The 72,089-nt window shown below is 46.6% G+C and overlaps 1 protein-coding gene across 4 annotated transcripts; it reads left to right on the top strand.

Moving 5' to 3' along the window:
* Positions 1-3,367: 3,367 nt before the first annotated feature.
* On the top strand, positions 3,368-42,330 carry C5H8orf88 (chromosome 5 C8orf88 homolog). Of its 4 annotated transcripts, XM_068237597.1 has the most exons (8): positions 3,434-3,523; positions 3,677-3,802; positions 18,033-18,131; positions 21,278-21,354; positions 26,619-26,685; positions 30,104-30,210; positions 38,479-38,538; positions 42,166-42,330. In XM_068237597.1, the coding sequence occupies exons 2-8, from the start codon at positions 3,730-3,732 to the stop codon at positions 42,217-42,219; spliced, it is 537 nt and encodes a 178-aa protein (XP_068093698.1). In that variant the 5' UTR covers positions 3,434-3,523; positions 3,677-3,729; the 3' UTR covers positions 42,220-42,330. The 4 variants fall into 4 exon arrangements, with proteins under 4 accessions (XP_068093700.1, XP_068093699.1, XP_068093697.1 ...); XM_068237596.1 differs by lacking the exon at positions 3,677-3,802 and having other exon boundaries at positions 3,374-3,523; XM_068237599.1 differs by lacking the exons at positions 3,677-3,802; positions 18,033-18,131 and having other exon boundaries at positions 3,368-3,523.
* Positions 42,331-72,089: the final 29,759 nt, after the last annotated feature.

Raw genomic sequence — 72,089 nt, forward strand, 5'->3', positions numbered from 1 at the left:
TTTTACCAAAATTACCTGCATCGGTACTGGGCTTGGTCATGATTGAGGCCGTGGTAAACGTGGCTACCTAAATGTAATAAATGACTACACTTTTGCTTTAAAGGGGAACTGAAGAGAGAAGTATATGGAGGCTGCCATATTTGTTTCCTTTTAAACAATAGCAGTTGCCTGACAGGCCTGCTGGTTTATTTGGCTGCGGTAGTGTTTGAATCACACCAGGAACAAGCATGCAGCTGATCTTGTCAGATATGGCAAAAATGTCAGAAACACCTGATGTGCTGCATGCTTGTTCAAGGTCTATGCCTAAAAGTATTAGAGGCAGAGGATCAGCAGGACAGGCAAAGAACTGGTATTGCTTAAAGAGACTCTGAAGCGAGTTAAAAACTCGCTTTTTAGCTTATAATCAACATGGGCATGCTTGCCCCAGCGAAAACGCTGCTATCCCGCAGCTGAACGAGGGGTCTTTACCCCCCAAATCCCCCCTGCAAAAATCCACAACCAACTTGGTCGTAGATTTTGCTGCTCATGGAGGCAGGGCTAACGGCTGCAGCCCTGCCTCCATGCGCATCTATCAGCGGCGGATCTGCGCCTCTCCCCGCCCCTCTCAGTGAAGAAAGACTGAGAGGGGCGGGCGGAGATGCATGCTGATAGACACGCTGAGAGGCAGGGCTGCGGCCATTAGCCCTGCCTCAACAGGAAGCGATCCCCGGCGGGCACGGAGGGGATTTGGGGGTAAAGACCCCTCGTTCAGCCGTGGGATAGCGGCGTTTTAGCTGGGGCAAGCATGTCCATGATGATTATAAGCTAAAAAGCGAGTTTTTAACTCGCTTCAGACTCTCTTTAAAGAGGAACTTCAGCCTAAACAAACATACTGTCATTAAGTTACATTGGTTATGTTAATTAAAATAGATAATCTCTTACCCAGCCTGTTTTAAAAGAACAGGCAAATGTTTGATTTCATGAGGGCAGCCATCTTTTTGGTTGAAAGGAGGTGACAGGGAGCATGAGACACAGTTCCAACTGTCCTGTGTGCTGATCACCCCTCCCAGTTGCTAGGCAATGTGAATAACAACATAGGGAATCCTATGCTTTGCACAGCATCAGGGAAAAACAGCCCGGGCAGTTTTCTTTGATAGGTGGAGCTTAGCTAAAAATGCAGCTGAAAATGATGTTTTGATAAGAAAAATAAAGTTCTGATGCTGTGAAACTGTTAATGAAACAACAAGCCTTTTCAGTTCTGCTGAGTAGATTTTTAGTCCGGAGGTTCACCTTACAGTGTACCAGATTTGAATAGAAAAAAAAATTCATACATATCTGGGGCTTCCTCCAACCCTCTCCGGCCTGATCACTCCTTCTATGCCGTCCTCCACCTCCTCGATCTTCTGTAAGGGGTCCAGGTCTCACTTCCGCGGCCAGGAAAGTTCTGCGCCTGTGTAGAAAGCTCCCGACGACGGGAGCGTGTCAGGAACATGCGGCTGGGCAACACATGTACAGTAAGCCCCAACTGGCCAAGATACCGGGTTCCCTTACGGAAGATTGAGGAGGCGGAGGACGGCACCAAGGGAGCGATCAGGCAGGAGGGGACTAGAGGAAGCCCCGGGTATGTATGAATTTTTTAAAATTATTTCTGGTTTCCTTTAAATGGAAATAAATATGGCAGCCTCTATATAACTCTCGCTTCAGTTGTCCTTTAGGCTGCTTTCACATTAAGACGTTACAGGCGCACGTTAGCGCAGCCTGTAACGCAGCCCACCGCACAGCAATGAAAAATCAATGGGCTGTTCACAGTGCCCATGTTGCGTTACATTGTAACGCAGCACGTTTAAAGAAAGTGCTGCATGCTATACGTTATACGCGGCTAAGCCGCGTTAGACTGTTTGCACATGCGCAGTAATGTTGGAGGAGGAGGTCTCCCCTCCTCCGCGGCCAGCCACATGGCTAATTAATATTCACTGCACTGAGTGACGTTCAGTGTTTACTTCCTGGTGCGACCGCTCTGTGCGGCGACTGGCTGGCGGGACCACGTGATGCGGATCATGTGGTCTCCGCATCTCACAGCACAAAAAAGGCGCAATAAGAGCTGCATAACGCAGCTCCAGGTAGCGTCCCCCTCCAACATCACCAGGCGTTGCGTTAGGGGCACGTTATGCGACCTATAACGTCCCCTAAAACGCAACGTCCTGGTGGGAAAGAGGCCTTAAAGCAGACCTGAACTAAGAACTTCCTCTATGCTTTAAAAGATAAGCAACAGCATAATAACCTTTAGGAAGGGAACACACTTGCAGGGCTGTTTTCCCCTTTCGATTCCCAGGTTTTAGTTGGGTTTGTGCGTTCACATATAACGCATATGTTTTTCGCGTACCTTTCTGCATTTACAGCGGCATGTACTGTATACGAGCGTGCGGGAAAAAGCAGAAAACGTGAAAAAAACGCGAATGCAAACAAGCGGATGCAATGCACGTGTTTCCTGCATAAGGCTATTGACTTCAATAGCCTGTAGAATCGTGCGCGTTTTGCCCTTCTCTGACACTTTTTTGTTACAGCTGATACAAATCCTACAATAAATCTGCAAAGTTTCTACTACCTTCATTTAGGGCCTGTTCACACTTATAGTCACAAAACTTGCGGGAGTGATTTTCCTGCGATTATCTTGGAAAAATCACTGGACACTGCAGCTGTTTTGGAGCTATCGCAATTAGCAAAAGCACGCTAATCGTAATCGCGGATCGCTAATCGCTGGCAAACCGCTGCATGCAGCGCGTTTGCGGTTATCGCTAACCGCAAACGTGGAAGTAAGAACACTTCCGATGGCTACAATGTGTAGCGGTTTTTACAAAACCGCTAGCGGTTTGCCATGAGCTGGAATCGCACGATTCCTGCTCAGGTGAGAACGGGCCCTTATTCTGCTTTCACTTATTGTTAATATCCTGTACTTTCAAATTATTATATCTGCCGTGGCAGTCAGCTGACTCAGCCAGAGGAGAGATCACATTACAACTTGTGATTCGACACAAATTGGGGGGTTAGACAGGCTAAACTATCTAAGTACATACAGTGTGCTTTTCTCTAGGTTTTCCTTCTCTCCTTTTGCAAGAGTTCAGGTCCAAAGTCCCTAGACTACACATACCTAACTTTTATTGGCTGCTGTGAACAAATGGCTCCAGTTTTCTGTGCACCATCCTGCCAATCACTGACCCCAGCATCCCCAGAGCCTTTCAGACTTGATGCTTGTCTGTATGACAGATAGGCGTGTCAGGGCTCCGACACTTACATAGCAACACAAGTACTCAGCTCAGTCAGCAGATAAGTTGTGGGCCTCTTGTGAGTGGGCGGGCCGTGCTCGGGTGCGCGCTGCTATTGGCTGAAGAGGAGCCGCACCTGACATGAGGGGAGACGTACTGGGGCGGGCTGCAGTGCAGCGGAGCGGAGAGACAGAGAGGTGACGGCATGGCGTGCAGGACCGGTGGTCCGTGGAGCACCGGCGGACACATCCCGAGCCATGGCGGGCTGCCACTGCGGGAAGGTACGGACATCACCTGCTGCAGTAACATGGGACTGTTTGGCTTTATTTGTTATGCCCTGTGTGGTGATTGTGTGTTGATGGAGTTTGATCTAACGTGCTGTGTGTTGCTGCGCCGAGGAGGACAGCGGCGGGTACAGTTATGTTTGTCGCTAGGAGACGCTGCGCAGAGGAGGACGGTGACGGGTGCTTAGTGTTCTTGTACCGTTATGTGTGTCGCCGAGGATCGCTGCGCCGAGGAGGACGGTGACGTCACGTGTGATCGTTACGCGGAGAGTGCTGGTGAGTGAGCAGCAGTCGGGGGTTCTGTGTGCCCCCTGCATTCCCCAAAAAGACGTCCAGGGCATTCAAAAGATGATGGTGGTCGTCGACAGTAGTGTAGCTTAGGAATTCTTGGGAGGAAAATGAGGAGCGGCAGCTCCACAGATTGTGAATCGGTTTCATAGTGAAATTGATTCAAAATCCTATTTGTAGTGTAGGCAGCCCATAGATCCCTCTTTGATCAGATTCGATCTCAGAGGGATATATCTGCTGGTTGATCTGGTGGCAATTGATCAGTGTATGGCAGCCTTAAAGCTAATGGGAACTGGGTTAAAAAAAAGTCAGATACTCCCCTAAGGAGAGGGAAGCTCTGGGTCCTATAGAGCATTCTCTCTCCTCTCCCGGTGCCCGCTGCTGTCCTGGCTCTCCCGTAGCGGTATTTGACGGTTTCGGTCAAATACCGCTGTCTCCCGGCTGAAATGAGGCTTCGGAAATGCTTCAGGAGCCCGAGTGCTCCCAAAGACGGGCCGCAATAACTGTGCGCATGCCCTCTGACGCACTCGCGTGCCGAAGACTTCCGAAGACCCCTCGGCGGGGGATGAGTACGGAGGAGCCAGCGCAGCACTGGAGCCTCCGGGAGAGGAGAGGGAAGGCTCATTAGGACCGAGCCTTCCCTCTCCTTAGGTGAGTATTTGCCTTTTTTTTTTTTTAAACAGGGTTTACATTAGCTTCAAGTCCTCTCCTCCTAGCTCCAAAACTAGCTGGGGGTGGGGGGAATGGAGGATTGTTGAGGACCAGCAGAGGGCACCGGATGGCTTTTAATGAAAGCAAACCTTGTTAAAGAGAATCTGTATTGTTAAAATCGCACAAAAGTAAACATACCAGTGCGTTAGGGGACATCTCCTATTCCCCTCTGTCACAATTTCGCCGCTCCCCGCCGCATTAAAAGTGGTTAAAAACAGTTTTAAAAAGTTTGTTTATAAACAAACAAAATGGCCACCAAAACAGGAAGTAGGTTGATGTACAGTATGTCCACACATAGAAAATACATCCATACACAAGCCGGCTGTATACAGCCTTCCTTTTGAATCTCAAGAGATCATTTTGTGTGTTTCTTTCCCCCCTGAGGGGGGAGTGCATAGCAGAACCACAACACTAAAGAACTTGGCAGCCTTCCAGACACAGGCTGACAAGTCTGACAAGGGAAAGATACATTGATTTATTACAGAGACTGTGATAGTACAAAGTGCTGCAGTAAGCCAGAACACATTAGAATAGCTTTTGGAACTTGTAGGATGATAAAAAACAGGATGCAATTTTTTTTACGGAGTCTCTAAAGAAAACCTGTAATTAAAAAAAAAAAAAAAAAACTCTGGAGGATACTTACCTTGGGAGGGGGAAGCCTCTGGATCCTAACGAGGCTTCCCCCATGCTCCTCAGTCTAAGCCCTGCGATCCCCCGAACAGCGGTTATGTAAATATTTAGCTACCCCGATCCGGCTCAGTAGCGGCTCTTCATTCGGATCAAGGCGGAAATGGCCAAGTCCGATCATATCCCCTCTATTGCGCAGGCACGAGTTGCTTACACGGTAAAGCGGATACGATTGGGCACAGCTATTTCTGCCTTAGCCTGAACAAAGAGCAGCTACTGCGCCTGCGCAAGATCGTGGTAAATTTGTCAAGGTGGTTTTGGGGGAGCCAGCGCTGGGTTCCCCCAGCCTACAGAGGACTGGGAAGCCTTATTGGGACAGAAGTATACCCCAGTGGTTTTTTTTTTTCCTCTTTTGTTAGACTGTTTACTGACACAAATTAGAACTCGTGCTTAGTTACAGATGAGGGGAATTAGATGGGCTAAACTCATGGTGCATTTCTATGTTTTTGTGTTTTTTTTGTTAGTTTTTTTTTTCTTCCTTTTATCCTTCCTTCTTCTGTGCAAGAGTTCAGATCCACTTTAATGGTTATAACTAATCAAAGCACAAATAGAGGCGATCATTGCCACAGCTGGCTCTACCATAGAGCCAGCTGTGGCGCCTGCGCAGTAGAGCCCGGAGGACGTCCGATGACGTCAGCGCGCCGGCGTGGGACGTAGAAGTTCCGGGCCTTGGAGCGCAGAAGAGCCAGACCTGGCAGCCGGCCAGGTCGGGTCGGCCACCGGAGACCACCGGGAGCCTGCGGAGCGGCGGCGAGGGCACCTCCTGCCTGCCACGGGCTGGAGGAAGCTCCAGGTAAGTGGAAATTGATTTTTATTTTTTACCCACCCTCGAGCTAATAGTGGTTGAAGGAAGGTTCTTATGGTCCAGGGACCCTGGTATGGTTACTACTTCTGCATCACCTATTGCAATGCCACTGGTCATCAATCTATTCCATTGCTTGGCTCCATCATCTCAGTCACATAGCTCCCAACTGTCCCTTTTAGACACAGTGCCTCAGTATACACGCCTCAGTAAAGGGAAGCCCTTGCATCCTCCGGAGGCTCCACATGTCCTCCTCCTGTCTACCAATCCAGTGCTGGGATTCCAAGCCGAGTGGCTCTGTGCTACAGGGCAGGTGCAAAGCATCCTGCACTGCACAGTGCGACCACGCTCATTCACTGACAGGAGCGCGGCTGCATACTCTTTAGCAAGGGCTTGTGGAAGAAGTTCCGAAGGTCCCAGCGCTGGATTGGTGGAAGTGAGGTGGATGGGAAAAGTATCAGGATTATCCGGAGACTCTCCTCTACTGAGGTAAGTTACCCATTTGGGGCACTTTTTTCCCTTCAGGGTCACTTTAAATTGCTGCATGGTAAAGTCAATTTATACAGTAGAATCTTGTTATAGTAAACTCTGATAAAGTAAATTTCTGGCTATAGTAAACAGGGCTGTGGAGTCAGGGCAATTTTGGATGCCTGGAGTCGGGAAAAAATGCAGACTCCGACTCCTAATGAATTTGTAACTGTAATTAAAATAGAAAATGTGATAAAATGTTCTATTTCTCAGATAATGGTCATTAAAAATAATGTGTGTATATATGCAGTAATAGCTGTGCTTAGTCCACAAAAATGAAATAAACCAATCAAAATTAGTTACTTGTGCTGCTTCAATAAAGCGGTCCCCGTATAAGTCAGATATACACATCTGATTGTGACTGTATATATGATGTGTACACAGGAATATCTTATATATACTAAATAACATCTATGCTGTAAGAATAAAGCCTGATGTGTAGCTGTGTCACTAATAGAGATGGTCAATGAGATGGAAATAATTCTGCATTGATGCTGATTTATGCAAATGTATGCACTCCCTTTGCTGATGAAATCAAATAATTTGATATGTTGTTAAAATTTGGTTTGGTGACTACAAATTAAAGGGTACCTGAGACGGATGAAAAGTAAAGTTTTATACATACCTGGGGCTTCCTCCAGCCCCCTTCAGGCCAATCAGTCCCTCGTTGTCCTCCACCACCTGGATCTTCTGCTATGAGTCCTGGTAATTCAGCCAGTCAGCGCAGTCCAGCCACGTGCCGCTCCCACAGCCAGGAACATTCTGCACCTGCGCAATAGTGCTGCACAGGTGTAGTATGCTCCCGGCGGCAGAGTGTGTGCATGCGCTCTACACCAGACTGGCTCAAGTACCTGGACTCCTAGCAGAAGATCCAGGTGGTGGAGGACAACGAGGGACTGACTATCCTGAAGGCGGCTGGAGGAAGCCCCAGGTATGTATACAACTTTAATTTCATCTGTCTCAGGTTTACTTTGTTACACAGTAGTACTATACTCTACATCTGCACTCCCCACAGAGCTGCAGGGAATCCACTGAGAATGTTGTGCACATTGAACACATAGGTGATGTCTGTCACCCATAAACCTTGTTCAGATTGTGCATAAAGAATGTGTAAAAGAGGAAGAATCTCCTCATTCCCCTGCAGAGTACCTGCACATCACTCTTACATGTACCCGCAGTTACATTGCCTAGGGCCTGATAGATGTTCGTTGTTCTGGTCTGTACCTTTTACAAGTACGCTTACCAAGGACTAGTTTTAGTCTGACTAAAGGGAATAAATATGGCAGCCTCCATATCCTTCTCACTTCAGTTGTCTTGTAAAATTCCTAAGCATTGGCAGTTGAGACGAATTTCACGTTACATACTTTCAATCAACAAAATTGTAATATGCAAATTAGAGGAGTCGGAGGAATCCTAAACTGAGGAGTTGGTGGATTTTTGGACCGACTCCACAGCTCTGATAGTAAACTCAGTCCCCAAGTCCCTGCCATGCACCAGTAGGAATATTCAACAGATGATGAATCCTTATACTGTAGTGTGAACTGAAGTAAACTACACAGCCAGGTTTCTTGGAGTTTATTATAAAGGGATTCTACTGTAGTAAAGTGAAGGGACCTGGCCAAGTAGTTTACTATATGAGAATTGGTCATACATAGTGTATTCATACAGGCACATGGTTGGGACTTGGGGACTGAGTTTCCTATAGCCAGAAGTTTACTGTAACAAGATTCTTATTTATTTTTCAAATGTTAGCATGATGGAGTTGGTCAGTCACACAAACTGATGGAAGAAAGGATCAGTGTGGCTTGAATTATAAATTGTGCCTTTTGCTTATGAATTCTCTAGAGTACTTCTGGTAAAAAAAAGACAGCCTTTCATGACCGTTGTATGGGCAATGCGTTCACATGGGGTACTGCATTGCGTTGCTGCGCTATGCAACTTGCATAGCGTGAACCCAGCCTGAGGACCCATAAACACTGAAAATCGCATTTGGGCTGCCGTGATGGTTTTTTTTTTTTTTTTTTTTGTCTTGTCTTTTTTCCTACTTGCAAAAAGCATGCTTTGGAATGATTGTGGTGCTAGACATGCTTGCAGAACTCAATTCAAAACAGGGGATTACAAATAAATCGCACAGCACCACATTTGGTATTCAGTTTTCTTGTGCCACTGATTTAACCCAAAGTAAATGTAAGAAAAGGTTGCATGCATTATGCAGGGGATACACGGTGCGTTTTTCTTCTTATCAATCGAGCCACTGATGGCTCGATTGATAATTTCCGACAGGTCCGATCACCGCACGGATCGATACCCCGCTCGATTCCCACAGGCGGACAATAGCGGAAATCGAGCGGAAGATAAGGAAGCGCCTGCGGGGACGAGCAGGAATCGATCCAGGGGGACGTGGCGGGAGTCGATCCGGAGGCTAATCGAGCTGCCAGATCTAACCGTAGTGTTCTCCCCAGAAATTTTTTTTAGCCGGGTGGCATGAAAAAGCTGCCGGGTGGCATGAAAAAGTAGCCGGGTGGGGCGATATGAGAGAATGCAAGGCCGGTGCTTCTCTGCACAATTCTGCTTACAGCATAGGAGGAGGTGAGCCAATGACAGCCGGGTGCTTATCAAAACTAGCTGGGTGGAGTACCCGGCTAAAACAGCCTGGGGAGAACACTGTAACCGTGTATGCCCAGCATTACATTTGGGTGAAAATGGAATCCCTGCAGTGTGAAAACACAGTGATAATAATCATGCAAACTGCAAAACACATGTGCTTTGATTATTAAAGCGTAAGTGGTGTGAACAGGCCCATAGCGCGCATTACTGTGTGCAGGCAAACTTCAAATTCCATGAAAGCATATCCTGACTAGTCCAGATGTCCGTCACACGGCATGCGGTTTTACATGGGTTTTCCACTGACCACACATAATTGATGGGCTTGTTCACATTATACATGTTTTTCCACTCATTTAAGGGGAAAAAATGCTTTTTATTTTTTTGGACGCTGTGGGAGTTTTATTTTTTAATGTTCTAATCGTATACGTATGATAAAATTCAGCCACTATGCTGTATCATGCTCGCGTCCATGCAAGTGTGAATTTTGGTTTCTGAATCTGATTAGCTCAGTGCAAACTTCTGGTTCAGTGCCTACAACTTCCAAGGCATGGGACCCACTGGTGATGTTTTCTGGTGGATCGCAAAGGACCGTGATTTTGACTGCAATCCCCAGAGCAATTGCGATTTGTCTCTGCAGCCAATGACGCGATTGCTCCCAAAATGCTGCATAAAGAGTGATTCCAACGCTGCAAGTGGAACCACTCCCAGGGCTGGATTTACCGTAAGGCACTGTAGGCACAAGCCTACAGGCAGAGCCCGATTAAGGCTAAATGGGGCCCTAAGCAAAGTAACTGATTTGGGCCCCCCATCATGTCGTAATAGAATCAGAAGATGCAGCTGCACAGCAACATGCCGCACAGGCCGGGGCAGCCGAGCTACTGGTTGCTATGGGCAACAGCCCTCTTTCCTCTGTGGGTGCACAAAGCAGGGAATAGCAGAGGCAAAATGCAGAGTGAGAGATGAATGGCTGGGACATTTGCACTCAGGGGCTGGGGCACCCCTGTGAAGAGGGCACCAGATATCACAGCAGCAGCACTTTCCCCCTGCATCTCCAGCCAGCAATAGCAGAAAGCTCTGGAAACCGCCAAACCGGAAGCCGTTCCCCAGACAGAATTACATAACCACCCCCACCACCGAACAACAGATTTCCTCCCAAACTAGACAGCCACCATGCAGCCTCCATCCCAGTGAATACGATAGTCCAGCAGAGAAGGCAGCAGCAGCAGGGGGAGAATGACAGCACCAGATGACTCACATTCACCTATTGCGATCCAAGCAATAGAGGTCCCGTCATCCGGAGCCCATCTGTCTCCTCTAGAGTGCTGACGCTCTATTACTACTACTATTACTACTTCCTGTCTGATCTGAGAATCAGGAAGTTCAGAGCGAGCGGCTGCACTATAGAAGAGACAGATGGGTTTCGGATGATGGGACCTCTATCGCTTGTATCATGGATAGGTGAGTGAGCGTTTGCTATCTGCTGCTATCATTCTTGCTGCAGCTGTGGTTCTCTGTGGGAAGGGAGGGAGGAGTGGGCAGCGGCAGAGCGCACAGTAGCAGGAGGAAATAACATTTATATCACACTTTTCTCCTGGCGGACTCAAAGCGCCAGAGCTGCAGCCACTAGGACGCACCCTATAGGCAGTAGCAGTGTTAGAGACTTGCCTAAGGTCTCCTACTGAATAGGTGCTGGCTTACTGAACAGGCAGAGCCGAGATTCGAACCCTGGTCTCCTATGTCAGAGGCAGGGACTCCGAGCAGTGCCTGTGGGTATGCCTTTAAGCATACCCACAACTAATTAATCACATCCTCACACCTACCAGCATGATGTTTGTAATTATATCCCCCTGGGTTCCTTATATTTCATTGCATTGTGCTGAATCGAGCTGCCGACTTTGGAGAAAAGTCATCCTGTGTAATACAATGTAACTATGGAAAGATGCATATAATTTTGAAGCTCTTTCTCCTCTTTCCAATGATAGATAAACTGCCACCCTACGCCTTTTAGTTTTCGCTATTTTCGCAAAATTGCCGCATCAGTTTATAGATCATTGGAAAGAGGAGAAAGAGAGCTTTAAAATGATATGCATCTTTCCATAGTTACTGCACTGCTCGGAGTCCCTTTAACCATTATACAATCCAGCCACCGCTGATAGGATGGCGAGGGCTGGTTTATGTGCTGATGGGGCCCCTTTGACTCTGAATGGGGCCCCAAGTGACTGCTTTTGTTGCCTGGTCGGTAATCTGGCCCTGCCTACAGGCACCTGATGATGGAAAGGCGGCTCACACCCCTCTCCTAGTGCCTCCCTCCCTCCTTCCTTCCCCATGCATAGTCCTGATGAGTGTAAATGAGGTTACTCACCCTACTTTTGGTATTCCACTAACAAGCTCTCCCTTCAGTCAGGGCACCCCTAGCAACGTATTACTGAGGGTACCTCTGGCTACCTAATACTTGGAGGCACCACTAGCTACTTAGTGTTAATTATGTAGCCTGAAGTACCATCAGTATTAAGGGGCGCCTGTAGCTACCTATGATGGGTAAGGGAGAGCTGGGACAGCCAGCACAATTTCAGTGCAGTTTGGGGGTTTGTAGGTTCATGCATGGAGGGTGAAGTCTCTAAGGTGCCAAAAAATCTGTGCTTATAGGCTCATTTTAAAGTAATTCTGAGCCTGACCACCCCAGTAGGGTTCCACTGGTGTAGTGCTTTGCCGATCAGCAAACGCAGGGTGCACAGCCCTTAGGGAGGGATACCTAAAGAAATGTGAAGTTTAATTTGCCCCCTCCCTTGCACTAATCTCTATGTGAAAGAGGGGTGTTGGAGGTTGAGTTCCAGAACATATATTGACAACCTGGCTGGCGCCGAATTACGCTGTTTATATCGTAATTTGGGCTCCGTCTCTTTATGGCGCCTAAATTACTGAGTGCCGCTATAGCTGTAATTCCCATTCTGACCTATGGAGGTGCCTGGCGCGCCCAAATTTCCAGCGCCGTTTTTGCCTGACTTGGATTTTATACCATGACCAGCAAGTGGACAGTAGAAAAATAATGTAAAATGACAAAATATAGAACAAGTATGTGGAATTCATATAAATTAATTTAAATGCTGATGAACAAATATGTTTTGATTGGCTGTAATGTGATTTCCCTCGTGTATGTGGTGTGTATTGGTTGTAGATGGGGCTGGCATCATGCCATGCCTGTGTTTATTAGCAGAAGCAGCATGACATCAGCCTCACTGCACAGCCGGGGGGTGGAACGCTCAGACCAGAGATCAGAGGTATCAGCAGGGGGCGGCTCGTGGTAAGTTCTCGATGGCACTTGTGGATAAACACCGATAATATTTGTCAGATCACCTTCCACTTAACATACAGGATACACTGTAGGTAGGAAGATTCTGGGTGCTTTGGGCTCATCTGCAGAGACCTGTTGTCAGTGTTGCTTATTTTATTACGGTTTCAGTAGTCTTTCAGTAGTAGTTTTTTAAAGCAAACCTGTGTTGAAAAAATTAAGTTCAATACATACTTTAAGGATGATGTGGAGGCTTTTCCAATCCTCATCCACCCCACCACTACTTGCTGGGACTCTCTTCTTCCTCGGGGCTACACTCCTGTCCATGTACAAGCACAGCCAAATTGCGTAGGTGCAAGTACAGCCTGCGCTGTAAGACAAAGCTGCTAGTGCACAGTAGGCCTGAACGATCAAGTAATTGTTTTAATTAAATCGATTTCTGTCCGATTCACGATTTCCTTCAAATAAAGCTTTGTTCCCTCCTCTGTACCTGTTTGCTCCCCCTCTAAGCCCCTCTGACCCCCTGTCTCTTTGTGCACCCTTTGTGTCTTTGTGCCCCATTTTTCTGTGTCCCCCTCTGGGTCTTGCCCCCTTTGTGTTACTCTTTGTGCCCCTTTTGCCTTTTCTCTCTGGGTCTCTCCCTATGCCCTCTCTGTCCCCCAAGCTGTGGCAGTGCTGTACATACCTTCCAGCAATGCCAGTCTATCCACTTCACCTCCTGCAGGCTCTGATGCACGGCATAACATCAGAGGAAGGACAGTGTTGGACTCGTGCGGTAGGTATGTCCATATGTCCAACACTGCCGATGCCGCTGGACGCACGTGACGGGTTTTGGGGGACATAAGCGCGTAAAATGCCTCTGACGATTCCAAAATTGTTCAGGCGTAGTGCACAGCTTCTTCCTCCATACAGGAGCAGCACTTTACTACTACACAGGCCTCGGGCGTGCTTGTGCCTGTGCAGCGTGGCCACGCTCATACACGGATAGGACTGTGGGCATCAGAACGTGTTCAACTAGGCTTATTGAATATTATGTCCAGAGGGTCCCAGCACTGGACCGGTGAAGTTGAGGGGGAATGGGAAGCCTCTGGATTAACCTGAGGCTCCTCTCTGCTGAAGTAAATATTTTTTTTCAATCACAGGTACATGTTAAAGAGACCCTGATCAACAATACAACATATTTGCATTATTTTACACCAGGCGGGCATAGAATATGCATTATAAGCTTGTACTAATAGTAAACCTGCTACAGTCAGCGCTTATCTTTGCCTGAATAATTTGCTTTAAAGCTACTCCTTGTTGTACAGGATTAAATATTCTCTGTTGAACTCATAGGTATATCTGTAAACATCTGCACAAATAGAGTATGGGGGTACCTGCTGCTCCCATACATCACTCGATTTGCAGCACTGATATCTGGCAGATTTGATCATAATGATTGAATCTGCCAGGGATTGATGCCACAACACAGCTGCCTGATCAGATCTTCAGTCGTTTTTGTGGACAAAAGGGAACAAAGCTATTGACCCGGCATGCTGGAAAGATCTCGTTTGAATGGGATCAGATGGGTGCATGGCGGTAGCGACATTCAATCTTTCCAACGACTGACTGCCCCTCAGCTAGTCTCACTCCTTATGTAATTTCTTCCCTCCTGGGCCATGGCACTTACTCACCTGGCACGCTCCTCCTATGTTCTCTTCATCGCCACTGGTGCCTGTACCATGTGACCTGACTGCATGTATGAGGGCACGCATGTGCTGTGGGGTCAGTGTAGAGGCACCTCCAGGACCAGCAGTGATGAGAACACACAGGATACTGGAGGCGGTCTACAGTCCCTATCTTGTTTGTTAACCAGGGACTGCCTGTACCAGTAAATTCTGCAGCTAGTCTCTTATCCGATGCATATATCCTATACTGTATTTTTATTCTGGAACGTGGGATATTACTGCTGTTTGGGCTCTCTGGTGTTACCTGTGGTCTTGTGTTTGAGATCTTGCAGAGCTGGGTGGATCTCCTCTGCCGGGCATTAGCCTGTGCTTGTTAATTTGTACAGTATTTGTATACTCGAGTAATGAATTGCTACCTACCCTACATGTGAATGTTTTGAGAGCGTTCTACTGGATGACCGGCTGAGATATCTTGTGATTGAAAGGTTATGGCTGAATAAGCAAAGTTTGTTTTATCATTCTGAATAGCCCTGGTTATTGTTCTGCCACATTAGCTTCAAAAAGGCTGCAGGACTGAAGTGCTGGATCCAGGGACACATTCCAGCCTCATTACTTTCTCCCATTAACCCATTATTAGGTTTTCTGTGTTTTTTTTTTTTTTTTTTTTTTTTTTTTTATCCTAAAATTCTGGAGAATCACTTGTTGAGTTGAAATGTGCTCACATTATTTAACTTATTAAATCTCAGAAATGAACATGGCTGCGATCTTACCAAATATACAGTTGTAAAGAATAAGAACGCTACCATGTAAACCAGGTACTTTTCCACCACCGTGTAGTATGAGAGCCAAAAGATTTTGAATACGATAAGCAGATTGTGTATGTAAACTCTCATACTATCAGAAGTGGGGCAACTTCCAAAGTCTGATGTGTGTATCTACCCTAAAAATGCTAATTGCTTAGAATTGCATTCTACAGAGCAGTGGTCATGTGACCATTCCTGCTGATGCGTGCATTGTGAAAAAGATTTCAGTTATAAACGTGTATAGAGGGAACTGAGCCATAGGAAAACCTGGGCATTACTTTGAAAATTAGTTTTTTCATCTGTAACTGAGAGAAACTGATTAAGTGTAAAATGGGCCTTATGCTGGGCATACACGGAAGGATCCTTCCTTATCAATTGAGCCGCTGATGGCTCGATTGATTTCCAACAGGTCCGATGACCCGCCGGATCGATTCCCCCGCGGGCGGACAAGTCTTGACAGTTGCGGTTGAAGTTGGACATACGAGCAATCGGGGTAGGGCGAATGATCAATGCAGCTTGGTCTGCATAGCTAAGGATATGTTTGTGGAGCTAATGGGGGTCATTTACAATCTGGAGTGGATGCTGAGGTGAGGCTGTATAATTTAAAGTGGGATTGTCACCTTAAAAATCAAATTTCAACAGCAACAGGTCTGAGCGTATTAAGTGATAAAGATGCTAATCCTGCATTCAAAACTTTCAAAACGTTTTCTGCTGTTATGATTTGGAGTTATCAAATACCTAAAGAGCACTGGCCCTTTTAATAGTCAGTGCCAAACAGTTGCATGCTGGGGGTTCATTTTATCTATAATCCTCCTCTTCCACTTTATTTCTCTGCCTATCTTAAACACGATCCTCTGCTCACTTGTGTTTACAAGCAAGGCTGAGGGGACTCAGCAATTGAAGGAGAAAAGAAAAAAGTCAAGGGCAGAAATTACATAAGGATTTAGCCTAAACTGTGGGTAAAAGACATGTTTCCCACCAGGAACAGAATTCTCTTCATTTACTATATAAAATTCACTGAAATCAAAACGTGAACAGTACAATATATGTGCTATGTAAGTAGATCAAGTATTTATATACTTATATGTTTTGTTTTTTTTCTTCCCCCTGGCATAGTATGGCTAATCCTACTGCTTTAAAGTGGGTGTTACTAACTGCAGTCCCCATGTGGGGAAATGTCTGTGCTCTACAAGACTCTTTATCCTTGTCATGGCCATTCAGCAGGGGATGCTGCATAATGTGGGGAATGCTGCCTAACTGGAGTGGAGGATGCTGGCTAATAGGGGTCACTGATTATTTGGCAGGGGGTGCTGCCTGACGGGGAGTCGATGGCTATTTGAAGGAGTTAATGCTGCCTACCGTGGGGGGGTGGGGGGGCATTCAGTTATTGACTACTTGGAGGGGTGATTTTGCCTAATAAGCATCACTAGCTACCTGGGAGGGGTGGGCTACTGTCATGTTGGTAGTTTTTGCTGAAGGGTGCCTTGAATATAAATTTCAAAGCCATCAAGGTACCCTCACCCAAAAAAATGTGAGAACCTGGTCTAGTGCCAAGCATGGTCTATTTGCAGACTAAAGAGCCTGCAGCCAGGAATGGCTGCCGGCTCCTGAATGCCTCTGTCTAGAACAGGAAGGAAGTTGAATGGTAGCTCAGCCACACACCTCTTCAACATTTTGATTGGCAGAGGAGGTGAATGATAGCTCAGCCACGTTTTGATTGGCATTCCCCTTCCCCCGGCAAAGCTCACAATCTACAGTCCAATTTTGAGGTGAAGCCTGTTAACCTATCAGCATGTGAGAAGCATACAAACTCAATGCAGATAATGTCTTGGGTAGCATCTTAACCCTAGGGCCTAATACTGCAAATTGTTAACCAGAACTATTTTGCAGTAGGCAGAAATTTGATTCCATCCATGCCCAAGGAAAGGTTATGCAATACATAATAAAGTACACAGTCTGGGTGTGCTTCTTAGGGCTGGTGCACACCAAGATCGCTTTGAAAAGTGCTTGGCTAGTACTGAAACCCTATGAGGGTATTCACAGCAGTGTTATGATTTTTCTAATATTGCAAACGGTCTGCATGTAGCTTTTGGGAGTGATTTAAATTGAATGAATGAGCGGAAACGCTCATTCAAAAATTGCTCTGAAAATAGCTTTACAAAATCGTTATTGCAAATCGCTAAGTGCTAGCAATAGCAATTTTGGTGTGCACTTGTCCTTATTGAGTGTCGGCTGGAGCTCAGATAATTTATAGATGAATGTGTATATCACTCCGTTGTGTCATTCTGAAATCCACTACTCAATCAAATGTTAATTTGCCATTTGTTATGGGTTTAGGGCAGACATGGGCAAACTTGGCCCTCCAGCTGTTAAGGAATTACAAATCCCACAATGCATTTGCCTTTGAGTCATGACTGTGGCTGTCAGACTCCGGCAATGCATTGTGGGACTTGTAGTTCCTCAACAGCTGGAGGGCCAAGGTTGCTCATGCCTGGTTTATGGTCATACAACCCAACATGGTGACCTAGAGCTTTGTTTGTTTTCACTTTACCAGCTAAATTTCAGTCAGTAGTAGACCTATTAGGGAGTGACTCTAGACAACTAGGTTGCTGAGTTTAGTACTCTTGTTTGAAATGTATGTTGAATTTTTTTTTTTTCCCCTCTACTTGTCGTATTAAACTTTAATAAGTAAATAACAGCTACATTAAAGCTATACATTATTTATTTATCTGTAAAGCCCTAGCAGACTCCTCTCTTAATCCTTTCATTGCCTGCTTGGAGCATTTCTTGCCGGAACAGGTCACCCTGGCCCAGCCCACCCCCTCCCTGTGCTGGTAAGGGATTCATTTTGTGGCCAATTCTGCAGGTAAAGCTTATCTGCAGTGCTGGTCACTAACTGGTCACTTCCACTTTGCTGCCAACTCCATGCCTTCCAGAGAAACCTCTAGTCTAGGCCATAGAACTGTACCAAACTATATGAAAATTGAGTGAGGAATGGCATAGTCCATTATTCATTTGTGCTAGCAATGAAAAATCTTGGAGGGTAAGCTTATGACTTTAATAATGTTTGTTTGTATACATGTCTGTGGTGGTTGCTGATAATGGTACATCCCTGTCTTCCTAGGTTGGAGCCAATTTCTCAGCAATGACATGGAAGTAAAAAAATTCATAGGCAAATCTCTACATCCAGCAAGACCCATTCGTCGCTTTGTACCCGAAAAGGGCAAGTACTGAGAGCTTTTCCATGTTAAAGCTATTTATTACTGTTTAGCGACTATAGTACCGATGCCCTTTATTATTTATGCCCTGAAAACTGTTTTTCAGTCATGTTTCTGTTGTCCTAAAGGGGGACTCCAGCCCGGCCCCTTGTAAAGGCTGGATGGAGGGAAGTGTAATGGTATATGTCTGAATGTCTGACTTGGGCCGGAATGCGTATGGTGAGTGGGAGCGGAATGCTCCGGTGGTCCGGCTGGAGCCTGGGGCAGATGTGTTGCCACCATAGGCTCTAGCAGGGGTAGGGAACCTATGGCTCAAGAGCCAGATGTGGCTCTTTTGATGGCTACATCTGGCTCACATACAAATCAGTAGGGGTTGACTCACTAAGCTACACTGCTCAAGCAGCGCAGCATAGTGTGACAGCGCAAGTAAAAATTTCACAGTAGGCATGCTACTGCGGCAGCATGCACCACTAACTTACTCGCGCCCCCCCCAAACTAACGGCCACTCAAATTGTCCCATCCTGGATCCTGTCAGGTCCAGTGACTTCGTAGGACGAGATCCCCGCACTTTGATCCAATTTTTTTTAACACTAGTGATTTGAAATGCTAATGCAATGCTATGGGGGATTTTTATAGAATCACATTGCTCTAGTGGGATCCCAACCATAGCATTACATTAGCAGGAGCTTTTTAAAATCACAAGTGGTTAGAAAGAGCTCTTGCAGGTTGAACCGGCGCTAAATTTATTTTGTGTGTGTGTGGGGTTCTTAATTTGCCCAAGAATAGTGGTAGATTGTAGTAGTTTGCTGCTAGGGGGCACTGTACATTCCTTAGTGCACCATTGGTTCATAAACTTATGTGGCCAGAAGTGAGCGTGGCTGGAGGCATAGGTATAACCACTGGTGCAAACAGTAACATTTTAAAATACATGTGTGATAAGGTGTATGTTTGTCCCGGACACATATTACTTATTTCACATGACGCTGTTACTTATAGTAGCCATTCATAGTCCCATAGGTTCACATTTGCCACATGCAGATATGAAACCAAATGGCATTTTGAGTACCACCTGTCGCCACAGCCGATGGTATTCCATCTGTGATGGGGGGTGGGGGGGTTAATGGCTTACCAGCCTCACCTCTCGTGCTGGTTTGCCATTTCCTTATTTTAAGGGAATACTGTAGGGGGGGGGGAATGAGTTGAACTTACCCAGGGCTTCTAATGGTCCCCCGCAGGCATCCTGTGCCCGTGCAGCCACTCCCCAATGCTCCGGCCCCGCCTCCAGTTCACTTCTGGAATTTCAGACTTTAAAATCAGCCGTGTCCTCGCTCCCACTGACGCCACTAGGAGTGTATAGCACAAGCTGTCACAGGAGCCCTAGTGGTCAGCCCACAAATTGCCTTCCAATCGGTTTCAGCACACAGACCATGCAAGCTGCGGTCGCGATCTTTGCGCAGAAACCGACAGAAATGTGGGCAGCAGCCCGACCAGAAGGGAGCCTGTGAGGTTACGGTAAGTACAACTTGCACACTATTTCAGGGTATCTGCCACCACCACTGGTATGGGCCAGTGGACCCAACTGACTGACTTGACTGGTCCTGCGAATAAAAACGGTTAAACACACTATTCTGTCTAGCTAGTAACAACAGTAGCGTCTCTTCAGAAGTCTGGTTCAGTTTGTGCGGCTGAGAAGCAGGGTAGCGGAACAGTGAATGACTTTGATAAAGTCTTTATTCACGGGCAATATAAATAATATATACAGACAATTATTAAAATCAACAATTATTGAAACATTAATAGCCAGTATGAAAAATAAAAGAAAGGGAGAAAAAATACTTTCATGAAAAGATGTACTGTTGTGGGAAAAACTCGTAGAGTTCCTTTTTGTTTCAGTTCAAAGTTCAGACCAGGTGGATGCCAGCATATCCTCAAGCTGGCACAGATGTGATCAAAATGGTGTTTCAGGGTGGAGGACACTGAGTTTGGCTCCTCTGACATTCTTATGCCCGTGATCCAGTAGGAGGGAGTGAGGGTGGGAGCCACACACCCCCTTAGAATATGAGATGAGTCCTCCCCTTGTCCTGGGGACCAGAAATCATATCTAACCATATATGGGCTCTATCTCACAGAACCATACAGGTCAGGGCAGATGTACTAACATTTTCAGGTCTGTCTCAATTTACCCAGCAGCCTGATGCCAAACATTAGGGGTGGGAACCCTGTGGTATCATCAGGGCACTTTTGAACTGCCTAACTAGCAGTCTTTACCTCAGAATGTTCTGAAACTTCCTCAGAACCAGGGCCCATCATGCTCTGTTATTTTGGAGGGTCTGCCAGCCTGGCAATACAGAAAATATGACACATATAGCAGTTTATGGAATATTATATACATCTGGGATTTACAGCAGGTCATTCCCAGGCGAAGGCTCCTTTGAAGTTTGGGGGGCAGCAAGATACGTGTCAGCTCCCCTGCTGGGATTGTAGCCAGAGTGTCTAACTTTCCCCAACTAAATTGGTTCTGCCATCCTGCTTATCAGCTTCATCTGATGGATGGGCCATCAGCACAGCTTGATGCCGGGGACAGCTGCAGCAGGCTCCTGCCTTTGTGGGGGGAAGGAGGGAAAGGACTCTTTATTAACAAAAAGAAAAACCAGGGATGTCTGTTTCTGGTTACTGCAATGGCTGCACAAATTTAGCCAGAGAGCGATCAGAAATTGGACTGTGCGGATCCTTCCAATTCACCCGCGTTTCTCACGGCTGTTCCGTGACACAAGCCCAGTATGGTCTGTGCCTTCACAGTACGCTCCTGGTGACATCAACGGGAGCGAGGAAATGGCAACGCAGGCGCAGTGGTTTTCAGACTTTAAAGTCTGCAATTCCAGAAGTGAACCAGAGGCAGGACCGGAGCATCGGTGAGTGGCTGCACGGGGACAGGACGTCTGCGGGGGACCATTAGAAGCCCCGGGTAAGTTCAACTCCTTTTCCCCCAACCCCCTACAGTATTCCTTTAAATATGAACTCCATAAGCAGAATGATGAATAGCAGAAAACTTAACGGTTACACCTTTTTTTGTACCATGATAGGTTGCAGTTATAGTAAGTGATATTACAGAATTTGTGTAACTAAAGTTTCAGGTCTGTTTTCTCTGCAGCTCCCCTTCTTATGGTTAATTTTCGGGCTGAATGTAAGGATTGCTATAAGGAAGACTTCATGGAGCACTACAATTTGGTATGTCACTGTATTCCAGTAGACAACACTCTGTCGGCCATTAAGTAACATAGACTACAATACTACATTGTAAAATAAAATCTCACATCTAGGCAAGATAACGCTCCTTTAGCCAGCACAAAGTAGCCACTTGGAACAGGTTTTTTTTGTTTTTTTTAGCGATGTATCTGTTCTGACATAGGATATTAGCACAGGGTTTGTAAGTAACCAATACAGTTTTTAAGCTGCTGTTTTAGTTAAACCTCCTTCCTAACCTTAAAAAGTGTATCTGAGACAAAAGAAGTGTCTGTTTTATACTTACCTGGGGCTTCCTCCATCCCCCTTGAGGCTGCTCGATCTCTCGCCATCTCCCTGGACCTCTCCTGTCCCCCACTGGACAGCACGATACTCTGGCAGAGTTATGCTTTTGTCGCGCGTGCACGGCCCGCCACCTGTGTGCCCCAGTCGCGCTCCTGTGGTTGGGAGTGTTCTGCGCAATAACTACTGCGCAAGACGCTCCTGGGAGTGGGTATTGCCGGGCCACACATGCGCACCAAAGTGCTACTCGGCCAGACTACGGAGCCATCCAGCAGAGGAAAGGAGCGGTCCGGGGAGACTGAGCGACCTCAAGGGGACTGGAGGAATCCTTTAGTCTCAGGTATTTTCAGTTTTCTCCCCAGAATTTTTTTTCAGCCGGGTGGCATGAAAAAGTAGCTGGGTGGGGTAAAATGGGTGTGGCCATGACGTGTGCTTGGAAATGGGTGTGGCCATGACATGGGCGTAGCCAATTGTAATTTAACAGTGCAGTGGGTAAGTAGGTCAAGCTAGTGAGTTGGGTGGGTAAGTAGGTGGGGCTAGTGGAATGTTTATCAGGCTAGTGGGATGAGTGGGTAAGTAGGTGTGGCTGGTGGCTAGTGAGGTGGGTGGGTAAGTAGTTGAGGCTAGTGGGGTGTAGGTTGGGCTGGTGGCTAGTGGGGAGGGTGGCTAAGAAGGTCAGGCTGGTGGATATTGAGGAGGGAGGGTGGGTAAGTAGGTCAGGCTAGTGGGGTGGGTAGGTAGGTCATGCTGGTGGCTAGTGGGATGGGTAGGTAGGTCAGGCTGGTGGTTAGTGCAGTGGGTGAATAAGTAGGTCAGGCTACTGGGGTGGGTGGATAAGTAGGTCAGGCTACTGGGGTGGGTGGATAAGTAGGTCAGGCTACTGGGGTGGGTGGATAAGTAGGTCAGGCTACTGGGGTGGGTGGATAAGTAGGTTAGGCTACTGGGGTGGGTGGATAAGTAGGTCAGGCTACTGGGGTGGGTGAATAAGTAGGTCGGGCTACTGGGGTGGGTGGATAAGTAGGTCGGGCTACTGGGGTGGGTGGATAAGTAGGTCGGGCTACTGGGGTGGGTGGATAAGTAGGTCGGGCTGCTGGGGTGGGTGGATAAGTAGGTTGGGCTGCTGGGGTGGGTGGATAAGTAGGTTAGGCTGCTGGGGTGGGTGGATAAGTAGGTTAGGCTGCTGGGGTGGGTGGATAAGTAGGTCAGGCTACTGGGGTGGGTGGATAAGTAGGTTAGGCTACTGGGGTGGGTGGATAAGTAGGTTAGGCTACTGGGGTGGGTGGATAAGTAGGTTAGGCTACTGGGGTGGGTGGATAAGTAGGTCAGGCTACTGGGGTGGGTGGATAAGTAGGTCAGGCTACTGGGGTGGGTGGATAAGTAGGTCAGGCTACTGGGGTGGGTGGATAAGTAGGTCAGGCTACTGGGGTGGGTGGATAAGTAGGTCAGGCTACTGGGGTGGGTGGATAAGTAGGTCAGGCTACTGGGGTGGGTGGATAAGTAGGTTAGGCTACTGGGGTGGGTGGATAAGTAGGTTAGGCTACTGGGGTGGGTGGATAAGTAGGTTAGGCTACTGGGGTGGGTGGATAAGTAGGTTAGGCTACTGGGGTGGGTGGATAAGTAGGTTAGGCTACTGGGGTGGGTGGATAAGTAGGTTAGGCTACTGGGGTGGGTGGATAAGTAGGTTAGGCTACTGGGGTGGGTGGATAAGTAGGTTAGGCTACTGGGGTGGGTGGATAAGTAGGTTAGGCTACTGGGGTGGGTGGATAAGTAGGTTAGGCTACTGGGGTGGGTGGATAAGTAGGTTAGGCTACTGGGGTGGGTGGATAAGTAGGTTAGGCTACTGGGGTGGGTGGATAAGTAGGTTAGGCTACTGGGGTGGGTGGATAAGTAGGTTAGGCTACTGGGGTGGGTGGATAAGTAGGTTAGGCTACTGGGGTGGGTGGATAAGTAGGTTAGGCTACTGGGGTGGGTGGATAAGTAGGTTAGGCTACTGGGGTGGGTGGATAAGTAGGTTAGGCTACTGGGGTGGGTGGATAAGTAGGTTAGGCTACTGGGGTGGGTGGATAAGTAGGTTAGGCTACTGGGGTGGGTGGATAAGTAGGTTAGGCTACTGGGGTGGGTGGATAAGTAGGTTAGGCTACTGGGGTGGGTGGATAAGTAGGTTAGGCTACTGGGGTGGGTGGATAAGTAGGTTAGGCTACTGGGGTGGGTGGATAAGTAGGTTAGGCTACTGGGGTGGGTGGATAAGTAGGTTAGGCTACTGGGGTGGGTGGATAAGTAGGTTAGGCTACTGGGGTGGGTGGATAAGTAGGTTAGGCTACTGGGGTGGGTGGATAAGTAGGTTAGGCTACTGGGGTGGGTGGATAAGTAGGTTAGGCTACTGGGGTGGGTGGATAAGTAGGTTAGGCTACTGGGGTGGGTGGATAAGTAGGTTAGGCTACTGGGGTGGGTGGATAAGTAGGTTAGGCTACTGGGGTGGGTGGATAAGTAGGTTAGGCTACTGGGGTGGGTGGATAAGTAGGTTAGGCTACTGGGGTGGGTGGATAAGTAGGTTAGGCTACTGGGGTGGGTGGATAAGTAGGTTAGGCTACTGGGGTGGGTGGATAAGTAGGTTAGGCTACTGGGGTGGGTGGATAAGTAGGTTAGGCTACTGGGGTGGGTGGATAAGTAGGTTAGGCTACTGGGGTGGGTGGATAAGTAGGTTAGGCTACTGGGGTGGGTGGATAAGTAGGTTAGGCTACTGGGGTGGGTGGATAAGTAGGTTAGGCTACTGGGGTGGGTGGATAAGTAGGTTAGGCTACTGGGGTGGGTGGATAAGTAGGTCAGGCTACTGGGGTGGGTGGATAAGTAGGTTAGGCTACTGGGGTGGGTGGATAAGTAGGTTAGGCTACTGGGGTGGGTGGATAAGTAGGTTAGGCTACTGGGGTGGGTGGATAAGTAGGTTAGGCTACTGGGGTGGGTGGATAAGTAGGTCAGGCTACTGGGGTGGGTGGATAAGTAGGGTCAGGCTGTGGCTAGGTAGGTCCCCCCTCCCTCTCAGATAGCATAGCAGCAGATTGCTTCTCACATTGAACCTCAGCTTCTTTTCAAAGGTCTCCCCCAGCTTCAGTACTTGCTGTTTATTGCCAGACAGGGAACAGCCCTGCTAATCGCCCGGATTCCTCCATCCACCTCTGCCAGCCGGCGCCGTGCGTGCCAACCACTGCGGGGCGGGTCCATGGCGAAGCAGCATCCTATTGGTAGGTGGGCGGGAAAGATGCTCGTTGATAAGCGCGGGACGCTGACTCGTCTCGTGACCTTTGCGTGAGGAAGCGTGACATCAGCCTTAAAGTGTCCCCGGCTGGAGGCTGCGTGGCCGCCATTTTCTAGAGGATCGCAGCTCAGAGACCTGCTTGCAGCGCCGCTGTGAACATTTGAAACCTGGCACAGGTGTGTGAGGGTCTCTAGTGTTTCAGATGGCGCTGCTCTCCTAGCGTGCACTGCGGCTCTGCCTAGCCAGACGCAAAACATGGATGCAGTTGTATCAGCTGCTTAGAGACAAGGAGCTGACCTGCAAGGGAGGCGGGCGGGGTTTCAAAACAGCTGGGTGGGGGTGGCCCGCCCACCTAATTGGCCCTGGGGAGAACACTGACTTTAAGGTTAGGAAGGGGGTTTCACTACAGGGCATTGCTTAGTGCTACCTGACAACACTGCCTAGTGTGCTCTCAGTCTGAACGAACTGCGGTGATCTAGTTTAAAAAATTAAAAAAAAAATACCCTTCTGCAATGTATTGGTTCCCTTTGCCTGGTTATAATTTTCCCCTGTACATCTCTAAGGCCCTGTTCACATTAGCGCTAATAACGGTCCATACCCGGAATTGGAACGGATGCGAATGGATCCAGTGTTAACTTATGGATCCATTCACATCCGTCAATTCAAACAGATCTGTTCCACGCGATCCGCTTAACGGACCAAATGGTTTCCTCCTGCAGCAATTTTTCCGGACCGCTTAGCCCAGCAGAACGGAAACAAATCCTGAAGCACCACATTGGGGGCAATGAGAAAATGGAACGTTTCTTCACACTAGTGAAGAAACGGACCGTTCTATCCAGCAAAATCCAATTTGCTGATGGGGGTCTGGGGGGGATGTGAGCTAATGGAGCGGAAGGCAAACACATTGAAATCAGTCCAGATCGACCGGTGATCAGATCCATTTTCACAGATCTGTTTGCCACTTAATGCAAATGTGAACCAGGCCTTATCCCTGTGCAAATATTTTTACAAATAGGAGGAACATGCTGGTAATTTAACCAGTATAGAGCTGCTTTAAAGCGGAATGAAACCCAGCATTTCTACTTTGCTCTAATAGATTATATACAGCATATTATATACCAGCATTTTTTTTTCTTACTAGAACTGCATTCAAAGGGTTAACACAGGCTTCAGAAGCTTCCCTGCCAGCAGAGCTGGCCGCTTCCGAACTTTACATAATGTTATCTTGTGTTTAACTGCAGGGACCCCTGAACAAAGTCAGACAAGCATAAATGCTTTCTGATTAAGTTAGAGGATGAATAAAGCCGTTATAAATACAATGCAAAGTCAGCTCTCAGAGTAAAATAAGTGTACTTTAGGAACGTATAATTTCTAAATGAATAATACTTATGCACAAAAGCAAATATGCTAACCGTATGGCATATACAAAGTAGGAAAACATGTTTTTATTGACTATTATGTCAGGGTTTTATACTGCTTTAACCTTCCCAGCGTTCAATTTCCCCAGGATTTCTGTGCAAACAATGATTTATTTTTTAAAAAAAATTTTCCCTGTAACTTGCCAAAATGTGTCAAGCAAGGGTCTAGTATACAGTGCAGGAGAGTATTGATGTGTATGCATGTTTATACTGTTCACAGCATGTTTTTTTGAACGGACATTTCTGTCCATACCGCTAGGGAGGTTAATATATTGACAATTTTCTTCTTGTACTAGTGGTGCTCATTCAATGAGATGATGAATCCCAAACCGGAAGCAATCCCAGAGAAAAAGCTGAAAGCAGGTAAATGCCAGATGTCTGCTGCTCTGTGCTGACCTGATTTGCTTTACATTCCTCTTTGCTTTGTACAACCCGAAGAGCTGACCTGTCATTCTTCAGCTTTGGAAAACGTGAAGAAAATTGGTAGTTTTCATTGGAAGCAGCGATTCTCTGTCTTCTGCGAATGAGCTGGTATACCACCCAAGTGTTGAAGGAGGTATTTCCTGAAGGAGATGTGATTTAAAGCGGTGTCCAGTCAAGTGCACAGATGTTTCACTCACTTGGGGCTTCTACCAGCCCCATGCAGCCATCCTGTGCCCTAGCAGTCACTCATTGCTCTTCCGGATCCCCGCTGCCAGCTAGTTTCGTTTCTGCCGACTGGGAGTCGGCTGGCCGCGATGCGTACCTTTTTACACATTCCTGCTGGTGTAGGAAGCTATCACAGACATTAACACGTATATTTTTACACGTTATGGTGCAATGGGTAAAATTTTACACATTGCACCCATAACGCGTAAAATGTATTTGTTAATGTCCGTGATAGCTTTCTGCACCAGCGGGAATGCGTAAAAAGGTATGCATGGCGGCTGGCCGACTCCCAGTCGGCAAAAACTAAACTAGCTGGCAGTGGGGGACCGGAAGAGCCATGAGTGACTGCGAGGGCACAGGATGGCTGCAGGGGACTGGTAGAAGCCCCAGGTAAGTGAAACTCTCTTTCGGTTTAGGTTTCCTTTTAAAGAGGTTTGCTTCTCCCGCCGGCAGTCAGACATGCCCACAAGCAAAACCTGAGTGCCCACACAATCTCTCTGAATCCATAAGTGCACCGTTACAATTTATTTCATACATTCAACAGTATAGTGTATCCTCATTAATCAGAACCATTGCTCATCCCATGAGACCTCTTGTCTTCTAGCTTGGTCACCTCCTCTCACTTCCGCATCCTGGACTTTTCACAAGCAATGCATCTCCTTTGAAATGCTCTCCTCCTGCCTGTCAGCCATGCTCCAAGTCTGGAAACCTTCAAACGTACTCTCAAAACACACCTGTTTAGACAAACCTATAATTTGCTAGAAGTAGCTTTGGAGGTTCATTGCCTCATCTGCTACTGTCTCCTTCCCTAGTGTCTCCAACCCACTACCCTCTCTAGATCATACATGTCAAACTCTGGCCCGCGGGCCAAATCTGGCCCTCAGAGCCATTAGATTTGGCCTTCAAGTGGCTTCCCCACTTTGCATTATGTTTGGCCTACTCTAGACCACCAGGGAAGCTATACTGGAGGTGAAGCCCTAGATCACTAGGGGGAAGCCATATGGGTGGGGTAGGGTGAAAGCATTAAACCCTAGTGAACTGTATAGGAGAGGGTGGGGGCCTCTAGACACCAGATAACTGTATAGGAGTTGGAGGGGGGCCATTTGACACAAAATAATTTAATAATGGAGGAAGGTGGCCAGTAGACATTGAGGTTGGCCCGTGTCTAGGTCCCAGTGTACAATTTTGGCCCACTTTGTATTTTAGTTTGACACCCCTGCTCTAGTTTGTAAGCTTGCAAGGTCAGGGACCTCCTTCTAGTGTTACTTACTCTGCTGTAATTTAGCATTTGAACATGTACCAGTGTTGGAGATTTCTCAAACCACACATCAGCTATGTATGCCTGTGTGTTTGTATAGCTGGATGTTGTGCAGTGTTTTAATCCTCACATGAATCTATGCTCTCCCATTTTTTTTTATTTTTATTTTTTTTTTTTTTTTTTTTTTTTTTTTGGTACTATGTACAGCGCTATAGAAGACATTGGAGCTATATAAATAACAAAATAAGGTACTTAAGTATTATACAACAAAATAAGGTACTTAAGTATTATACAATCTATCAAATTTGACTGCCTAGTATTTCAATTATGTTTACTCCCCTTTGGAAATCTACATGCGGTTTGAAAGCCAAGAGTCTTGATTTTTGCACTATTTTCCCTGCGTCAGTATGCTGCATCATTCCTGAGTTACGGGGTGTTGAATGAGGGTTGTCCACTCCCTTTTGAAGTGATATTCCCCACTTTTAATGGAATCATTAAAGGGAATATAAACTGAGAAGGATATGGACTTTTCCTTTTTAAATACCAGTTGTCTGACTCTCCTGCTGATCCTGTGTCTCTTAATACATTTTTAGCCACAGCCCCTGAACAAGCATGCAGATCAGGTGCTCTGACTGAAGTCAGGCTGGAGATTAGCTGCATACTTGTTTCAGGTATGTGATTCAGGCACTACTGCAGCCAAAGAGATCAGCAGGACTGACAAGCAACTGGAATTGTTTAAAAGGAAACCTCCATATCCCTTAAGGTTCCTTTTTAAACCCTTGCCTGCACTTGGATAGTGGATATTGCACACCAGGACCCTCACCCGCTCACTGAGCTGTGCGCTGGAAACTTATGTTGTCAGGTTAGTGCTTCTGGCAGCCGGATGCAGTGGGCACCCTTGGTTCAGCACCCCGTGACTCAGCAAAGCACATTGCACCAACATGGGGTATAGTGCAAATGAAAGCCAAGATTCACGCCTTTCCAACAAGACCCGTTCCCCATTTTTGGATTGATCGCATAGCACCTTAACATTTCCACCCTCAGTGTAGGTAGGTAGCCAAGTATAGGTGCCTGTGTATAGGGTAGCCAGTATAGTTGCCCCCAGTATAGGTAGTTTAGTTGCACCCAGTATCGGTAGTATACCTGCACCCAGTATAGGTATTTAGTATAGTTGCCCCAGTGTCGGTAGTATAGTTACTCACAGTATAGAAAGTTGGTATAGTTGCCTCCAGTATAGGGTGTATAGTTGCCCTAGTATAGTTACCCCAGTATAGGTTTGCGAGATCGCCTGGCCTCCCTCCTTGGCCACCACTTACCTTCTTGAATGAAGCGGCGGAAGCTTCCTGCAGCAGGACAGGCTCACTGGGTCCTCCTTGCCTGTCCTGCTTGTAGAGCTCAGATCTGTGGGACCCGCTGCAGCTACGTGGATCTGAGGTCTACAAGCAGGACAAGCGTGGGGGACCCAGTGAGCCTGTCCTGCTGCAGGAGGCGGCTGTTGCTTGCCTCAAGACCGTAAGCGGCAGCCGTGAAGGGAGGGTGGCCAGGGGAAACAGCGGCGACAAAGAGCGAGGGGGGTGGGCTGCATGACTCCACCTGAGGAAGCGGCATCATGAGCAGGATGGCCCTGCTTTCCAATGATGTGTAGTTTTCCAAACCGCAGTAAATATCTTTCAAATGGGGCAGTTAAAATCAGCAGATGGTATATTATGCAAGTACCAAAAATCACACTGTTACCGCAGTATTGTCCCCATGTACACCTGTGGTGTGGACGAGTCATTAGGTTCCATTTTAAAAAAGCATAAATGTAGGGAGTTAAGCCTGTTAAAAAAATAAAATGATCCAGATGACCAGTCACTACTGTGCTTCTTATTCCAGGCCGGATTACTTACTCCAGAGACTTTCTCCTCCAACTATCGGGGTTGTCTGCATCCAAACAGAAGCCCAAATATTTGCCAGACCACCCCGTTGTTCTTGAACATCCAGTAAGTGTTCATTCATTTTCACTGACCAGGATTTACATTTTTCTGTGGTGTGCATCAAACTTGTGACCATGGGGCAGGAAACCTCTGCCTGTGTTGCTGGACAATGCAGATGGGAGTGGCCAGAGCCTCAGCGGTGATTTTGAAAAAACAATCGCCAGGGGTCATCTCCAAGGGGGAAGGGGAAGCAATCACCGGCTTGGAAGGATGGCGTCAGAGTAGGTAATTTATTTAAATCTGGCACACTTCAATCCATCTTCAAAGGATACCGGATGTGAAATTAGTAACAAATGGGGGGAGCAGGCATATACTCTTACCTGTCCTGATGCCTGTCACTGCCTCAGTTCTCCTCCTCTGCCCCCCCGCATTATGCCTAAAAGCCCCCTGGGACCCTCTTTCAGGTCACCGGAGTCGGTCTTTACTGCGCAGGTGCTGACCGGGCTGTGCGCATCCTACAGCGAGCATCCGTGCCCAGGAGCGCTCTGCGCATGCTTGTCAGTACGTCATGCGCTATTGGGCGCGGATACATGCTGTAGGACGCGCACGGCCAGCACCTGCGCAGTAAAGCCAGACAACCCGGGAGAGGGTCTCTGGGGCTTTTAGGCATAATGTGGGGGGCAGAGAGGAGAATGGGGCAGCGACAGGCATCAGGACATGTAAGGGTATATGCCTGCTCCCCCATTTCTGTTACTAATTTCACATATCCTTTAACCATTTCAGCCTTCAGTGTAATTTCACCTTATGGACCAGAGCAATTTTCACATTTCAGCACTCCTCCCTTTCATTCCCCAATAGCTTTATCACTACTCATAACAACTAAATGATATCTTTTTTTTTTTTTTTTTCGTCACCAATTAGGCTTTTTGGGGGAGATATTTTTTCCTAGTAAGTATCTTACTTTGTATGAATTTTTTAAAGGGAAAAATAAGGAAAAAAATGAAAAAATACATTATTTCTCAATTTTCTTTCATTAGTTTTAAAATAAACAGTACTACTATTGATAAAACCCACAAATTTAATTTGTCTGTTTGTCCTGGTTATCACAACATTTAAGTTATGTCCCTAGTACAATGTGTGGCGACAATATTTTGTTATGAAATAAAGGTGTATTTTTTCCATTTTGTGTTTTTGGTTTTCTCATTGTACTCTTATCAGTAATTACAAGATCTTATTTGCAAATAGAACAGCAATACACCCTAATGACATACATATTTGAGAAGCTGAGTCTCTAAGGTAACTATTTAGGTATTCTCTTTTCAATTCTGTTACTTTAGTTTTTTTTTGCAAATGTTTTATATTGGTGCAGAGTATATGAAAATAACAATTTTATTGCTTTTGATTCAGTTTGCCACAAAACAAAAATCACTCGACATATGCTCTAGCCCTCAAATACCCTAAATTCTATTCTCTCACTTGTCACGGTTAAAATGATACCCTATATACATAATCAGATGGCTTTTTGGGCACACAGCACGCTGTTAACCACAAGTAGCACCACTGGATTTTTCAAGGCCATTTTTTGTACAGAAAGTAATAGTCATTGTTTCTTAGCAAAGGCCCTAGAGTCTCAGTACATTCGATACAGGTCACAAATGTCACCATTCTGAAAAATAGAGACCTAGGCCTACTCAGATATGCATACTTTGTAACATTTGGACCTATGAGGTTTTGCTGAAATTGCAACATAACTTTGAAAATGCTATTTTTTCCAGTTTTTTTCACTTCACCACTAGAAAAAATTCATATGACAGAGGCCTCAGCCCTCAAACACTCCAAATTCTATTCTCTCACTTTTCACGGTTAAAATGATACCCTATATACACAATCAGATGGCTTATTGGGCAACCAGCACATTGTTAAATCATAAGTCAACAGCAAGGTCTATAAACACAAACAAATTGGTACTCACCATTGTAGAAACTGTGGAAACATGGAAGCCTGAAGAGGGTTGTAAGCCAGGCCAGGGGTCAGAGGGTTTTCGGCAGCCATGCCAGGGTTTCAGAGGTTGTTCATCAGCAATGCGAGAGGTCAGAGGGTGTTCGGCAGCAATACAAAAGGTCAGAGGGTGTTTAGCAGAGGGTGGTCTTTAACCATTCCAGAGGGTCATTGTCAGACATGCCAGGGTTCAGAAGCCGGAAGGTCATCAAAGGGCAAAAACAAAAAGAAAATGTGCAGTGGGAAAAAAAAGGGGGGGGGGGAGGTCTCTAATAATGGACTGTGTGGTATGCCCCAAAACAAGGTTTGATGCAAAGTCCTGGTTTGGAGGGACACTGTGGGCAGTGGTACCGTGTGTCTCTTCTGATTCGGTGTTTCCTGCACACCTTGCACCGTTTCTGTGGGTACTTTTTGCATGTCGTTTCAGGGAGTGGCTCGGGAAAATGTTTTTCTTGGATTCGAATGATATCCTCAGAAGCATGTGGGTCTCTGGCAGGTTGGCCGGATTCTAAGACCAGGGACTCTATAACGTCCTCTGTGAATTCCAGATATGCGCCCCTATTGCCTGCTTTGTTATAGATGATAAAAGCATTGTGTAGGGCCATCTGCATTAGGTAAAAAGCAAGTTTTTTTGTACCACACCTTCCTTTTGCGATTTACACTGTAATAGGAAAGCTTTTGGTCGGCCAGGTCGACTGCCCCCATATATTTAGTGTACTCTGCGATAGCAACAGGCTTCACCACCACCTCTCTTCGAGATCTTACAGTTTTTGTTGCCTCTGTGTGAATGGTGGATAACACTCGGACGTCCCTTTTATCCCTGAATTTGAGTGCAAGGAGCTCATCACTGCGGTAGCTACACAACTCCCCCCTTTTCAGTGTCTTGTTCACAACTTCTTGTGGCAGGCCTTTTCGATTTGCTCGCACTGTACCACAGGCTGGGGTCTCTGCAGCAAACAAAAATTTAAAAAGGGGGATGCTTTAATAAAAATTGTCTACATATAAATGGTACCCCTGGTGCAACAATGGGTTGAGCAAATCGATGACTATCTGCTCTGTTGTAGTCATGTAGGGGGGGGGCATCTGGCAGGCTGGAGGAGGCTATCTTTGCCTTCATAAACACGAAATGAAAAAGTATAGGCAGTCCCACTCTCGCATAATTTGTACAATTTCATGCCATATCTGGCTCTTTTGCTGGGAATATATTGTTTTATCCCTAGCCTCCCATGGAAGGGGACTAGGGACTCGTCAACTGCTAGATGTTGGTCTGGAATATACACCTCTTGGAATCTGGTGTTCAGGTTATTTATTAGGGGCCTAATTTTAAATAAACGGTCGTGGGCTGGGTCCTCACGTGACACATGCTCGGCGTTGTTGGCAAAATGCATGCACCTTAGCAGCATTTCATAGCGCATTCTGGTCATTGCAGATGAATATAAAGGTGCAATGTGGATGGGCCTTTTTGACCAGTAATGGCGTAGCTGTGGTTTTTTTTGTGATTCCCATGCTGAATGTGAGGCCCAAAAAAACTTTCATTTCTGCGACGTTTGTGGTTTTCCACTTTCTAGCAATAAGTGAAGTGTGGCTGGCTGTTGTGACTTGTTGGGCATACTGATTGGTTTGTTCACAGATGTACTGTAAATTTGAAAAAAGTCAAGTGGCTTAAAATTGTCTGTGTCAATTTGTGTGCCACTTCTGCCTGTAAAAGCAGGTAGGTTAGGGGCCTCCATATTAGAAGGTGACCACTGTGGGTGACCAACTGCATATGGCACTTCGTGTCTTTGTGGCACCCTTGCTGATGTCGGCTGCCTTCGCCTGCTAACCCTCTGACCTCTCTGACTGCTGGTTCCAGCAGGTTCAGGTGGTGTTGGGTCTTCCAGTTCTGAACTGCTGTCGCTGCTTATGATAGCGTTCCTAGCCTGTGCTCCTTCTCTGCTGAGCTGGCGGTGGTACAGCATCATGTTCTGAACTTGAGTTCTCATCGCTGTCGGTCAAGGGCTCAGAATCAGAAATTGGAAGCCATTCCGTATCAGAGTCAGTATCCAACTCCTCTTCCTCACTACTCATCTGAAGAATGACGCACGCCTCTTCTACACTATACAATCTTTTTGCCATCTTTGCAGTATAGCTCAATATAGCACAGGCAGGTGAATAAATTAAAACATGGGGGGGGGGGGTTTGTGGCGGGGGGGTGGTGGAAATAAGGCTGGGGGGAGTATATGAGTATATAATATACGCAAGTGGCTGCCTTAAAAAACAAAAAAAACCTGATCAATAGGGAAAAAAGCTCTGATCAATGAAAAAAGCTGGAGGAGAGGGGTGGGCTTGGTAATGGGAGGCAGAGGGTTAATGGGGGTGAAAGTAAGGCTGGGGGGAGTATATGCGTATATAATATACGCTAGTGTCCGCCTTAAAAAAAAGGCCCTGATCGGGAAAAAAGCCCTGATCAATGGGAAAAAACCCCTGATCAATAAAAAAAGCTGGAGGAGAGGGGTGGGCTTGGTAATGGGAGACAGAGGGTTAATGGGGTAGAGGTCTATTTAATAAAAAAAAGATCCACAGAGTTCCACACTACTCACAGGCCTGCCAGTGCTTCTGTCACCTCAGATGAGCAGAACTGCTTATCTGAGGTGAAGTAGTAACAGTAAAGTAACTCTCTTACTTTATTTACAAATATTCTATGAATGACTATTGCCATTGGCCTATAGCAATAGTCATTCAGGCAATCAGGCTCTGTGATTGGTTGAAGGAACACCCGTTCCTTCTCATCAATCACTGGGCAGTCAGGGGGGCATTGTGCACGTGGGGTGGAGGGGGGGGGGGGTGTTGTGCACATGGGGGGGAGGGGTGCGCACATGGAGGACTTTATTTACTTTTTTATGATTGCTGAATGACAGTCATTCAAGCAATCTGGACACTCTGATTAGGGTCTAGGAACATAAGTTCCCAGTCCCCAGACAGCGGCAGACGGCGGCGGCGCGATTCGTTCACAGCACATGGAGGCCTGAGGCCTCATTCGCATCATGCGTGCTTCCGTGCGCATTTGGAAGCACGTATGATGTGGTATCTGAAGTAAGATAAACATATAAACAGTCCAATTCTACTTAGAACTAGGCTATATTCTTTTTTTGTGTTCCTTTTTTCTCAGGGTTAAGCATCTTTCACATTGTCAAATGCAGATGCACTGCTGTGCATTTTGCTGCTGATCCCATTTACTACAGTGAATGGATCAGCACTCTGATGTTCCTGGATGGCGCAAACCATAAACGTTGGCAAAATGCGCACATTAATGCCTATAGTGTGAACGAGGACTAAGGGTTGAAGTATACCTAAAGCGAGATAAAACCAGGGGGGAAAAAGGACTTACCTCAGTGGAAGGAAGCTTTTGGATCTTCCTCCGCTCCAGCGCTGGGGCGCTTTTTGAAATATTCAACATGCCCGTGGTCACACTGTGCAGGCATGGGCCATACTTTGCGGCTGAGAAGTGCAGCCACTTTCATACACCGATGGGAGTGGGCCATCTTTTCTCTCTCTGCATGAGTGGCTCTGTGCTACTGTGCAGGTACTAACCCAATGGGTAACTGCGCAGTGTGGCCATGCTCATACACTGAGGGGAAGAGGGTCCCAGGTGACAGTGGAGGATCGGTGAAGTTTCTGGAGCACCCCAATGCTTCCTTCTACCGTGGTATCTAACTTTTCAGGCTTCACGTTTACTTTGAGTGCAGAGAAATTGCCATTTGGAGCTCATTCCCAAACTTTTAAAGAGACACTGTAAACTCAAAAAGTTCCCCTGGGAGGTACTCGCCTCGGGTGGGGGAAGCCTCAGGATCCTAATGACTCTTCCCTCGGGGGCCTTGTTGCAGCCCTCCGTCCAGCAGCGATGTAAATATTTACCACCAGGTGCTATGGCGGCTTTTGGCTCCGAAATAGGCGGAAATACCCGATCGCTGTTGGGTCTGCTCTACTGCACAGACGCAAGTCTCCGGCGCCTGCGCAGTAGAGCGGCCCTGACTGAGATCTGGTATTTCCGTCTACTTCGGAGCCGAAAGCCGCCCCCGCTGGAGCCTGCAAAGGTAAATATTGAAATAAGTCTGGTCTGTCTGGCGGCTGTTTGGAGGGCTGCAGCAAGACCCCCGTGAGACAGAGGACGGTGTGGGAAGCCTCATTAGGATCCTGAGGCTTCCCCCACCCGAGGTGAGTACCCCCCAGGGGAACTTCTTGAGTTTACAGTGTCTCTTTAAGGTTGTAAAACTGTGTGGCAGGGAACAGAAAGCTCAGTAGCTCAAGATTTCTGTATGGGAGCTGAAAAACATTGGATAGATTTTAATATTTTAATTTACAAAAATAAGACTAAGATTCAATAAAAGCCCTATTTAGCGGTAGGATACAGTTTTCTCACAAGTTTATTTTCACTTCAGAAAATTTTACCTAAAAATCTGTAAGTGCTTGTTCACATTTCGGGCATTTTGCGTGTGTGGTTTTTTTTTTTTTTGTGTGGCAGCATTTTTAAAAAACGCCCTAAAATCGCTAGTGTAATGAATCCTTATGGGATAGTTCACATCAGCGCATTTCGTCTGCTTTCCGCTCATCAAAGCGCTGCCTGTACTATTTTTAGGGCATTTTTGCTACAATGGAAGGTATAGGAAAAGCGCAAAACACTCTCAAAATCTTTGTGTGGCGATTGCGTTCACGTTTTTAAGAATAAATACCGGGGGGAGGTTGGGAAATCGCTCACAAAATTGCAAAACGCTGGCGTTTTTGATTTAGATGTGAACAAAGCCTTAAAGAAAGAAATTAACGTTTACTAAATCCTCCGTTGCATATCCCTCTTCAGTTTTCCCAGGTGTAAATGTGCAGCATAACTTCTGTGTTCAGACAGCAGATGGCACCAGCGTATAGCAGTTGAACGGAGAACAAAATTTACAGCTGTTTTTTCAGCTCAAACTTTAGGGTCCGTTTCCAGTAGCGTGGAAACCGGGCCAAATCCGAAGTTTCCCGGCAGGCAAATTGCACGGGGAAGCTCTGCCTTAGGAAATAACGACGACGCCCAAAATTGCTTACTCTAGCAATTCGGCCAACATTGCCATCAGTTGTCGTGCGGGAGGCAGTGAATCCCATAGCCATGCATGGCACGCCTTCTACTGCGTACACCAGGAAGTGCCACGGCTAGTGGAAACCTGGTCTTATAGAGAAAAGCACTGATGAGTATCAGCCAATCTGAATGTCTGTATGCATGTTGAATTATTGTGGCTCTGTACAGTTAATAAGCTGACATAATTGCATTCCAGCGGTTCTGGAGGTGTGGCTAGCTTTTAGGGACAACAAAGGATAATTTGCATATTCAGTAGTGAGTGATGCATTGTGGGACACCTCATATGCTCACTCCAACCTGAATTTTATCGCAAATACCTTCTGTTTTTAAGAAGGCAATTTTTAGTTTTGCATAGCATTTTAGTAAGGAGGCTTTGGTCTTTCAGCCCCTTACAAACCCCCAGGAGTGCTGGTTCACCATGAGCTGGCTGGGTAGTCTGTAACTTTACAGAGCAATCAAACCCCACCTAGCGCTTGAAGGGAGATGGTCCCTCTATTTCAGAGTGCATTACTAGTTTTCCTGGCATTACATTGGTATACTTTTTGCCCTTCTGATACCTTCCATACCTGTCCCATCTGCCACACATGACCTTTGTGCATTGGAAAGATTTTAAAAGGAAATTAAAACTTTCATGAAAAAACATGATATAACCTATATGTGCTTGTACATGTATATGAGTGAAATCGCCGCCAGGAGACTTGGGCACAGGATACAGAATTCCTGGCTGCGTTATTTACTATTCCCCCTCCAGGTCCACGTGGATGGGGGGAATGATGTAATTTGGCTTCCAGCTATTGCTGGCGGCCGAATTAGTGTTATAAAAGTAACTTCAGCTCTGTCTTCTGACGGCGCCGAAGTTGCTCACTGTGCGTGAGCACAACTGTGCGTGAGCAATTCCTATTACGGTCTAAAGGGGCGCAGGCTGCCCCCAAATCTGCGCTGGATTTGACAGGCTTGTTGGACAGAATCTCTGCATGTCACTGTATAGCAGCAGGTATGATTTTGTCAAGCATAGGAGATCAAACAAAGGGCCTGATGCAGTAAAGTTGCCGGGTGCAGGGAGCGCACAACAATTGGGCGGTAACCTATTAGTGCCACGTGTGTTACCACAGCAACTAGTTTGCTGCATCAGGATCATAATCTTACAACCCTGACCTCCGTCGCCCTGTGAACACCACACCCTGATTCCATTTTTATACTCTGCGGTGCTCTTCCGCTAAACTCACTTACTGATTTCTCTGCAGGTGCTGCGGTCCAGCTACCTCCCACAGCCGTATCGCATGTCTCTCTCCACAACAAACCAGGTAAGAGAGTGCTGCCAGGTTTCTGGAATTCCTTACACTGTAGACTACAAAATTAGGAAGGATGTATAAATGTATTAACTGGATATAGTATTGGAACACTTGAAAGAAATGGAAATGCCGGCACTGCTAGGCCGCTGACTTATCAAATGCAACAAGCATATATTGGCAAAACATGCCTGAGGGCTGGAACCCACAGGAGCGCTTTTGGCAGCACTGCGATACGCTAGCAGTTTGCCAAAACGCTGGGCTAATGTTAATGGATGGGGCAACTTCCACAGGAGCGTTTGCGTTTCCCAGAAACGCAAACGCAGGACCTGCAGCATTTTGGGAGCGTTAGCGCTTCAATGTAAAGTATTGAAACGCTAGCAGAAACGCTCAGCAAAACCTAAACTGAGCGGTTTTGCTAGCGTTTTGCGGTTCAGCACACTGTAACAAAATGAAAAATAATTCACAGGACCAATCAGGATAAAAACGCAGAACGCAAAACGCTACGCACCCGCTGGGCAAAAAAATACAATGTTGCAAAACACAACCAAAAACGCGCATGAATCCGCTTGCAAACCGCTCAGACAAAACGCTAGCGGTTGCGTTTTGCATTTGCTGATTTCAGTGGGTTCCAGGCCTGAGTGTTATTTGTATCGGTGGAAAGCGGTGAAACTTGGGGGACATAGTTGGCTAGCCGAGTGCTAGCTTAAAGAAAACCTGAACTGAAAATTAAAAGTCAAAATAAGCATACACAAGTCATACTTACCTCCTGTGTAGTCTACTCCTCAGTGACTTTCTCCTGTCCCGCGTCCTGTTTGTTCACTGTGATCAAGGGAATTCTCAGTCCTCGATTTTGAAAATGGCCATTACCCCATAACAGCTTTCTGGTCAGCACACAGTTAAACTGTAACATCGCCCACTTGAGCCATAGGGAAACATAGACATTACTTGGCACATCAGTTCTCCTCTCAGCTATAACTGACAGCAACTGATATGTAACTGACAGCAACTGATATATTTCAGTTCTGACAAAATATTGTCAGAACTGGAAGGGATCACTGTCAGAAGAAAATGGTGAGCTTCTGAGATGAACGGATGGCAAGGTAACTATGTAATGTTCATTTGAAGTTACCTCATGTGTTTATTTTAAATATTTTTACTCAGTACAGGTTCTCTTTAAGCATATACAGCACATTTTATTTAAAAAAAAAAATCCTCCCCGGGCCATGTTATCCTCTGCGGCAGCTAGCCCGAGCTTAGCTTGGGCTTACCGCCAGGGAGGTTATAGTACTCTGTCAAGAAAATGTTAAAATTTTAAAAAGCATGTAAACATATGCAAATAAGAAGTACGTTTCTCAGAGTAAAATGAGCCATAAATTACTTTTCTCCTATGTTGCTGTCACTTACAGTAAGTAGTAGAAATCTGACATTACCGACAGATTTTGGACTAGCCCATCTTCTCATGTGGGGTTCTCAGGGTTTTCTTTATTTTTTTTTAAATGCACTTAGTGAATGGCAGTTGCTCTGTCCAAGTGCCAAAAAAGTGTGCAGGGAGGCTGGCCAACATCTTTATATACATTTTTTTTTCAGGGAGTGTCTTTATAAAAAATAAAGGCCATGCTAAGAATCCCCCATGAAGAGGGGATTAAGCCAGAGGACTAAGCCAGAACCTGTTGGTAAAGTCAGATTTCTACTACCTACTGTAAGTGACAGCAACATAGGAGAAAAGTAATTTATGGCTCTTTTTACTCTGGAAGAAATGTACTTCTTATTTGTATTTGTTTTCAGTTTTAAGATTTTCGCGACAGTTCCTCTTTAAGGAAGGAGTACACATGAAGGGCTACCCCCCATTCCGTTTGTGACTAAGGTCATAGTAGTGTCAAATCCACTATCCTTTCATACTTTGAACTAATTTTGCATAGGCTCCCCTCTGCTGCCAGAACAACTCTGTTCCCTTCTAGGAAAGTTCCCTGTGGTATCTGACATAAGATCCTTTGGCTAGGTTAGCATTAAACATGAATGCTTACTTATTATTCCTGTTACATAGTGAGCTACAAGGGAACAGCAGAAAAAATAGACATGGGGGTTCAGTGGGAGGCGTATGGTGGATGCTACTTGCAGCATGTTTTTCGTCTCCCATCTATGTACAATTCGGCCCTACTGTGCAATAAGTACAGCTGGCGCAGTACCACAAAGCCGCTCATGTACGGAGGAATAAGCCACACAGAGGCTCTGTGCTACTACGCAGGGTATACTTGTGCATGCACAGTGCAACTGCGCTCATACATGGATGGGAGTGCAGCTGTGAAAGACCATTATGGATGGTCTTCTCCCCATTCTGGAACGTCTACTCTAATCCTGTTCTATAAGGTTTCCTCTCCTGTTCCCTATTCTGGAAGGACACCACTATCCTGCTCTTGTTCTCCCAAGATTAACCACTTGAGGACCACAGTGGTAAACCCCCCTAAAGACCAGGCTATTATTTTCATAATTGGCCACTGCAGCTTTAAGGCCAACTGCAGGGCCGCACAACACAGCACACTAGTGATTTCCCCCCCAACAGAGCTCTCTGTTGGTGGGGTCTGATCGCCGATGGTGTTTTTTTTTTTTCGTTTTTTTTATGTATTATTCAATCCCCCCCCCCCCCCCCCCCCAGCCAATCCTGGCGATCGGCTGTCATAGGCTTCTGCCTATATGAGCCGATCGCTCCCAAATGCCCCAGGGCTACAGCCGTGTCACACGGCTGTCCCCAGTACAGCGCTGCTGCTGATCGCAGCGCTGTACATGTAACTAGACGGTGGTTACGCCGTCGTACAGTCTCCCGAGCGGCAATTACCGCTCGGAGACTAAAGGAGGGACGGAGCTCCGCCCCCCCCCCCCCCCCAAGCAGAAGATGCGCACGCAGCCTGTGCGCGATCTCCTGCAAACTGCAGCCCCAGGACTTGATGCCAATTGGCGTTAGGCGGTCCTGGGGCTGCCGCCGTGGCCACGCCCATCGTCGTCAGGCAGTCCCCAGATAGTTCTTGATTGAGGCCCAGTGCACACCAAAAACCTCCAGCAGATCCGCAAAACGCTAGATTTTTGAAGCAATTTTCAGAGCGATTCTAGGCATGTTTAGAGAGGTATTCTAAACATGCCTAGCATTTTTGGGAAGCGTTTTTGTGTAGCAGATTTCATAAATTGTTACAGTAAAGCTGTTACTGAACAGCTTCTGTAACAAAAACGCTTGGAAAACCACTCTGATCTAGCGTTTTTCAGAGCGGTTTCAGCATTTCCTATACTTTACATTGAGGCAAAAGCCGCATCTGCAAACTGCAAAAAATGCTGCAGGAGCCACGTTTGTGGTTTGCTAAAAACCTCAAACCGCTGGTGTGCACCATCCCATAGAGATACATTAGCCAAGCGGTTTCACAGGCGGCAGCGGTTTTGAAAACGCTACCAAAAACGCTTGGTGTGCACCAGGCCTCAGCCTGTATTCTCTTGAAATGATTGCAGTCCTCATCACACTCCATGGAAATTGACATACAGTTTAGCTGTGCAAATGTTCCTGTCAGATCATGCTTTGCACATATGTTCATGGCTTAAAACTTTGGTTGATATAAGAAACCTTTTATTTATTTTTTTCTGAAATTTCTCTTGCAGCTGCCTGAGCTATGCGAGACTGGCAACCTCTCAGCAGCCAATGCTCCTGCATGAAATGCCAGTATGGATACCTGGATAAACTGGATCATACATATAAAAAAGGAAAAAAATATTATTTGGTCAGCTTAATTCTGGTTTCTAATAAACCAAAGTACTCTTCTTTAATGTGACTGAAGATTTTTCTTTGTCATGTGTTCAGTGCTATCATTATAGTACTGAACACTTTTTATTTTTTACGTGTACTGTATATAGTTGTGTATATAGTTGTTTGTATAGTTGTTTTACAATTGTGTACATTTTTATTTGTGGACAGACTGACATAAAGGATGGCGATACCAGTAATTCTTCACATGACTACTTCTGTTTTGAAAGTTGCACGCGTCTGCATGGACCTCTTCTAGTCCTGAAGTTTTGCCCCTGTTCTATTTCTTGACTTTTGTAACCCACAGAATAGGCCATACGCTCAATTTGGGTCTAGGATTTCTCAGTCAGACCAAAATGTACTTTATGAATGTAAGGTTAATTGCATACAAATTCATGTAAATTAACTTCATTGATATGCATGGAAAAATCAGAATGCAAAAACTCACCTGCAAAATGCCAAAAAAAAAACAAAATTGGATGTCAAACGTTCTGAAAATCGCAACCAATGTGGAGGGTTTACATTCTCAACTTTGGGTCACATAAGTAATGGTGCTACTTTTGCGGCCACATGCTGACCTGCAGAACTTTTTAGAGAAACCTTGCTATTAACTAAGTAAGCATTTCAATTTGCTGCATAATAGTAAAAACTTGAGCGTTACTAATGAATGAAACCTCACTCTGAAATATTAAGAATATGCACCAACTTTCATATTACAGCAGGAAGGTTACAGGGGGGTTCTCATTTTTACTCAGATGTGATATACAACAATCTACCACTGTAGGCCATGGGTATTTCTCGGAATACTGGAGTATGGGGAGATAGCCGGGAGTTCAGGTGTGGTGATGTCTCTCAATGAAGAATATATAGTGCTGTACTGGATTTATAACAATTGACGGTTTTTGGTGCATTACAGAGAGTCTGAGATTTGCTTTCTAGGAAAATGTGGTGATGGGCTCTCACTTAATAGTGCTGTAGGATTTGCAAAGCTTTGGTGCAATGCGGAGAAGGGGTGATGGTGTTTTTACATATAGTGCTGTAATATTCACTGAGTTGTGGTGCATTATGGAGGGTCTTTGGGATGTGGTGATGGTGTCTCACTGAAAAATATAGTGCTATACTGTGTGTGTATAATTGATTCACTGGAGTGTTAGTGTTCTATGGGATTCACTGGGTTTTGTGTTCTTTGGAAATTTGCTGAGATTGGTACACTGAAGAGTCACAGAGACCGTTACACCGTTGAGGTTTGCCAAGATTGGTACACTATTGAGGTTCTTTGAGATTGGTACACTGAAGAGATTCACTGAAATTCATACACTGAGAGTCATGAAAAACAACCTGTGATCACGGGTAAATTCGAATTCGTGAATAGTGATGAGCAACCCTGGTTGGTACACTGTAGATGTTCACTGAGGTGGGTGCACTGTTGAGGTTCACAGAGTGGTATCTTGAAGAGATTTACTGAGATGGGTGCACTGTAGGCATTTACTGAGATGGGTGCACTGTAGATGTTCACTAAGATTGGTTCACTGTAGACGTTCACGGAGACGGGTGCACTGTAGACGTTCACGGAGATTGGTTCACTGTAGACGTTCACGGAGACTGGTGCACATAGTGGTATCCTGAAGAGATTCACTGAGATTGGTACACTGTAGATGTTTACTGAGATTGGTCGACAGAGGCTGGTGCATTGTAGTCTCTGCAAAACTAGGGTCTAGTGCACAGGTGTCGAACTCCAGGCCTGGAGGGCCAGATCCATGCCAGTGTTTTGGATGGATGGAGAAATGTGTTCTACCTGATGAACCCCATTCAGACCCATCAATTAATTTGAGCTGTCCAAAGTGTGTAAGGACCTCGTGCCTCGAAGGACCGGTTTGACATCCCTGATCTAGTGTGTTTGTGTGTACAGCAGCTGCCTGACATCAATAAAGGATTCAGCGTGACAGAACACGCTGCTAGCCTGAAGGTAGAGAAATGTCTGTACAGCATTGGGCCTCAAACTGCCCAAACTGTCACTTGAGGGATCATTTTCCATTCCCCACCGGGTGACGGTAATCAGATGCGTGTATGTAGCTTTACTCGTATTCCAGAGCTTTATGGAGAAGCTTGTGAATGGTGTGATCAGTGCCTTTCAAATTTATCAGCTGATTTGCTGGTCACCAGCATGTGCTGAAGCAGGAAGTGACTACAGCAAATGAGCCTTAATACTCAATTACCTAAACTAATCTCATGCTTCTGTGAGATTGGCCATAGGCGACCTACGCCAGTGATGACTGCCTGCTTGGCCACACCTTAATCATAGGAGGATATGAGGACCACCAGGGGCAGTAGGGCAATAAAATAGGACTTGGGAAGGGCTTTTAAACAAACTTGTAATTACTCACCACCGTAGAGCACAATCCTAGTATAAATGACAGCCCTGTATATTTTAAAGTGAAAATGTGACATTCTGACACAACAAAGATCTATGTTCTTCCTCAGATGAACGGTTCTGTCATTGTGATTGGCTGAGCTGGATTATACCACCCTCACCACCTGTCATACATGTCCACTTTGTGTGTCTTTCTTGCATGTTTTTGTATTTTACATTTTTTGGGGGGGATTTGTATTTGTGTTGTAAATAGAATTCGTTTGAAAAATGAATCTTCATAAGCTCACTGCTTTAATTGTTTATAAAAGAGGCTCCCAATCCAAACCTCTTGCAATAAATCTGCAGTGTGCATACTCTTACTTGTGTGTCTGTTTTGTTGGTTAGATTGTCTGGCTAAAGTTCTGTTCCATACTGGTGTTCAGGCTTGCTCAAATCCGAATTCGGGAGACATCTGGATAGTTCTATCCGGATATCTCCCAGTAAAGCTGTGCGGGGTGGGCGGGGGTCAATCGTACCTGTCTGACGTCTTCTTCGTTCTGTCCCTGGCGCCTCCCACGATGCGTTTCATGCGCCGGTCACGTGACTACAAACCCTTCCTCCTTCAACCCAGAAGGAGGAAGTGTTTGTAGTTACGTGACCGCTGCTTGGAGCGCATCGTGGGAGGTGCCAGGGACGGACCGAAGAAGACGTCAGACAGGTAAGATTGACCCCCGTCCCAGCCCGCACAGCTTTTCTGGGAGATATCTGGATAGAACTATCCGGATGTCTCCCGAATTCGGATTTGAGCAAGCCTGCTGGTTTTGGCCTGTTAAGTCTCCTGAATTCTCTCACTGACAGATTTATTCTTGAATCCAAAGTTCAGTTAAAGAGACACTGAAGCGGAAAAAAAAAATGATATAACGATTTCTATGTGTAGTACAGCTAAGAAATAAAACATTAGGAGCAGAGACAGAAGTCTAATATTGTTTCCAGTATAGGAAGAGTTAAACTCCAGTTATCTATGCAAAAGAGCCATTGAGCTCCACGACTTTCAAAGTCGCAGAGAGCTCTGTCTTCTGAAGCTTATCTCAACTGTCAGTCACTGTATTTTCTTTTTCTCTCCTGTGGAGAGTTCAAAACTTCCCTTGCCTGCTCTGTAAAATCATTTAGAATGCTGAGTAGTTTGTAAACTGCAAATTATTAGAGAATGATGCAATGTTATAAAAAGTGTGTGTAGGTATACACATATATGTATGTGTGTGTGTACGCGCGTGTGTACGCGCGCGCGTACACACGCGCGTACACGCGCGCGTACGCACGCACACACGTGAATATTATCCGTACTACACAACCAATTCATTACATCATAATTTTTTATTATTTTTTTTTGCTTCAGTGTCTCCTTATTGGCTTCATATACATTTGTTTAATTCTTTGTTCACATCTAAAATCGAAATCGCTCATGCCTTTTTTTTTTTCCCCCCCCCGCAATGTTTTTTTAGCACCTCCCGTGCTTACCTGAGCGCTGCGCTTTTCTCTAGGTGCTTTTGCAGAGCATAAAATGGAAGAGTAACAGTACCTGGCACCAAACGCAGCAGTGCAGACACACCAGGACTGGGATGGAGGGCGTGCTCATCCGACAACTTTGTAATCCAGTAGAATTTAAGAGAAAAACAGGGCACCACTCCTTTAAAAATTCCTTTTATTCCGGTGGGGGAGACAGCAGGTACATGCAGTGGGGGTATCAAGTGCCTGATAGCTGTTTCACTGGTTTAAACCAGCTTTTTCAGAGGCAGTAGTGTACATACTGCCTCTGAAGAAGCTGGTTTAAACCAGCGAAACAGCTGAGGCAGTATGTACACTACTGCCTCTGAAGAAGCTGGTTTAAATCAGTGAAACAGCTGTCAGGCACTTGATACCCCCACTGCATGTACCTGCTGTCTCCCCCACCGGAATAAAGGGATTTTTAAAGGAGTGGTGCCCTGTCTTTATCTTCAATTCTACTGCTTTTGCAGAGAGATTTGTTTTTTTTTTCACTTCCTGACGTTAGTCAGGAAGTGAAGTATTTCAACCGGAAAAAATGAATACAATATATTCATGAAAGTGCTGGGGAAATCGCTATGCAAAGAATTTTTTAAAGCGCTTTGCGATTTCCCTATACTTTCCATTGAGGCGAATTGCCCCAAAAATGGTACAGGCAGTGCTTTGGTGAGCAGATCGGAATCTAACTGCTCAGCTGTGAACACTCTCATAGGGAATCATTGCACACGCGATTTTTGAAAATTGCCGACGCTTTAAAATTCCCCAAAACGTCCTTAGTGTGAACAAGCCCTCAAGGGACATCTTTTTCAATAAAGCTGATCTCAGTGCTTAAAGGGAACCAGAGATGAACGTTTCACACAAAATAAACATCAGTCGATAGCTTGTAAAGAATAAATGCTCTACCTGATAATTTCGCCACTCTGGTGTGCCTTTTTTAGTGTTTTTTTTATCCATTATTGCTCCAGGAAAAATTAAATATGGCCGCCGGCTCATATCCCTTCTGCTTCCGGGTTATGAGTTGTTTTGGATGTGCTGTCTAGGCTATATGAGACTAGGCTGCTATTTAGGCTATATGAGAGAGGCTGCTGCAGCCTTTCATCTGTGTGCTTTCATTTTGGTATGATGTGCAGCTGCCTGTAGGAAGTGTCTCTCATAGGAATGAAACTGCAGTCATCATCAGTATCTATGCAGACAGAGTGCACACAGATCATATTGCAGGCTTTTGCAGCCACACTTGTCTGTTTCAGAGATTCTCTCTCAGCAGCAGCAGCCCCTCCCATGTCATCACAGCTCTCAGTATGCAAAGCAGGAATACTGAGCCAGGAGGTGGCAGGCTTGGGCTTGAAAAGACTCCACAGAAGAATGACTCAGCTATAATGACTCCAGGTCAATCCTAGATTGAGCCAGTCGGGGATTCTTATCACAGCTGAGAATAGACTAATTAAGCAGATAAGAATGAAACTAAAAGCAGGGTAGGTGTTTACTGTCATTTTCCCACTGATAAATGTAATAAAATACATGAGGGTGCTTCGTCTCTGGTTCTCTTTAAAATACACCTGAAATGAGTGGTGTCTGCCATATTTATTTCCTTTTTAAACCAGGGGTGTCGAATTCAAATGCTAAGTAAGCTGAAACTGAACACTGGGACCAAGTCACAGGTCAACCTGAATGTCTAGTGACTTCCTCCCTCTCTTATAAAGATCTTTGTTGTGTAGTAACACCCCCCTCACCCCCCCTCCATACAGTTCCCTGGCATCTAGTGATCCTTCTTTGCACCCCTAACCAGTTCCCTGGTGTTTAGCTGTCGCCTGCCCTACTTATACAGTTACCTGGTGGTTATTGGTCCTCCCTACCCTATGCATTTCCCTGGTGTCTAGTTGCACCCAATCTCCCCTATGCGGTTCTCTCTTGTCTAGTGGTTTCTCCCTCCTTCCCTTATATGGCTTCCCTGGCGCACTAGGGCTTCACCTCAAATATATGTTCCCGAGTGGGCCAAACATAATGCAAGGTGGGAAAACAAAATGCTGGCCACATTTGATGGCTCTGCGGGCAAGATTTGGCCCATGGGCCAGAGGTTTACATGTATGTTTTAAACTATACCAGTTGCTTTGCAGTCCTGCTGATGTCTGACTGCAGTAGTGTTTGACTGGATTAGACACGTGCTTGTTTCAAGTGCATGAGTCAGACATCAGCCATGCCTGATCAGTGCCTGATTCCCATGCTTGTTCAGGTTTTCTGCGAACTGGAGGGTTAAGTAGACAGGATGGGGTTGACAGTAATTGGCAGGGAGGGGTCCCCCGTTCCTGCACCCCTCCAGCTATTTGCGCAAATCTTGTTAAAATGTAATGATGGCAGCAAGCGGGGACACTTTCTCTCCTTTAGTTCCATCGCTCACCGCTTGACTTCCTGCAATGCTGCCCTCTATAGAATTCTGAGGTTGGCATTGCAGGAAGTGACGCAGCGAGTGGAGGAAGTAAGGAGAGAAGGTTTGCTTCTCCGCTCGCTGCATACATTATATTTTACCAACTTTTGCGCAAATAGCTGGAGGGGGGGTGGGGATGTGGGACCAAGGGGAGGCAACCCCTGCCGACCATTGTGTTCCTCCCCCCCCCCCCCCCCCCATCCTGGATGCTACCCCCCCCTCCAGCATGCAGCCCCCTCCCCACCCACAGGCTGGGACACAGAAAGCGGATCAGTTTTTGTGTCCAAAGATGCCTGTGTAGAGGGGGATTCGTTTTTCTATTTATTTTCACTACTCCTCAGTGTATCCTGGAGCGATCAGGGTCCGTGAAGTCCCGACAAATCCGGACTCTCCATTCAGGTTTTCAAAACTGATCCCCAGGAACGGCCACGGATCAGTTTATTTTTTTTTTTTATGAAGATGGATGCTGTTTTTACCATTGGTATACATGGCTTGGGTTTTGATCTGGGCCAAAAACTGGAGCCATGGATAAGTTTTTAGAACGAGTCTGAACCTACTCTTACACTGTTGGGAGTGATGAGTCGTGGGGAGAACTATGCCCTTGGCCAAATCAACTAGGTGAATTGCTGGTTGAGGAGTTTTGTCGCCTCTGTACACATACTGGATTCTCGTTATCTGCTGCCTCGGCCGAGTTTCAGCGTGTGTGTGTTTGTGTGTGTGGGGGGCACTTTAGCAGCATCCGTAGAACAGCCAGGCAGCTTTTAATTTTTAAAAGGAAATAAGTCCGCCTCCATAGTCCGCTCACTTCAAGTGTCCTTTAAGCTGTATAAACACACACACTATATGAAACTCAACTGAGGCTGCTAACTACTGCCCCTGCTGCAACTCTAGCGGGAGTGCAGTGACCCTGATATCCCACCGGCCGAGTGCTGGCTGAGAGCATTATTCTCCTCACTTACCCAGCCACGTAAGGTTACTTGTGCACCGCTGTGTTCCCCCCCCCCCCCCCCCCTCCAGCTTATCAAGTAACTCCCTATGGGCAATACAGGCCACAAAGCGGTTCACTCTACGTTGTGTAATGCCCGTGCTATATCACCGACATGAAGCAACACGCACGCTGGCCTCGATTCACTCACCAGTGCTAACTCAGTTAGCACGTCTTAAGGCTTTGGACGTGAAAACTAGGGTGCGAAGTAGTTTACACGTCCAAAGCTATTACTGGTCGCGCGCAAAGTTTAGCGGTGCGTACGAAATGTCGCACCAGTGTGCCCAAAACGTTGCATCTGTTGGGTGCAACGTTTTGGGTGCATCAGTGCGATGTTTCGCGTGCACCAACGGGCGGAGTGCAAAAGCTTGCGCGTGCAAACTTTTTGTTTGCCTTTGCGCGCACTAAGGGGCTTTTCACTGGCATGCTAACATTTAGCACCCTTCTGTGAATCAAGCCCACTGTGTGTTATAACATACAGGCTACATTTTGCCTGAACTGATCCTTTACCAGGGCTGCGGATTTGGTACAAAAATGCTCCTCGATTTATGAAACTCCAGGGCCAATATGCAATTCCCTTTTTCACCTGAGTGTTCTCCTTGGTGATTTTTTTTCTTCATAACTTGTAAATAAAATGCATTTTTAATCACCAGCAAGAAAGAAAATATTCAAAATGATTTTGATAGTAGTTTTTCAACTACTTTTTAGTACTTCAATTCCAAAATGCTGAAGTTATTTTAAATACAAGATCAAAAATGTATCTACTTGGAGAAAACTCTGGAGTAAATGGCCCCAGGTACCCCAAATTACTCTGCAGCCCTGCCCTTTACAATTTGCTCAGGTCTAGAACTGTAACTAACTCGTTACAACTGAAACACAGCCAGCGGTGTTGCTAGGATCCTAAGAGATTTGTGGCACTCCAGCCAAAAAATGGTTGTGGCCATTCAAACTAGAGCGTTTTGCTGCGATTTTGGCAAAACTCTAAAACGCTAGCGCTTAAAAAGCGATAGTGTAATGAAACCCTATGGGCCCGTTCTTACTTGGGCGATTTGCACAAAACACCCAAAAGCGCCCAAAACGCAAATGCGACGCCTGCACCATTTTCAGGCGATCTCCTGGCGATCGCGTTTCAGTGCTATAGAAGCGCTAAATGCGATCACTGCAAAATTGCCGCAGTGTTCAGTGATTTTTTTTTTCTGCGTGAGATTGCAGTAAAATCACTCCTGCAAAAATTGCCGGTGTTTTGAAAACACAAGTGTGAATGGGCCCTAGAGATCCATGGCACTCCAGCTAAAAAATGGTTGTGGCCATTCAGCAGAATGTGGGGGTGGTCATGGGTGGAGCTAAATTTAACAGCGATCTAATTTAGAGTGACCAGACGTCCCGGATTGCCCGGGACGCGTCCCGGATTCGGGGTCCGCTGTCCCAGGCAGCATGAGGTCCCGGGAAACGTCCCGCTTTCAGCAGCGGGACGTCCCGGCCTCGGGACTCTGGACACTCTCTCCGCATGAACTGGCAGCAGCGTCTATAGACGCCGTGCCAGTTCATTGCCTGCAGCCCCGCTCCAGCCTCCTCTTCCGGTGTCTGCTCCGACACCGGCAGGCGAGCAGTGCTACGGCAAGATGGCTGCCGAAGCCCTGTACCGGAGACTATGTGTCTCCAGTACAGGGCTTCGAGCGCCATCTTGCCGTAGCCTTGTCAGCACGGGAGACTTCAGGAGGAAGGTGGTCCCGGGAGCAGCGCGCCAGAGGCCGGACACTTCTGCCAGGTGAGTAAATGCTTTCTTTTCCAGGTGAACTTTGCCCGCATTGCGTTTCTTGCCTGGTGAAATGTTTGCCCGCAGTGCGTTTCTTGCCTGGTGAAATGTTTGCCCGCAGTGCGTTTCTTGCCTGGTGAAATGTTTGCCCGCAGTGCGTTTCTTGCCTGGTGAAATGTTTGCCCGCAGTGCGTTTCTTGCCTGGTGAAATGTTTGCCCGCAGTGCGTTTCTTGCCTGGTGAAATGTTTGCCCGCAGTGCGTTTCTTGCCTGGTGAAATGTTTGCCCGCAGTGCGTTTCTTGCCTGGTGAAATGTTTGCCCGCAGTGCGTTTCTTGCCTGGTGAAATGTTTGCCCGCAGTGCGTTTCTTGCCTGGTGAAATGTTTGCCCGCAGTGCGTTTCTTTTCTGGTGAAATGTTTGCCCGCATTGCGTTTCCTTTCGGGTGAAATGTTTGCCCGCATTGCGTTTCCTTTCGGGTGAAATGTTTGCCCGCATTGCGTTTCCTTTCGGGTGAAATGTTTGCCCGCAGTGCGTTTCTTGCCTGGTGAAATGTTTGCCCGCAGTGCGTTTCTTGCCTGGTGAAATGTTTGCCCGCATTGCGCTTCTTGCCTGGTGAAATGTTTGCCCGCATTGCGTTTATTTTGTACTGACATGTTGCCCGCATTGTGTTTTATTTTGTACTGACATGTTGCCCGCATTGCGTTTATTTTGTACTGACATGTTTGCCCGCATTGCGTTTATTTTGTACTGACATGTTTGCCCGCATTGCGTTTATTTTGTACTGACATGTTTGCCCGCATTGCATTTATTTTATACTGACATGTTTGCCCGCATTGTATTTATTTTATACTGACATGTTGCCCGCATTGCGGTTATTTTGTGCTGACATGTTGCCTATTGCGTTTATTTTCTGGTGTCCGGGGTAACTGTTACTGCATTTATTATTTAATGGTCATAGATGGCTGTTTGCTGCTTTGTGGTTACGGTATACTATTAGCATCACACAGTTTCTGCACACCCATGATGCAAAGTCTCGTTTGTCCACATCATGGCGTAAACGCTGCTTTCTTATGCCTCACTGTTACATCATTACGTTAGCTCCGCCCATACAATGTCATGGCCACGCCCATTTTTCGCCGCGGTGCCCTGCGCGCCGCAGCCCCCCCGCCCCCGGCAGTCCTCCCCACTTTTCGCCGCGGCGCGCCCCCACCTCCCCACTTCCCCCCCCCCCCCCCCCCCCCCCCCCCACGCCCCCCTCCCCGTCCCAGGTTGGACCCACAAAAATCTGGTCACTCTATCTAATTAGACCTGCCCATTAAAATGTTAGATGAATAAAAAAAATAAAAATAAACACAAAATTGCAGCATATCACATTAATGGGCAGTGTCATTAAAAACATACCTGGCTTCTGTGCTGGTTGGTCTGGCTTTCTGCTGGGCAAGCTGGCCTGCCGCCAGGTAATCTGGCAGTCCCCCATAGCATGCCCTGACCTAGTGGACTCCCTCCCATGTTCCAATGGGCCTCCCATTGAAGCGCCACAACTCCCAGCATGCTCCCATAAAAGAACCACAGCTCCCTGCATAGAGGCTCCACAGCTCCATGGGGGTATACTGGGAGCTGTGGTGCATCAATGGATGGGCATTTAGGATGAAGTGGTTCCTCTATAGGGGCATGCTAGGTGCTGTGGTGCCTCTATGGGGCATGCTGGGTGCTGTGTTGCCATGCTAGATGCTGTGGTGCCTCTATGGGGCATGCTGGGTGCTGTGTTGCCTGGAGCCTCCATAGGGAGCATGCATCTTTGTGTCTGCCTGGGGGACATCCGGAGCACCCCAAAATGGATCCGGGGCATGTGCCACTGATCTTTGGGGCTAGCAATGCCCCACCTTACAGCAATATGATTCAAGTCCATTGTTTTGGCACAGAAAGAGAACACGTTTGTACTGTTTACATATATACAACCTTACTCATTTACAACATGAAGTACAATTTCTTTGATGAATTTCTGTACATTCAGGAAGATGTTTTATACTGCAGACCCAGGACAGGGAATAGGTGTGAAATGTGTGCTATGTTTGTACAGCCCCATCCTGTTCTGCAGCGCTGTCTGCTTACATTTAGGCAAGGGTCACACTTAGCAGAATCACAAGTTTTCCAATATGTTCTATGGGGAAAACTCATTCGATTCTGCCAAGTGTGACCATGGCCTTAGGACCCTTTCAGACAGGAGCCAAACCATAAAGGACCTCTATTGTGAAAAAAGTAGGCAGTTAAAATCTGACAGGTTTTGGGCCAGTTCATCTCCTCATGAAAGATTCTCTGGGTTTTCTTTGTTTTCCACAGCATTTCCTGAACCGCAGTTGCAAAGTCTGACAAAATAGTGTGCAAGTGAGTAGGGAGGCTGGTTGGTATCTTACTATTTTGGCAGATAAACTGTTGTTCAGAAAAAGGCTGTTGGAAACAAAGAAAACCCTGAAAATACCCCATGAGGAGATGGATTGGCCCAAAACCTGTCGGATCTGTCAGATTTTAACTGCCCACCAGTGCAATTTTAATGCAATTTAAATGCAGCCTAATTAAACACAACGACCGCCTACAGCCGATGGGCGGCGGCAAAGGCTGGGCCTAAACGACCACAATACGCCCATCGGCGACGGGTCGTTATGTGGCTGCTGGCCGGGTATCGCGCCACCCCATCGGCCAATCGGAAGCGTCGGCGATCACCGCATAGGAAGCGTATAATACGCTTTGTAATGAATACAAAGCGTATTATACAGGCTGCCTCCTGCCCTGGTGGTCTCAGTGATCGAGGGACCACCAGGGCAGGCTGCAGCCCTCACTGTCTGCACACACACACACACAATCTGCCCCCCCCACCCTCTGATTGCCCACAGCACTCCTCAGACCCCTTCTGCCCACCCCCCAGACCCATGTTTGCACCCAATCACTCCCTGTCACTATCTGTCAGCGCTATTTTACAGGTTAGGTCCTAAACTGCCCCCTGGGGGCTCCTGATCACCCCACCACACCCTCAGCTCCTACCCAGACCCCCCCCCCCCCCCTGTGTACTGTATACATCTATTCTCCCCACTAATCACCTGTCAATCACCCCCTGTCACTAACACCCATCAGATCAGACCCTAACCTGCCCCTTGCGGGCACCTGATCACCCGCCCGCACCCTCAGATCGCCTCCGAAGTGCATTGTTTACATCTGTTCTCCCCTCTAATCACCCATCAATCACCCCGTCACCACCTGTAACTGCTACCCATCAGATCAGACCCTAATCTGCCCCTTGGGGGCACCCAATCACCCGCCCACACCCTCAGATTGCCCTCAGACCCCCCCCCCCCCTTATCAATTTGCCAGTGCATTGCTTGCATATATTCTCCGCTGTAATCACCTACTGATCACCTACCAATCACCCTGTCACCACCTGTCACTGCTACCCATCAGATCAGATCCTCATCTGCCCCTTGCGGGCACCCAATCACCCGCCCACACCCTCGGATCGCCCCTAGCACTCCTATCCATCAGATCAGGCCCTAATCTGCCCCCTGCGGGCTTCTGATCACCTGGCCAAACCCTCACCCGCCCCACCGCAGTGACAATATTTTTCTTTCTGATCACTGCTGGTCTCTACGACTTAATTGTCGCTGAGACCAACCGTTATGCCACACAATACGCAACCGACAATCCAAGAAGCTACCATGCCCAGCCTTTTCGGTGGAAACCACTCCAAGTTTCCGAACATAACATTTTTTGGGGCCTTCTCCTTAACATGGTTCTAGTCAAAAAGAATGTATTGCGGTCTTATTGGTCTACGCACCCAATACATCACATGCCCATGTTCTCTGCTGCCATGTCCAGGTCATGATTCAAGAACATTCTGCACTTCAGTGCCAATACAACCTGTCAATGTAAGAGGCCACCCTGCTTATGAGCGGTTCCACAAAATTCGGCCCCTCATAGACCACCTGTCATCACAATTTGCAAATGCTTATACCCCTGAACGGGCATTTTGTGGCATTTGGTTTCCAGACTACTCCTCACGGTTTAGGGCCCCTAAAATGCCAGGGCAGTATAGGAACCCCACCAAGTGACCCCATTTTAGAAAGAAGACACCCCAAGGTATTCCGTTAGGTGTATGATGAGTTCATAGAAGATTTTATTTTTTGTCACAAGTTAGTGGAAAATGACACTTTGTGGAAAAAACAATCAAAATCAATTTCCGCTAACTTGTGACAAAAAATAAAATCTTCTATGAACTCACCATACTCCTAACGGAATACCTTGGGGTGTCTTCTTTCTAAAATGGGGTCACTTGTGGGGTTCCTATACTGCCCTGGCATTTTAGGGGCTCTAAAGCGTGAGTAGTCTAGAAACCAAATGCCTCAAAATGACCTGTGAATAGGATGTTGGGCCCCTTAGCGCACCTAGGCTGCAAAAAAGTGTCACATGTGGTATAGCCGTGCTCAGGAGAAGTAGTATAATGTTTTTTGGGGTGTATTTTTACACATACCCATGCTGGGTGGGAGAAATATCTCTGTAAATGACAATTTTGTGTGTAAAAAAAAAATAAATAAATAAAAAAAATTGTCATTTACAGAGATATTTCTCCCACCCAGCATGGGTATGTGTAAAAATACACCCCAAAACACATTATACTTATTCTCCTGAGTACGGCGCTACCACGTGTGACACTTTTTTGCAGCCTACATGCGCTAAGGGGCCCAACGTCCTATTCACAGGTCATTTTGAGGCATTTGGTTTCTAGACTACGCCTCACGGTTTAGGGCCCCTAAAATGCCAGGGCAGTATAGGAACCCCAAAAGTGACCCCATTTTAGAAAGACACTCCAAGGTATTCCATTAGTAGTATAGTGAGTTCATAAAACATTTCATTTTTTTTGTCACAAGTTAGTGGAAAATGACACTTTGTGGAAAAAACAATAAAAATCAATTTCCGCTAACTTGTAACAAAAATAAAATCTATGAACTCACCATACTCCTAACGGAATACCTTGGGGTGTCTTCTTTCTAAAATGGGGTCACTTGCGGGGTTCCTATACTGCCCTGGCATTTTAGGGGCCTTTAAGCGTGAGGAGTAGTCTAGAAACCAAATGCCTCAAAATGACCTGTGAAATCCTAAAGGCACTCATAGGACTTTGGGCCCCTTAGCGCACCTAGGCTGCAAAAAAGTGTCACACGTGGTATCGCAATTCTCAGGAGAAGTAGTATAATGTGTTTTGGGGTGTATTTTTACACATACCCATGCTGAGTGGGAGAAATCTCTACGTAAATGGACAATTGTGTGAAACAAATAAAAAAAAAAATCTCATTTACAGAGATATTTCTCCCACCCAGCACAGGTATGTGTAAAAATACACCACAGAACACATTATACTACTTCTCCTGAGTATAGCGATACCACGTGTGACCCCTTTTTTCCCGCCGAGGTGCGCTAAGGGGCCCAAAGTCCTATGAGCACCTTTAGGCTGTACAGGGGTGCTTACAATTTAGCACCCCCTAAAATGCCAGGAAAGTAAACACACGCCACAAATGACCCCATTTTGGAAAGTAGACACCCCAAAGTATTCAGAGAAGGGCATGGTGAGTTCGTGGCAGATTTCATTTTTTTGTCACAAGTTAGCAGAAATGGAAACTTTTTTTTTTGTTGTTGTCACAAAGTGTCATTTTCCGCTAACTTGTGACAAAAAATAAAATCTTCTATGAACTCACCATGCATCTTAGTGAATACTTTGGGATGTTTTCTTTCCAAAATGGGGTCATGTGGGGGGTATTTATACTATCCTGGAATTTTAGCACCTCATGAAACATGACAGGTGCTCAGAAAAGTCAGAGATGCTCCAAAATGGGAAAATTCACTTTTTGCACCATAGTTTGTAAACACTATAACTTCTACCCAAACCAATAAATATACACTAAATGGATTTTTTTTTATCAAAGACATGTAGAATAATGCATTTGGACAAAAATGTATATAGAAATGTTACTTTATTTGAAAAAGTCAGCACAGAAAGGTAAAAAATTTTTTTTTTACAAAATTCATGTCTTTTTTTCGATGAATATAGTATAATAAAAACTAAAAATCGCAGCAGCAATCAAATAGCACCAAAAGAAAGCTGTATTAGTGACAAGAAAAGGAGGTAAAATTTATTTAGATAGTAGGCTGTATGACCGAGCAATAAACCGTTAAAGCTGCAGTGGTCTGAATCGAAAAAAAGCTCTGGTCCTTAAGGGGCGAAAAGACTGTGGTCCTCAAGTGGTTAAAGCAGTTGTAACACCACGGGTGTGGTGTTGAGCGATGACGCATGGTGGTGTCACATGGCAGCAAAGAACGTAAGAAGAGGATGTAGCCGGCACCAACATAAGCTCTTAAACTTTTTATTAAAGACTGTCATATGTATATAGATGGCAAAATATACAAAACAGCGACGTTTCGGAGCGTTCAGCTTGCTCCTTTCTCAAGCCATGACAGTCTCAAAGTGCTACAATAATAATCACGTTTATATACCACATCATAAATTTAAACTATCCAATAACAAGGCTTACAGACCTCACAAGCCAATCCCCATCCGTTATAGCAAAAACGGACCTGATGGGGAACTTATGTATATATAGTTTGACCAATGGTAGGTGTAACTCACCCTAGCTGTGCGTCTGCCCCGCCTGACATGCCGAACTCGGTACAGCCTCCTAGCCACATCCGGGAGATGGTAACTCCCCCTGGTCAGCGGACCTGATGGGGAACATCCGAGCGGGACGAAGATGTAACGTCATAGCGTTACCAGGGAGTTGAGAGGGAAGCACACGGAGCTCTCCGTGTACTTCCTAAATGCGGAAGGATGACATCACCGCGTAACGCCGGCTGGTCATGTGGAAATAATCCACCAATCAGCCGGCCCTGCGTCTCCCTGACTGGCAACAGCGGCGCCGAGCTGGCTGCGTTGTCATAGAGATGGAGAGGAGGCTGTAGCAGCATAGTCATAGGGGGCAGGCACACACACACATGCAGAGAAGCATCATACTAAAGAAGCAGATAAAGCACCAATACACAGCACAGTAGAAAACACATATGGAGATAATAACATCGCCACAGATACACAGCATATAGATAACATAAGGCCAGGAACATAAGTAGTAATGTATAACATGAGAAATTATATGAATGGTGTTAGATCATATTCCCGATAAATGCCACGGGGCTCTAGGGTATCCAAAGTGCGAATCCAGAAAGCCTCACGGAGCAACAGACGCCTGTTTCTATCACCACCTCGTTTTAGCAAGGGCACGCTGTCAATAATTTGACAGCGCAGCTGACTAACAGTATGTTTGCATTGAAAAAAGCAAAGAACCGCAACATGTTGAGTATGAGCGCGGCTGCAGCCACAGTCAGCTCTGACTCCATAGGGGCCCCCTGTCTAGCACCAGTACAGAGCACTAACAAGTGCACAGCCGGTACAGGAGAGCAACGGACAACCTGTGCATTCACCACATGTCAGCTGCCAATCCCAGAGGCCTAAGGGCTGGGACCCACTAGGGTGATTTTTGGCAGTGCTTTTGGATCACTGGCAATTGTAAAAAATGCTTTGCCAATGTATCTATATTTTAGGGAACCCACTTGTGTGATTGCGATTAGGGTTAATCACAGTTGCAGGACATGCAGAATTTTGAGCGCATTTGTGCTCAATGCTATGTATATAAGCGCTGCAACATCGCTTTGAAAAGCAATTTTGCAGTGATGTGTGGTGGTTTTGGAATTTTAAATAAAGTTCATTATACTAACTGGGCCAGAAACAGTCTTTCATCTGCAACCCCACCCCCTAGCAGATGAGGTCACAGACCCTCCTCTGAAGTCCTAGAGAAGCACCTATGACCTCTTCCTTTAGAAGGCATGGCTATGGAAGGAAGCCGGACATCGGGACACCTGGTAAGTATATTTAATTAACTTTTTTTTTTTTAATCAGGAGCACTGTACAGTTTACCGTACAGCTCTTCAAAATGTAGCAAAACACAATCAGCATAGGAATCGCACACAGCGCTTGCAAGATTTAAAAGTGCTGTAGCAATTCCTAGTGGGTTCCAGCCCTATGAGTTAAACGCTATTAGGGCTGACCCCCTAGAGGAGGGTATAAATAAAACATGACTTGGTACTATTCCCTTAGCCGGGCGCAACCACCAGGTGGCGTTAATTAATTGGCTCGATTGATAAGATCCGACAGGACGGATCTCCCCACCGCCGATTCCCTGCTCGCTCCCCGCGAAGGGACAATGGCAGGGAATCGAGCGGAGGATAAGCGGCGCCGGCGGGGACTCGAATGCAGCGCGCGAGCGGGGACGCGGAAGAGGCGATCTGGCGGCTAATCGAGCCGCCGGATCGCAGCTTCATCTACTCGTGTAGATGAGGCTTAAGGCCTACAGACTGTGTGCTCAGCAGCAGTTACCAGGCAGCAGTGAGCAATTGCCTATCAACATTCCGTGAAAAAGAGGCCTAAGGGCCCATTCACACTTCAGCGTTTTACTGCGATTTTGGCAAAACGCTCAAACACTAGCGCTTTTTAAAAGCGCTATTGCAATGAAACCCTATGGGGCCGTTCTTACTTGGGCAATTTGCACTAATCACCGCAAATCTCCCAAAAATGCTAAACGCAATCGCGTAGCCTGCACCATTTTCAGGTGATTTCCCGTGATTTCCCATGCTATAGAAGCGCTAAACGTGATCGCTAAAAATTTGGCAAGTGTAAATGTCGAAAAAAATTTTTTGCGTACAACGCAAAAAATCGCCAGAGCAAAACGCTAGCAAAAGCGCTAGCGTTTTGCGATTATCAAGTGTGCATGGGCCCTAAGCGTCCTGTGAAAGGTTGCGTTTTGCTGCATATTTATTTTAGTATTTATATGGAGCTGACCTATTACGCAACGCTGTACAGAATATATGGTCTTGTCACTAACTGTGCCTCAGAGGGGCTCACAATCTAGTCCCTACTATAGTCATATGTCTATGTATGTAACCTGTTGTGCATGTATCATAGTCTAGGGCCAATTTAGGTGGAAGCCAATTAACTTATCTGTATGTTTTTGGGATGTGGGAGGAAACCAGGGTGCCCGGAGGAAGCCCATGCAGACACGGGGAGAACATACAAACTCCTTGCAGATTTTGACCTGGCTGGCATTCAAACCAGGGACCCAGCGCTGCAAGGCGAGAGCGCTAACCACTATGCCACCATGTAGCGCATATGTGTTTGTAAGTGCATTTTGTGTGCGTTTGTGTTTTGCACATGCGTTTTACTGCGTTGTTTTCGCATATAAAAATTGCATTGCGTTTCGTATTCGGTTTTTATATACGACTTATGTTTTACCACCAGGAAGTCAACAGGAATCGGAAATAAATCAAACTTGTTTGCATTTTAGTGCGTTTTTATGTTTTGTTTTTTTTAAACAATTTCTCTGCATCACCATTGACCAACTCTTTCAATCAAAAGAGAGAAAGGAGATGGGCACAGCTGCTAAAATACCCTTTATTGTGGCTAGGTTTACACAAAAAAGCTTACAGCAGTGGGGGCAAGGACAAGTCTGACAGCTGTTTTGCAGGGACTAGCCCTGCTTCATCAAGAGACTTGTCCTTCCCCCCCCCCCACCGCTGTAAGCTTTTTTGCACTTGCACAAAGTTGTGCAAGTGCTTTTTCCTCTTCATATTTCCATTGACCAACTCCTTTAGCCCCGCGCGAAGCAGCGCGCCGGATGGATCTGAAACGTTGCATTGGGTGCGCCTTTAACGTTGCACCAGGTGCACCTGAATTGTCGCACCGTGCGACGTTTTAGACGCATCTGTGCGCCGCTTTGCGCGCGACGCTTAAACTTTCCATGCGCTAATTAAAAGCTTTGGCTGTGCTACCAAAGCTTTTAAGTGTGATAAGTTAGCAATGCTTTGTGAATCGAGCCCCCTGTATGCATATACTTCAGACAGTGGTGGGGAACGAGCAAGCAGGACGCGTATATGTGCGCATTGCGGGGGGTAGCGGCTATGACTTAGCGCCCATTTTTTAATTGGCGGGCCTTTTTACTAGTACACTAGTACATAATAATATGGCACTAGACTATTACAATGGTAGGATTAGATTGTGTGCTCCTATGATTACGGTCATCCCCTACTCACGCAGGATTAGATTGCAAGTTCCTATGAGGACTGTCACCCACCACAGGATTCATTTGTTAGTTTGTGTGCTCTGATTAGGAATGTCAACTCCACCCCCCCCCCCCAAGGATGAGTTAGATTGTCGCGATACACCCCCAGCGATAATACATTAGACTATTACTACAGTAGGATTAGACTGTGTGCTCCGGTGAGGACCCCCCCCCCCCCACACACACACACACACGTTTAGATTGCGTGCTTCTGTGAATTCCCCCCCCCCATGGCTAGATTTTGTCTTCCTGTGAGAACTGTAAACCTAACCCCCCCCCCCTGCAGGCTTAGATTGTGTGCTCCTGAGGACTGAATCACCCCCCCCCCCCCCCACACACACACAGACACACAGGATTACATTGTGTGCTGTTGAGCACTGAACTTCCCCCCCCCCCCCCCCCCTTCCACAGGCTTAGATTGTGTGCTTCTGGGGACTGGACCCCACACACACACACACAATTAGATTGTGTGCTCTTGAGGACTGACCCCCCCCCCCCCCCCCCAGGATTAGAGTGTGTGCTCTTGAAGACTGACCCCCCCCCCCCCCCACTCGCAGGATTAGATTGTGTGCACCTGAGTACTTCCCCCCCCCCCCCCCCCCCGCAGGATTAGATTGTGTGCTCTTGAGGGCCCCCCAGCAATGCTGCAGCATGGTCCTTACCCAGCTGCAGAGTGCGCTGTGCATGTTCAGCCTCATTTCTATAAACGTGCAAATAGTGCAATCACCCGGGGCGCCAGATTGAGCAGCAGAGGGGTGGCGCAGCGGCGGGGGGAACAGGCATAGCTTAGTTGCAACTCACCTGCCGCAATCCGTGCACGCACGCAGCTTCTATCTTCTTCCTGACCCAGGCGTCCGACACGTTGGTAACAGCGCCCCCTGTGATGATGTGACTGCATGTCATCACAGGGGGTGCTGTTACCAATGCGACAGATGCCTGGGACAGGAAGGAGATAGAGGCTGTGGGGGATTGCAGAAGGAAAGTGAGTTGTAACTACGCTATGCCCACTTCCGCTGTTGCTGTGCCTGTACTGGAGCCACCTACCTTTCTAACCTATACTGGGGCAACTATACTGACTACCTACAGGTCCTTCTCAAAAAATTAGCATATTGTGATACAGTTTATTATTTTCTGTAATGTACTGATAAACATTAGACTTTCATATATTTTAGATTCATTACACACAACTGAAGTAGTTCAAGCCTTTTGTTGTTTTAATATTGATGATTTTGGCATACAGCTCATGAAAACCCCAAATTCCTATCTCAAAAAATTAGCATATCATGAAAAGGTTCTCTAAATGAGCTATTAACCTAATCATCTGAATCAACTAATTAACTCTAAACACCTGCAAAAGATTCCTGAGGCTTTTAAAAACTCCCAGCCTGGTTCATTACTCAAAACTGCAATCATGGGTAAGACTGCCGACCTGACTGCTGTCCAGAAGGCCATCATTGACACCCTCAAGCAAGAGGGTAAGACACAGAAAGAAGTCTGTGGGAAGGAAAAAGTGTGGCAGAAAACGCTGCACAACCAGAAGAGGTGACCGGACCCTGAGGAAGATTGTGGAGAAGGACCGATTCCAGACCTTGGGGGACCTGCGGAAGCAGTGGACTGAGTCTGGAGTAGAAACATCCAGAGCCACTGTGTACAGGCGTGTGCAGGAAATGGGCTACAGGTGCCGCATTTCCCAGGTCAAGCCACTTTTGAAGGAACCAGAAACAGTGACAGAAGCGCCTGACCTGGGCTACAGAGAAGCAACACTGGACTGTTGCTCAGTGGTCCAAAGTACTTTTTTCGGATGAAAGCAACTTTTGCATGTCATTCGGAAGTCAAAGTGCCAGAGTCTGGAGGAAGACTGGGGAGAGGGAAATGCCAAAATGCCTGAAGTCCAGTGTCAAGTACCCACAGTCAGTGATGGTCTGGGGTGCCATGTCAGCTGCTGGTGTTGGTCCACTGCGTTTTATCAAGGGCAGGGTGAATTCAGCTAGCTATCAGGAGATTTTGGAGCACTTCATGCTTCCATCTGCTGAAAAGCTTTATGGAGATGAAGATTTCATTTTTAAGCATGACCTGGCACCTGCTCACAGTGCCAAAATCACTGGTAAATGGTTTACTGACCATGGTATTACTGTGCTCAATTGGCCTGCCAACTCTCCTGACCTGAACCCCATAGAGAATCTGTGGGATATTGTGAAGAGAAAGTTGATAGACGAAAGACCCAACACTCTGGATGAGCTTAAAGTGAATGTTTACCAATTATAAAATAAAAAAGTCAGATACTCACCTAAGGAGAGGGAAGGCTCGGTCCTAATGAGCCTTCCCTCTCCTACCCCGGTGCCCGGTCCCACGCAGGATCCCCCGTGGCAGTATTCGACCAATTCGGTCAAATACTGCCACTTCCGCAGCCGAAGGGAGCTTTCGGGAGCACTCGGGCTCCTGAAGACCGGCCGCTCCATACTACGCATGTGCGAGCGCCCTCTATGACGCACTCGCGCATGCGTAGTATGGAGCGGCCCATCTTCGTAAGCCCGAGTGCTCCCGAAGACCCCCGAAGTCCCTGCGGCGGCGGACGCGAACGGGGGAGCCAGCGCAGCACCGAGGGCACCGAGAGAGGAGAGGGAAGGCTCATTAGGACCGAGCCTTCCCTCTCCTTAGGTGAGTATCTGACTTTTTTATTTTTTAATTGGTAACCACTGGCTTTAAGGCCGTTATCGAAGCATCCTGGGCCTCCATAACACCTGAGCAGTGCCACAGGCTGATTGCCTCCATGCCACGCCGCATTGAAGCAGTCATTTCTGCAAAAGGATTCCCGACCAAGTATTGAGTGCATAACTGAACATAATTACTTGAAGGTTGACTTTAAAAAAAAAAAAAACACTTTTCTTTTATTGGTCGGATGAAATATGCTAATTTTTTGAGATATGAATTTGGGTTTTCATGAGCTGTATGCCAAAATCATCAATAATAAAACAAAGGCTTGAACTACTTCAGTTGTGTGTAATGAATCTAAAATATATGAAAGTCTAATGTTTAGACTAATGAACTTTATCACAATATGCTAATTTTTTGAGAAGGACCTGTATATTGGAGGCACCTACCTATCTAACCTATACTGGTGGTAACTATACGGGCTACGGTATACTGGAGGCACCTTCCTAGCTAACCTATACGATGGGCACCTACCTAGCTAACCTATACTGGTGGCAACTTACAGGCTACTCTATACTGGAGGCACCTACCTAGCTAACCTATACTGGAGGCAACTTTGCCTGGCTACCTATACTGGGGGGAACCTATAGCTGGCTAACTATGCTGGGGGAAACTAGACCTGGCTAACCTATACTGCAGACACCTATACCTGGCTACACGCGAAGTGGGGTTGGCGCGATTTTTACACCCTCGCCCTGTGTGCAATTTAGCCTAGAAACTGCCCTGTGCATGCTGGGACCACGCCGCAGTAGTGGAATCTGGGGAGAGTGGCTACAAGTGCCGTATTAGGCAAGCTTTTTTTTTTTTATTAACAACATGAGGTCCGCAATGTTAAACCCCCTAAAGACCAGGCAATTTTTCATTAAATTGGCCACTGCAGCTTTAAGGCCAAGCTGCAGGGCCACACGACACAGCACACAAGTGATTCCCCTGCCTTTTTCTGCCCACCAACAGAGCTCTCTGTTGGTGGGGTCTGATCGCCCCCCAGATGTTTGAGCCACAAAGGTGACAGCCGATCACCTCTGTGGCTCAGGAGAAGACAGCCGTGTCACACGGCTGTCCCCAGTACAGCGCAGCTGTAGATCGCAGCGCTGTACCAGTAATTAGACGGCGATTACGCCGTCTAAAAGTCTCCCGCTCGGAGTCTGAAGGTGGAGCGGAGAGCAGGAGATGCGTGCGCACCCTGCGCGCGATCTCCTGCAAAACAGAGCCCCAGGACTTTACGCCGATAGGCGTTAGGCGGTCCTGGGGCTACCGCCACGGCCACGCAGTCGGCTAGAAGTTAATACAAATTTTTAAAAGAAAATTAAAAAATCCCCATAATTACTAGTGTACTTACCAGTGGTGTAGTAATAGGGGTTGCAGAGGTAGCGAACGCATCGGGGCCCTTGGGCCAGAGGGGCCCCATGGGGCTCTTCCTCAACCAAAGTATTAGCCATTTATTGGTCCTGTGGTGGTAATAATCACTTTGATAAATGCTTTGAATAGTAGTAATCATTAACAAACTGTTCCCCATCCCTTTTTGCACCTCTAATACTGTGGATAACCTTGGCAGATTTTGTTGCGCCATATCAAGTGTTACATATAGAGTGCTTGGAGGGGCCCCATGTAAAACTCGCACCGGAGCCCATAGCTACGCCCAGGGCCGGCCCTAGACTTTTTGCCGCCTGAGGCAAACGTGGGAGAAATCGACACCAACCCCCCCCATACCAAGCCATGGGTGGGGATCCACCGAGCTGGAGGGGGTAACGGGCAGGAAGGGGGTATTGGGCACAGCGGCGGGGAGGGGGGTTGGAGCCCCCCTCCCTCGCCTGGGTCCCCCGATCTGCGCTCCCCCTCCAGCTTTTAAATAAGCAGCAGCCGCTACTAGCAAGAGGCAGCAGGCGGGGATGACACGCCTCTTCCGCGTTCCAGCATGCGTTCCACTGTCGTCACTTCCTGCAATGCCGCCCACTGTATTGTAAGTGGACGGCGGCATTGCAGGAAATGACGACAGTGGAACGCACGCTGGAACGCGGAAGAGGTGAGTCATTCCCGCTCGCTGCCTTTTACTAGTAGCGGCTGATGCTTATTTAAAAGCTGGAGGGGGAACGCAAATCAGGCGACCGATACTAAATATAGTAAAAAGTTAGTTCCCCTTTAAGAAAACGCAAAGCAGCTACTGGGGAGACAGGAGAAGCTGCAGCTATGGCTTGTTTTTATTATGCTAGCAGTGGCTAGAGCTGTGGTCATGTGTCACTCACTGCACGAGCCATGCTCAGCAGCTCAGCTGTGTAACTACGTCATAATGTAATTTGCATAACTCCTCCCGGTATTCTCCCCGCGCGTCACAATAGCAGCTGTTTCCTCGCTCACCTTTGCAGTCGGATCGGAGGGAGAGGAGGAGCTGGACGTGCTGCCAGATGACAGCCTTCCCAGCTCCGTATAACCAATCCAGAGACCTGAAGTAAGGCTTTCTCTGCAGTTATTATTGCACCCGGAGCTCCCCCTTGTGGCTGGCAGTGGAAGGATCGTGCAGGCAGATCAGATGTAATGGGAGAAGATGCCTGTGATTAGGAGAAACTGTATACAGTTGTAACACTCCTCCTGAGGTGAGTAATGTATGATGTACATTTAAAAAAAAACACTCCCCTGAATTCCATAGGGCAGCAGGAAAGGCCCATTGCTGTAAATGACTATCAGGCGTTTCAGAACCGTTTCCTAAGCCAAACCCTAGTGCCCCTGAACAGTCCCCGGATTAGTACCCAGAAGAGACTTTATAATGTACATTATTTAGCACTTGGTGGCCATACATAAGGCAACTTGGCGGCCGATCGACCATCTTATCCGATTATTATAATTGAATCTGATGAAATTCTGTGCCACCATATGCACGCCCGATTGACGATGTGACCAGTTTTGGGCCAAAATTGGTCGCATGTATCAGTTGGACATGCTGCAAGTGTAGGACTTACTTGCTCAATCGGGTGTGTGGCGTAGTGGTTGCCAGAAGTTACGCTTATGCTTAAGTACGCATCATAATTCGCAATAACGCATTGTAATCGTAATGCGAAATTTATGGAAAAATATGTTTGCATATAAATGTAATAGCTAACTATAATTATGCATGTTAGCATAATTTGTGTAATTTCAGATGCAATTTTTTTTTGCATTTTTAAGCATGCAAAGGGATTTTTTTGCATTGAATATAGCCAAGCTTCTGTAGTATACTGATGGAAGAACGCACATTTTTTTTTGCATACAAATGCATTTTTTGTATTGAATATTTAAATAACAGCTGCAAATTTGCAATATATTGGCTGATGAAAAAATTTGTTTTCACATACGAGAGCTTAACGCATTGAGTATTTGAATAATACCTGGGAGTTTGCAGTATACTGGCTAATAAATGTAATGTTTTTTCCTGCATACCAACGCATTTTTCGCATTGAATATTTAATAGCTGATTAGATTGTGTGCTCCTAAGGACTGACCCCCCGCAGGATTAGATTGTGCGCTCCTGAGGACTACCCCCCCCCCCCCCAGGGTTACATTGTGTGCTCCTGAAGACTGAAACTCCCCCCTGCAGGATTGGATTGTGTGCTTCTGAGGACTGAACCCCCCCCCCCTCAGGATTAGATTGTGTGCTCCTGAGGACTACCCCCCCCCCCCCCCCAGGGTTAGATTGTGTGCTCCTGAACACTGAAACTCTCCCCTGCAGGATTGGATTGTGTGCTTCTGAGGACTGAACCCCCCCCCCACCCCCGAAGGATTGGATTGTGTGCTCCTGAAAACTGAACTCCCCCCAAGGATTATACTGTGTGCTCCTGGGGACTTAACACCCCCTTCCCCCACCCCCGGAGGATTGGATTGTGTTAGATTGTGTAATCCCAAGAATTTACCCCCCCCCCCCTGCAGGATTGAATTGTGTACTCCTGAGGATTGAACCCCCCCCCCCCCCCCCGCCACAGGATTAGATTGTGTGCTCCTGAACACTGAATACCCCCCCTTCCCCCCAGGATTATACTGTGTGCTCCTGGGGACTGAACACCCCCTTCCCCCACCCCCGGAGGATTGGATTGTGTTAGATTGTGTAATCCCGAGAATTTACCCCCACCCCACCCCGCAGGATTGAATTGTGTGCTCCTGAGGACTGAACCCCCCCCCCCCCCCTTCCCTGCAGGATTATACTGTGTGCTCCTGGGGACTGAACACCCCCCTATACTGTGTGCTCCTGGGGACTGAACACCCCCCCCCCCACACCCCGCAGGATTGAATTGTGTGCTCCTGAGGACTGAACCCCCCCTTCCCACAGGATTGAATTGTGTGCTCCTGAGGATCTAACCACCCCCGCTCCCCTGCAGGATTACATTGTGTGCTCCTGAAGACTGAACACCCCCCCCCCCTCCCAGGATTATACTGAGTGCTCCTGGGGACTGAACACCCCCTTCCCCCACCCCCGGAGGATTGGATTGTGTGTTCCTGAGGACCGAAACACCCCCCAGGATTAGATTGTGTAATCCAGAGGACTGAACACTCCCAAGGATTAGATTGTGTGCCCCTGAGGAACCTCCATCCCAGCGATGCTGCAGCATGGTCCTAACCAATCACCGCCAGGTGATGTCCTCCGCTCCGATTCTTGGCCTTCTGGTCCTCCGAAGCTCCGGTCCTCCGCCATCGCCATGGTAGTGGAATCTGGGGGGGGGGGGGGGGGGGATGGGGTGGGGTGGTTAGTGGCTACAAGTGCCCTAATAGGCAAGCTTTTTATTTATATGGCTTTTTAAATAAAATATTTTAGAAATGCCCATAATTACTAGTGTACATACTAAATACAGTGAAAAGTGAGTTCCCCTTTAAGAAAACGCAGAGCAGTTACTGGGGAGACAGTAGAAGCTGCAGCTATGGCTTGTTTTTATTATGCTAGCAGTGGCTAGAGCTGTGGTCACGTGTCACTCACTGCACGAGCCATGCTCAGCAGTGTAACTACGTCATAATGTAATTTGCATAACTCCTCCCCGTATTCGCCCCGCGCGTCACAATAGCAGCTGTTTCCTCGCTCACCTTTGCAGTCGGATAGGAGGGAGAGGAGGAGCTGGACGTGCTGCCAGATGACAGCCTTCCCAGCTCCGCATAACCAATCCAGAGACCTGAAGTAAGGCTTTCTCTGCAGTTATTATTGCACCCGGAGCTCCCCCTTGTGGCTGGCAGTGGAAGGATCGTGCAGGCAGATCAGATGTAATGGGAGAAGATGCCTGTAATTAGGAGAAACTGTATACAGTTGTAACACTCCTCCAGAGCTGAGTAATGTATGATGTGCATTAAAAAAAACACTCCCCTAAATTCCATAGGGCAGCAGGAAAGGCCCATTGCTGTAAATGACTATCGGGGGGCTGCAGCTATGGCTTGTTTTATTATCCTAGCAGTGGATAGAGCTGTGGTCACGTGCCACTCACTGCACGAGTCATCAGCAGCAGCTCAGCTGTGTAACTATGTCACAATGTAATTTGCATAACTCCTCCCCGAATTCGCCCCGTGCGTCACAATAGCAGCTCTGTATACAGTTTCCTCGCTCACCTTCTCTTTTGCAGTTGGATAGGAGGGAGAGGAGGAGCTGGACGTGCAGCCAGATGACAGCCTTCCCAGCTCCGTATAACCAATCCAGAGACCTGAACTGAGGCTTTCTCTGCAGTTATCATTAGTGCACCCGGAGCTCCCCCTTGTGGCTGGCAGTGGAAGGATCGTGCAGGCAGATCAGATGTAATGGGAGAAGATGCCTATGATTAGGAGTTACTGTATACAGTTGTAACACTCCTCCTAAGGTGAGTAATGTATGATGTACATTTAAAAAAACACTCCCCTGAATTCCATAGGGCAGCAGGAAAGGCCCATTGCTGTAAATGACTATCAGGCGTTTCAGAACCGTTTCCTAAGCCAAACCCTTTTAGTGCCCCTGAACAGTCCCCGGATTAGTACTCAGAAGAGCCTTCATAATGTACATTATTTAGCACTTGGCGGCCATACATAAGGCAACTTGGCGGCCGATCGACCATCTTATCCGATTATTATAATTGAATCTGATGAAATTCTGTGCCACAATGTGAATGCCCGTCGACTAGTTTTGGGCCAAAATTGGTCGCATGTATCAGTTGGACATGCTGCAAGGTGTAGGGCTTACTTGCTGAATCGGGTGCGCAAGTGTAGGGGTTGCCAGAAGTTACGTTTATGCATAATTACACATAATTCGCAATAACGCATTGCAATCCTAATGCAAAATTTACGGATAATGCGCAAAAATGTTTGCATATAAACGTAATAGCTAACTATAATTACACATGTTAGCGTAATTTATGTCATTTTGGATGCAAACGTTTTTACGCATGCAAACTGATTTTTTTTTCGCATTGAATTTAGCCAAGCATTTGCAGTATACTGGTTAATAGACGCAGACATTTTTTTGCATACGAATGCATTTTTCGCATTGAATATTTAAATAACAGCCGCGAATTTGCAGTACACTGGCTGATGAATGCAATTTTTTTCCGCATACGACAGCATTTTTCACATTAAGTATTTAAATAATACCCACGGGTTTGCAGTGTACTGCCTGAAGAATGTTATTTTTTTCGCATACGACAGCATTTTTCGCATTGAATATTTAACTGATAGCTGCGCATGGACAGTACACAGACAAATAGATGCAATGCGATTTTTTTATGCGAATAACACGTGATTGCGTAACTAAAGGCATAATTACGATTCCCAAACGTAGTTTGCTGTACATAACATAATCGAAATCAAGCAATGCATAATTGTGAAAAAATTAAGCAAAATGTTGTATAATCCTAACTGACCCATTATGAGCCCCACTGCCTCGTTGGTAACGGCAAGTGATATCAAGACGAACACGACACCCCCCCTACCCTTCCCGGCACGGTTTCTTCAGTGTATAAATGTGCATGTACATGTGTGCATTTGTGCAATTATACATTACCTGTTGTGTGTCGCAATGGCCTACCATCTTCCAAATCTGACGCTCTTCTATTAACTCCATGCATGCCGCTGGTGCATAGCATGGAAGATCGGCGGGTTCGGAAGATGGATGGGCACCGCAACACAGGACAGGTAATGTATAAACGCACACATGCAAACATACATTTAGGCATGGAGTGCTATCACTAATCGCAATCGCTAGCATTTTTAATGAGCATTTTGTAACTAATTTCATGAGCGTTTTTTGGCGATTTTTGGTAGCGATTTTAAAAAGTGTAAGCTTTTTGCTAGCTATTGTGTAGCGATTTGGGATTAGCGCTTTTAATCCTTTCAATTAATTTTATTTTTTTACAGTGTGCAGTAATGTAAAAACGCTAGCAAATTGGTCTCTGTGTAGGTTTTGATGAGCGATTACGCCAGTGTTTATATACTTTACATTGAAACGCTAACTCTCAAAAAATGCTGCATGTCCTGCGTTTGCGATTTTGCTAATCGCAATCGCTCCAGTGGGATTTGGCCCATCCATTAACATTAGCTGAGCGTTTAGGGAAGTCGCTAGCATTTTGAATCGCTCCCTAAACACTCAAAGAATCGCTCTAGTGGGTTCCAGCCTTTATACACTAGGGAACAGTGGTGAGGGGGCGGACTTGACCGATTCTCGAGATATTTCATGTTATTTCATGTTATTATTATTTATTATTATTTAGTATTTATATAGTGCCGACATCTTCTGCAGCACTGTACAGAGTATATATAGTCTTGTCACTAACTGTCCCTCGAAGGAGCTCACAATCTAGTCCCTACAATAGTCATATGTCTATATTGTGTAGTATATGTATTGTAG

This window comes from Hyperolius riggenbachi, chromosome 5 (genome assembly GCF_040937935.1).
Source record: "Hyperolius riggenbachi isolate aHypRig1 chromosome 5, aHypRig1.pri, whole genome shotgun sequence".
NCBI lineage: Eukaryota > Metazoa > Chordata > Amphibia > Anura > Hyperoliidae > Hyperolius > Hyperolius riggenbachi.

Bases quoted from the DNA above. Each gene is read 5' to 3' on its own strand.
- C5H8orf88 (XM_068237596.1), top strand. From the start codon at position 3,448: ATGGCGTGCAGGACCGGTGGTCCGTGGAGCACCGGCGGACACATCCCG. The intron at 30,211-38,478 runs GTAAGTGTTCAT...ATTTCTCTGCAG, and splicing joins CCGTTGTTCTTGAACATCCA to GTGCTGCGGTCCAGCTACCT. The intron at 38,539-42,165 runs GTAAGAGAGTGC...TTTCTCTTGCAG, and splicing joins CTCTCTCCACAACAAACCAG to CTGCCTGAGCTATGCGAGAC.